Genomic DNA, 62,166 nt, shown 5'->3' on the forward strand with positions numbered 1-62,166 from the left:
GCCCATTTCGCGCATGTGTGCATCTCATGTCGCGCATGTGCGTGAGAGGTACTATCCTCGCACATAATTCGTTTCACGTCGACTCAAATCGTGTCCCGATTAATCTTTTTATAATCACACGAAATTATAAATCAATCATCGTTAATTAACAGTGATTAATTCTCGAGCATTACATTTCTCCCCCTTTAAGATATGATTTTGTCCTCGAAATCACATGCAATTAAAATCATGTCAAAAGAAGGTATAAGAGAAGAAGCTAACTCAAATAACTCATATCAGTAAACTAATTCTGGAAACTTCCGTCTCATATCTGACTCAGTTTCTCAGGTAGATTCTTCAATGCCATGACAATTCCACTGAATCTTCACAATTGGAATAGTCTTTATTTTGAGCTGTTTATTCTTTCGACCGAGAATCTAAATCGGCTTCTCGACATAACTCAATGTCTCATTCAGTTCAGCCCTGCTTGGCTGAATAACCTGTGAAGCATCAGGAAGATATTTCTTCAATATCAATACATGAAAAACATCATGTATCCCAAATAATGAAAGCGGTAAAGCAAGTCGATAGGCACAATCTCCTATCTTCTCAAGAATCACATGCTGCCCAATATATCGTGGAGACAGTTTCTCTTTCTTGCCAAATCTAACAACTCCTCTGAAAGGTGAAATCGTCAAAATACTCGGTCTCCAGCCTCAAATACCAACGGTTGTCGTCGAACATTGGCATATTTGGCTTGTCTGTCTTGGGTTGCTTTCATTCTTTTCTAAATCAGATTTACTTTTGCCGTCATATCTTTGATTATGTCAGGTCCAATCTCAAAGACCTTAAAGATATCGTCCCAATACAGAGGGGATCTGCATTCCTAACCGTGCAACGTTTCGAAAGGAGCCATCTCAATACTCGTTTGATAGCTGTTGTAGTACGATAATTCACAATTGACAATAAATCATGTCAACTAGTGCTAAAATCCAGCACTACAGTTCCTGGATACTCTCCAGTATCCGGATAGTTCGCTCCGACTATCCGTCAATCTATAGACGATAGGTGAAAGAGTTTATGGTATATTCTGCCAAAATACAAAATCAACCGGAAATCATGGTATGATATAATCAACTTTGGCATTCAGTGCAGTCTGATCACTTTTCTTACATAACTCTTGATCGTCTGATCTTATCTGTACCTCATCCTGTACAACATAATATATGCAGATTCGAGCATTCTGTCAATTACAATCATAATCACATCGCAGCACAGTCTTAGGAAGGCTTCGATAATTTTGTCACCAATCCATAGAAATGTACTTCCATTTCTATTTAAGAATTAATAATCTGTATAACCCATCTCCTGGTTTCTATCTACATCTTTTCTGCTATCAAAATGCATACTGAATAAATTATTGCACACTTCTGGCAATATTTATCATTTCAAATTCGGAACATCTGGCACAACAGATCAGTTATTCATATACAATGCAGTATTACTGACCTGATATTCTGATCGACACCTTGTTCGGACTATCGATACTAACTTCGGGACATTCTGATCCACTTTTAAACTGCTTATATTTAAAAATCAGCTCTGGTTTGGACTGTACAATATAAATTCCCCACTGTCTACCATCTGATTCAAACACGGATTTAGAACAACAGCAATATTCCATCAGATTCAAAACATCCCTCATCGGTACTGATCTGCTAAACTCATAAAACTACAAATATCTGACACGGATATCCACCTCGGCCAATTAATTACGGTTTAATTCTACTAAAATCAACCGATATATCATCTTCAGATATAACACACCTTGAATGTAATCTGTCTCAATCAGGATTCATCATTTCAACAGTTTCTAATATCACATCAATGCTAAAATCAATTTCTCTGACTGAAATCAGATCTGAAATCTTATCTGGGGAAAATTAATAACTTTCATATCATTGATAAATAAGCCAATGATAGACTCAACTTCAGTAAATAAACTGAGTACATAAGGAGTTCTTCTGCTCCTTTCTGTAATAATCGAGTCATAGATAGTATAGATATCAAAGGAATTCTCAATCTAGAATCCTTATTGTACAATATTCATCTCTTGGCCATCTCATGTCCGATTCTCACCATCTTCTGGAACTAATCTATGGTAGCTTTGTACTGGGTCAGCATATCAATATCAGTAATGAAGTCTGATAGAACTCGTTTTTACGTGTTTTTAGTGTTGGTTTTGAGTCGCGTTCATGCATCATATTAGTTTGTTTTAGTTGAAATTTGCATTTTTTAGCATTATTTAGCATTTGACTGTTCTCGTGTATTCTGTGGTTATTTCGTAGGAATTGAACCAAAAAGTGGGAGAAACTTTGGCATAATATCGAAGAGGTCCCGCTTTATGACCGCCCCATCGAGCATTGTGGTCTGGCCGAGGATTATTTTGCGCAAGTGTCTCGCTAGGGCGGTCAAAAGTGACCGCCCCAGCGAAACCAGGGACATGCTCGAGGAAGCTTATTCGAGGACCTCTCGCTAGGGCGGTCAAAATATACTGCCCTAGCGAGAAGCGAGATTGAGAAAGATTTGTTTCCAAATTTTTAAGGACTCTATCCTACACCAAAACCTAACACACGAGATCAGCAGCCGTTTTATCATCTTTTATCAGACTTTTCATCATTTTTCTTGGAGAGGAGGCTAGGAGAAAATGAGATTTCGAAGACCTCGAGATTTCCACGCGTCGTGGCCGTCATCCACCGTCATCTTTAATATTTTCATTATTCAGTATTTTATTTCTTACATTGATTGTGGTTTTAGCATGAATTTCAGTAGCTAAAACTCTAGATTTGTTGGGATTTGAGGGGATCCTACCCCGTACTCGGTGTTTAACATTATTTCTCGACGTTTTTATTAGTGATTTGTTTATGCTATTGTTCGTTCTTGTTTCAATCGAAGCCTAGCTAACTTCCTTTGATTATTTCATGTTGTTGATGATTTCGATAGAATAACTAACAGTAGAATCAAATAGTATAAACCACGGATTTACAATTTTAGTAGATATACGGAATTGGATACGTGTCGATAGTGATAGTTCACCCGAATGAAAGCTAGTGCTGTTAAATATTTGAGGACACTTGAGTACTGCATGTTTATGATTAGTATTAATATAGCTCGACAGAGTATATTAATTAGTCTAGGGAATTCCGTCGAATGCACGAGTAAAAGTCGAGTGTAATTATTTAAACACGAGTGGTAGGTGAACTGCTAATTCCCAACAAATTCATTTCTCAATTGATTTAATCCAAATTAATCATTGCTTTCTTGAATACGTTTTCTTTGCATTTTAATTATTTTAGTTGTTTAATTTACATTAGATTAATCATCAACCCATTTTATCGTTGCTAAAGAAATTTTACTTGAAAATAAAAATAGTGTAACGCAGTCCTTGTGGAACGATACTCGTATTCACTTACGTTTATTATAACTTGACTATCATGCACTTGCGATATTTAAATCGAGCTTTCATTTATAAAATAAATTTTGGGACTATTCACTGTGCAAGTTTTGCTCGATCACAGTCCCAAAATTAGACAACACTAGTACAATACAAGCTACCACACAATCTAACTTAATATCATGTTCACCTACTGTAGTATACGATATCTTATAGAATTCACTGATATAAAAACTCTCCACAATCGGTAAAAAGATAAAACATCACAGTAGGTATGAACTCAACAGATAAAGTATACATCAATGCAGTTCATTCAGAAATCATATATATAGGATGTACGAGAATCTCTCAATACATGCCTGGAATAATCATAAAAGAACAGTTACCTGCCATGACATCATCTGGTGTCTCTTGAGCCTGCTCCTCTGTCAAAGCGAATACTCTGGCCTGCAGTCTAGGAGGCTGGCCACCAGTCTGGCTTCCTCCTGGCCTTTGCTGTGACTGAGATGGTGCTGGCTGAAATGAATGAACAGCAGCTGATCGTCTATCCGACGGTGCCGCTGATCTAGATGATTCGGCTCCCTGGGATCGTTGGGAACCCGCTGCGGACATACTCTGGTGAAATGTCCCTGTTGTTTATAGAAATGACAACTACCAAGTACTCCTTGGCATTGCTCAGTGGAATTTCTCCCTCCACAAGTTCCGCAATAAACTCCGGTATAACTTTGTTGAGAACTACTAGAGCTAGAAGAGCTGCCACCAGACTTCTTAAATTGTTTGCCTCTGGCTTTCAAAAATTCTTTCTTTCCACCACTGCTATTGCCACTCTCAAATCGAGAGGTGGTTGTTGTGGTATCGGTGCTGGAGGAATATATGCAGCTCCTCTCTGCCTGATCAGGCCTGCTTCAGCTCCCTTTGCTCTATTCATGGCATCAACAAAGTTATTTGGTCGCCCGGTATTTACCAAAGTAAAAATCTCAGGATTCAAGCCATTAATATACTGATCAGCAACAGCTTCGTCATTGTCAGCCACATGTGGAGAAAACTTCAACAAAGTAGAGAACTTGGTCACATATTCTTCAATGTTCAGCTGACCCTGTCTCAAATTGGCAAACTCCGCCCCCTTGTCTTTCCTGTACGACACTGGAAAGAATCTCTGATAAAACTCAGTTTTAAATATATCCCAAGCAATAGTCGTACCTCTATGCTCCAAGGCTCTCTTCATCGTAATCCACCAGTTCTTTGCAACATCATGCAATTGGTGCCCTATCAACTTCACCCTCCTCTCATCAGTATATTCCAAGGATTTGAACAGCATCTCTATATCATTTAACCAACTTCCACAATCCACAGAATTCTCTGTTCCTTTCAAAGTTGGCGGTTTAAATGACTGAAACCTCTTCAATAACTTTTCCATTAGAGTTGCTGTTACATCCATGGGAGGATTCGAGGTGCTGCCTTGTTCTGGTACCCTTCTCGAAGGCATATCTAATAATCAAAGAGGTTAGCAATCCAAATACCACAAATCTGTTTCAATCCTCCTCCGATCATCTTACTGCTGATCCAGAATCGGTTCAGATTCGTTCTCAATAATACATATTACACAATCAAATCAGGTAAGTCAAGTAACATGTATTATATAAAGCAGTACAGCATGCTAGCAATCACAAGCAAGGAAAGAAAATTCAATCTACTCCGCTCACTAGCTTCTATCTCAGTCTCAAGAACCTACAGTTTAGTACCTACTGCTCTGATACCACCTGTTGTGGGGACCCGAACTTAATTCAATTCTTAATCACTTTTTGGGAATAATTAATCAATTAAAATAAACAGGGTCTAATTTTTTTAAAAAAAAATACAAGAGTACGCAGCATATGAAATAAGTCCTATCTCATTTACAAGATCACTATCCAGATCTAAATACAAGTTCTGTATAACCGTAAATCATAATAACTACTGTTTCTTCACTACATCTCAGGTGATGTAACAGTTATACTACTAAGTCCGGATCTCCACGCTAACTGTCTTCTCTCATCCTTTTCTTGACCCTGATCCAGCCCCACCTGTTGTCATGCACACATAAAAAACAAGACAACAGCGGATAACTCCGGTGAGAATAAATCCCAGTATAAACAATGTAAACATGCAATCATATAAAAACATATATAAAAGAATAAATAAGATATCATTAACATGTAGCAACTCACAGACATGAATGATATAACCACTGTAAATCAACATGTCGTATCAGACTTGACTCAACCGACGCGTCGTCTCAGACTCGACTCAATCCTAATCTAGGGATCCCGGTGTCTTAATAATGATAAATATACCGAATCTCAGTCGATAGGAATGAATCAATCCCTAAACGACATCGATATAATTCATATATCCAGTGTCTGGGCGAATCGGCCACAGAGTTGACGAATCAGCCAAGGACTTGACGAATCAGCCAATAACCAGAAGAATCAGTCGGTGACTAGGCGACTCAGCCACTAACTAGACGAATCAGCCCGTAACTAGGCGACTCAGCCGATGACTAACGAATCAGTAGTCAACACATACATTGTCTATGAATCAATAGACCACACACATCAATCTCATCAATTGCAAATATCAATGCAAATCAAGGCGATAAACTACAGTATGTGATTTAGGGAAACTCGAGTCAAACCTTACTCGAGTTGTGCAATCTCAACTCAACATTAATTTATACATGTCGTTCTGTTATTCTGACTCTGTCGAAGTCTCGAACTCAAAGCCTGTCAATACTCAATCTGAAAATAACAATATTGAAGGCACAGTATCAATACACTACTCTCATGATACTGGATATAGCCAGAACTCAATCAAATTCTGTTTCAACAGCATAACGTCATCGTCTCAATATACCCAGCAATACCATATCAGTCAGGTATCAATTCTACATCTCATAATCGATAATAATTCAATTCTGATATCAAATCAATTCCAAAATTCATAACAATTCCATATGGTATGTGTTTCTTAATCTAACTTCAATTCTATGATGTCTAACATGTCAAGAACATCATATATGACGTGTATTAAATTCCAACAACATCATAATTTCAAATCATATCAAAACGTAGCAAAACTTACGTCCAATTGTAGTCTGCGTCGATAGAAACTCGGTACCGTAGTCAGATTCAAAATCAGACGGACGGATTTCTCGTAAATCACAAATCTTGAAAGTATCTCTCGGAACTTCTCTCAACCTTCGTTTCTTTCTTTCTGAAGAATAGACATATGTATGTATGTATGTATATATATATATATATACATACATGCAATAAGCCAAGTGGCTCGGTATGCCTACTGCAAGTCTCGCGCATATGCGCGACGCTCCTCCGCGCATATGCGCGAGGCGATATGCCCTAGCGCGTGCCTACACGGCATCTCGCGCATATGCGCGCCCTTACTCGGCGCATATGCGCGAGACCAATGTTAATGCCAACTCTCTGGTTGTCTCGCGCATATGCGCGGATACACGTCGCGCATATGCGCGAGGCCCTCTGAATAGGTGCGCATCTCATGTCGCGCATGTGCGCGAGAGGTACTGTCCTCGCACATAATTCGTTTCACGCCGACTCAAATCGTATCCCGATTAATCTTTTTATAATCACACAAAATTATAAATCAATCATCGTTAATTAACAGTGATTAATTCTCGGGCATTACAGAAAGAGTCAAGACAAAACGAATCAGTCTATCAATAATGAAATAAATCATCGACTTCTTTGTTTCAACTAGTAGTCAGCATAATTTAAGAAGAGAATCAACATCTTTAAAACTCAGATCCACAAATACATCAAGCTTGTAATGATTCAATTGAGTCTTCAAATGTTTCATGTCATCTTAGGAAAAATCATTGGGATAAAATTTATCGATCAAAGAATAAATGGCACTTTCATATAATGATTTGAAGTCATCACTGGGATTCAACGCTTCACAGAAAGTGAGAAGCTCTATTGAGATGAGAATTCCAATTTCCAGGTGCTCCTGAAGCTGTGAGAGATGAGCTTTTTTCTATCGTTTTTTTACTGTCTCTCTATTTTTCTTTTCATTTTATTTTTGTAATGGATGAGCTTAAGAAAATAATTGGACTTACTTATATCTATATTAAAAAAAATATTGATAATCTTTGTTGGGCTTGAGCCCAGCCCAAGTTTTAGAATTGTTGTTTTCTTGGGAGATGCTTTGCGTAAATTTTAAATGTTTGAATTTCTTTCGATATAGAGAAAATACTTTGAAATTTTATTTAATGAGAAAAAGAGAAAATAAAATATTTGGGGATATGTTTTAGGATGTGGTGGAAGGAGAAATTAGCTATGCAGTTCAAAAAATATTGTCCACCAGATTTAAATCTTCTAGCTACGTCGCCTGGTTTATTTAACATGTATTTACTTTTTAAAAAAAACATTATTTTTATATAAAAATTCATTATTTTATGCCTTCCTCTATATTTTTTATAAAATTTTATATTTTATTGATGATAATAAATTAGTTAAATTTTGATTTTATTTTTGAACTTTTTGTTATTTTATTTTGATATTTAAATTTAAGACAGTAAATTAGCATAACATATATATATATATATATATATATATATATATATATATATATATATATATATATATATATAGTTTTGATATGCTGCACACTTACCGTGCACACATATGTGTGCACCGATGATGTGTCACTCACCCGTTGGATGCGCAATTTTTCTATATTTCATCACATCCAATGGGTGAATGATGTCTCATAGGTGCTCACATAGGTGTACACGATAGATGCAGCATACCAAAATATTTTATATATATATATATATATATATATATATATATATATATATATAATTATTTTGACCTGATTACCCTTAACATCGTATTAATGAGATTCCTTTATAACATCAATTTTGTTATGTCCGTAAAAAAAATTGGCTTTCAAATTTAACAAAAGGCAAAAATTTGTGTGAGACGATCTCACGGGTCATATTTTGTGATACAGATATCTTATTTAGGTAATCCATGAAAAAATGTTACTTTTTATGCTAAGAGTATTACTTTTTATTGTTAATATCGGTAAGATTGACTGTCTCACAGATAAGGGTTCGTGAGACCATCTCACAATTTATTTATTTACATCTTTAAATAGTTAATGGAGAAACTTTAGATTGTGGATCGTGAATTTTTTTTTTAATTTACATAAATCATCCTCATTAATCGCAACTAATGGTTAACCGTGATAGTACATATGACCCTTTTCATTCCACGCCAAATATATTCTTATACATACAGTGGAGGCGACCCCTTTGGAGGGTTTATTTCATTCTACATGTAGGGGTACTATCCTCATGATAGAATCAAGGGCTCAAATTTAACCACACATACATGGGATCCACTAATTTTTTTTAAATCACATATGTGTGTGAATCTTGTCCATCCAAATCCTGTGGAGGCACTGTCCCCACATTTATTTTTCATTGATTTGGTTTTCAGTCAACTGGATTCTATATATAATCTTGTAATACGCTTATTTGGCTCTCGACTGATTTTTACTTAATACGATCATAATTATTACTTGCATGTGTTAGTATTTAAATTATAATTTGTATTTATTTTAATATATTTGTTTTTTTTGACAAAAATCAATTATTTACATTTTTTATTTTGATGATTTTCATTATTTTTTTATTTGAGATTATGCTAATTAGATAGTTAATTCATTGAGTTTTTTTTTTTATAAGTCATTTTTTTTATAATTTACTAAACTCGCGTAGCGTATTATATATTAGTGATAATTATATGCATTTAATTATCAGCTCGTGTTTGATATTTTTATATATAAAAAAAAATTATATAGAATCTTGTGTCTAGGGCCTCCAAATTTTTGAAGAGGCCCCATGCTGTGTAGACAGATACACACAAACATGATGAATCGACAAAGATAAATTGTTGCATTTTTATTCAAACTTTTTACCACATCCACATGAGAACTGCTTAATTTCTCAGAAAATGAAGTAGTATACATTTTACTAATTATGGGAGCTGTCTTTATTTATACTCTGGTTATGAGTTTCGTGTTGGAAAATCGGCATTTACGCAATTTTGCTCGATGGATCCATCGTAATCTTTGTCCTAGCAGCCCGTGGCGAGACAAGGGAGTCCATAGATTCTGGGAGGGAACGTCGGGAGTATGGAAACGATAGGAGGGGATTTCTCTCCAGTACTACTCACTTTAGCTGCATATAAATAGTTACTTGTAAGCACCAAGAAAAATAATTATTGCATAAATAAACAAGGCAAAAACTTGTGTGAGACGGTCTTACGGGTCGTATTTGTGAGACGGATCTCTTATTTGGGTCATCCATGAAAAAGTATTATTTTTTATGCTAAGAGTATTACTTTTATTTTAAATATGGGCAGAGTTGACCCATCTCACATATTAAGATCCATGAGACAGTCTCACATGAGACTCGCTCAATAAACAATATGTTGGTTAAGTGCGCATGAATGATAGTGGTACTGTGATGAGTGACCCCTTGGAAAATTCTCTACGTCAAGCTGCTGACATTGCGCCGCATGATCCGGTTGGCTAGGTGGTCATAAAAGACTGATATCATATCTTAACGAATAATGTCTCTACTAGGGACATGACCGACGATAGAGAAAAGATAAGAATGATCTCTAAGAGATGTGAGACAATACCACCAGATAGACACTCACTTCTCCGAACTCATACACCTAATAGTCTGGCCCATTAGCACCCAAATAGGTGCACTCTGCGGTATCACGAGTATAAGAAAATAAAGTCATGTCTTAGCTAACAGCTATATCTTTTGACTTAAGAATAAGCGCTTGATCATAACACAATCAAATGCTTACGTAATGTTTGATCTCATGTTGAGAATGTTTTGGTGAAATAAAATGTATCTTCTTTTTTTTTTGAGAATATAGTTATTAGTTATATATGTTAAATAAAGTATTTCAAATTTCAAAATATAGTATATAAAAGGATGGATGTTATTGGGAATGTTAAAATTGGAACTTGGACCTAACTCAACCCAAAAGCTAGCTCAAGGGGGGAGAATTGTCCAATCCCATATATATCACTCAAAGGTTATTTATCCAACCGATATGGGACAATTAACACACCTCTCTCACGCCATTCATTTGGAGCGTGGAGTTTACAAATGGCCCAATTATGGGCAGAATGGGTGGCCTAATTATAGACAGTCCAACACATAACGGTGAAACCTAGGCTCTGATACCATGTTAAAATTGGAACTTTGACCTAACTCAACCCCAAAAACTAGCTCAAGGGGGGAGGATTGTCCAATTTCATATATACCACTCAAAGGTTATTTATCCAACTGATGTGGGACAATTAACAGGGAAAAGAGAGAAAAAAATAAATAAATGGTAGATTAAATTACTAGTTTAGATATTGTCTTGGAACTTAAAACAGAAATGACATGAATGTGTGTGACTTTGTCTATAAATTAAATACTAATTTTTTAATTGACTACCTTAGTAAATCGATCCACAGCATTTTTCATTGATAGAAACATGACAGGGAATTGGGTTTTTATTAAAAATAATTTAAATTTTAAATTTTTTTTCAAAAATACTTTAAAAAAAAAACATGTATCAAAACTACCTCAATCCGCTGATGAGAAGAGCGGACGCTGCCTACGTGTAGCAGCGTCCGCGCTTTGTAAGCGCGGACGCTACTCCACGTAGGAGCGTCCGCGCTTGTCAGCAACGGACGCTCCTACGTGGAGCAGCGTCCGCGCTTTGTAAGCGCGGACGCTGCTATTTTATATTTTTTTTTGTTTACAATTTTATCGATTTTTCTACGCCAATCGTTTCGTCTGATTATGTACGAACGAACATAATGTACGAACGATTCCTGAACAATTCACGTGAAAGTTGAGAAATCCAGACTCTGCAAATTTCACGTGAAAGTCAATACTCTGAAAATTTCACGTGAAGACCAATAATAAAGAAACGAGTCTTATATAATTGAAAAATTTTCGATTGAATCAGATAACAATTCTCATAAATTTTTCCTCACTTCTCTTTGAATTTTTCTCCAATCTCAGTGAAAAATGTCTAACATCGACGTACTCTTATATTTTGGTGGTCATATAGTTAGCGATAATGAATCGATTGAATATAGCATTCTATTTGTTAGACCGATACGAGTATCACGATCCATTAATTTGATGGATTTAGTTGAAGTTGTGCATAAAATGTTAGCAATCGATCAAGCGAATTTTGTTTTGAAGATGTCAACCAAGTATTCATTCATGGAGAGAGCATCTTGGCATGAAATTGAAGTCAATCTCGTTGATGACGATGCTTTACAGTTCATAATGCAATGTGACAACATGCATGTGTTGCATTTGTACGTGGAAGCAAATTCAATTGAGCATAATGTTGGATTTGATGATCCTGAATCTTACGTTCCACATGCATCCGATTCAGGTTTTTATAACCAACCCGGTACGTCTACATATGGTGGTTTCCAGGAGCAAGAATCTTATGTTCCACAGGTTACTGAAGGACTCGGTAATATGAGTTTCGATGATGTATGTGGGCCTTGGGATCAATTTATAAATGTCTCGTCGGAACAAAATAATGTTCCATATTGGCCGAATCCAACATTAGATACGAGTGCTCGTTGTCCGGATGAGGCCAATAATGATTATATTTGGAGAACTGATTCTGAACCCGATATATCATACAGCGAGTCTGAAGAAGACGATGCGAATGTTGATGATGAAGTGAATATTTTTACGAATCCTGATGAGGGGACATCATGTCGACAACCACCACGTGACACATTGCAGAGGCAGACCGTACCTTTTTTGTCAAACACTTCTGAAATACCATCATTTTTCAATAAATTTTTTGGGGAAGAGCGTCCTGATTCTATCGATGTTCCTTGTGGAGAGCAATCAAGCTATTACAATCCGGATAGAGGTGAATTACGCGTCAACATGTTATTTAAAGATAAGAATGATCTTATTGCATCTGTGAAGGATTATTCTGTCAGAGTTGTCAGGCGTGAGTACCGTGTCGAGGATAGCACACGCAGTTTGTTGAAGTTACGTTGTAAAAATAATTCTTCTACGGTCATTTGTCGATGGGGACTGCGGGCTTCATTCAAGGCCAAGACAGGTTATTGGAAAATAACAAAATATGGCGGGCCTCACACATGTATATCTACGTCTGTTGGTATAGACCATAAGAACTTGAGTAGTGAGATGGTGGCACATACGCTATTGGGAGTTGTTCGTTGTGATCCTTCGTACGAGATTAAGTACATCATTGAAAATGTGAAAGATAAATATGGTTATCAAATCTCGTACCTGAAGGCATGGCGAAGTTTGAAACGTGCTATGGAAATTGCTTACGGTACATGGGAGAGCTCGGTTCAATTACTACCGAAATATATGTGTGCTTTGTCAAAATACAATCCGGGAACAGTTGTGGAGTGGAAGCATCTCAGAGGCAACAACGAAATGAGTAAGACACTGAACTATGTTTTCTGGGCATTTAGGCCGTGTGTTGATGGGTTTCGGCATTGTCGGAAAATAATTAGTGTTGATGGTACACACTTGTATTCCAAATACAAGCACAAAATGTTGATCGGTGTCACTCTGGATGCGAACAATCAGGTTCTACCGCTAGCATTTGCTGTTGTGGATGAAGAAACAACAGATTCTTGGAAATGGTTCTTGGAGAATCTCGGAAGACATGTTGTTCGTGGTCAAAATGGCGTGTGTCTTATTTCTGATAGACATAAGGGAATCGTGCGTGCAACTGCAGATCTACCCTATTTTCAACCTCCACATGGTGTGCATCGGTTTTGTTTGAGACACGTGTGTTCAAACTTCAACGCTAAATTTAAAGACGTGCATCTGAAAGATTTATGCTGGGCGGCAGGCACACAGAATCAAATCTGTAAGTTTGAATCAATAATGGAGGCAATCAAACAAAAAAATATTTTGGCGCACCAATATTTGGCTGGAATTGAGAAAGAAAAATGGAGTTTGGCACATGATTGTGGTTGGCGTCGTGGGGTGATGACAACAAATATGTCGGAGTGTTTAAATAGTGTGTTGAAGGGTGCTCATAGACTTCCTATATCTGCCATAGTACACTTGACACTTCAGAGGTGCGTACAATATTTTATTGAACATGTGACTAGAGGTGCTCGAATGGTTCAGGAAAATCAAATGTGGTCAGATTATGCATTTCGGAAGTATGACAATTGGGCGAGAAAATCTAGTGAACATCGTGTTGCCAAATATGATGTACGTGATCAAACTGCTTCTGTTGCAACTGTAGGAAGACCAAGTCGTGGGCAACATATGCAGGTGGTGAAGTTAGCAACGAGTGATTGTTCGTGTGGTAAATGGACGATTTTTGGCATACCATGTTCTCATGCTATTTGTACCGCGAAGTGGCACTCGTTGGATCCCACTGACCAAACGGACGAAAGTCACCATACCCTGAATCACCGAAAAAATCATGCTGAGTATTAGAGGTTCCTGCAATATTCATTTCACCTGACGTAAAAATCGTAGAGCCTCCTGCAAACCCACTTGGTTGCCCAATCATGTCACTTCTCCCTTCAAATGAAGACTGATGCGAAAACGGAGAAGGCGTACTAAAATTTTGTTGAAAATTAAATTCTCCAACAAAAGTATTGTACGGTTGTGGTTGAAAACCAACGGCAGTAACTGCAGGTGAGATCGAGCGCACAGTTATTCGATTGTACCATTCAAAGTAATCTTCATCAGTTTGCGTCGTTCGCCCGTGTCGCACCCCTTTACAAACATATCTCAGCCTATTATTCCACAACTCAATTGAATTCCTATGATAATCTCTCCAGTTGGTGTTGCGATGTCCTATTCTCGTGATATTATGCATATCGTCATTGTCGACGGCAGACCCTGGAATTGATTGCCGCCTTCGAAATTGTCGCATTACCCGATTAGGACGATGCATCTCCACGATGTCAAAGCAAATAAGGGGACAAACACACCGCCATATTTTGTTGTCGTATGAATCAATAATGGTCTTCACATCTATGTCATTTTTCTGGTATACGCTCCAATTAAACTGCAAAAAAATTATTAAAATTGAATATTAATTTGATGAATAAAAACATAATAGTACTCGGCTATTCACTATTACGTATTAAAATTTTATAATACCTCATTATTATTCATACGATCTAGCGAATCCCTTATAATTCTGACAGAATGTGTTGGCGAATGTGTGTAACTAAACCCATACATCCACCTGCAGTTACAAAAAAAATTTATATATCAAGAAAATATACAAGATAAATATGATATTCACAAAAATAATTTTTAAATATTACCGTGCACCATATGGAGAAACTGAATTAAAGCATCCGGATCAACGGGAGGTACAACTAATGTTAACCCATCTCGATCGGGATTAACACATTTAATCCTGCTCCATGCCCATATCTGCGTGTAATAATAAAAAAAATTAAAAAATTTAAACAAAATATTGTGTTAAATAATCACATCACATTAATGATACCTGCAGGATATATAAAGGTCCAGCCATTGTAGACTTCTCTACACGTGTCGCGTTACACAACTCACGATATAGAAACGCTAAAACTGCACTACCCCAACTATAAGACTTCACGTTATCAAGATCTCGTAACAGTTGCAAAAAAATTAGTCTAGCTAACCCTCCTTGATAATCAGGGAACATTATTCCTCCAATAATCATTAACGCAACACAACGAGTAAATTTCACAACATCTACCTCTGAAGTTTCATCATTGACAAGGTTAGATATACAATGATCATGTAGTGCTGTCATAGACAGATGACCACCTTTCAAATATTTTGATTCTGGCACAAATCCTAACATATCCAAACATATGTGTTGCCATTCCTCCACTTTATGCGACACGTCCACTCCGGTTACTGCTTCACCATCAATTGTCAGACCCCAAATTATTGAAACATCTTGTAGTGTAACTGTTGCTTCACCACATGTAAAGTGAAACGTGTGTGTCTCACGTCTCCAACGTTCAACAAGCGCAGTAATCAAATGATTATCAATAACTTGCGAGCCACATTCTAAAACTCCATAAAAACCCATATGATTTAAATATGACAATACACGCCTGTGTAAGTAATTATTGGTATATAACTTCCAAATCAAATTGTCTGACCTTTTCACTTTGACAATATCATCAACGGTTAACGAAGATACTCTTGATGATATATGGGTCGTCTGTAAATATAGGACACTAAGATCTTCTGGATTTCTATTATCCGCCATTTTTGCAAAATGCTGTAGATCTTCTAAACTTCAAAAAATATTGCAGGTAGGAAATGATAAACGAGAGCACCAGCGAAGAAGATAAATGGATGAAGAAGATAAATGGATGAAAGATAAGAATCGAATTGGACGAATCAATAAGAATCGAATTGGACGAGAAGAAGATAAGAATCGAATTGGACGAATCAATAAGCGCCACGTATTGATTGGACGCTCCACGTAGGAGCGTCCGCTGATGACAAGCGCGGACGCTCCTACGTGGAGTAGCGTCCGCGCTTTGTAAGCGCGGACGCTGCTACACGTAGGCAACGTCCGCTCTTCTCATCAGCGGATTGAGGTAGTTTTGATACATGTTTTTTTTTTAAAGTATTTTTGAAAAAAAATTTAAAATTTAAATTATTTTTAATAAAAACCCCAGGGAATTAGGTATAATATAGTCAAACCGTCTCCAAATCCTCTCTCTCCATATATTTTTATTTTTAATTTTTTCTTATTTTTATCATTTTCTTTAATCCTCACAATTGTTTGTGTTTAGATTAGTGTAATCTGCAAGGGTACTTGTCCATCGTTCGTGAATTGTATAATTGTTGAGAATATAAAATGGTTTATCCAATACATAATATTCATATATTGTAAAGAATAATGCTTGACAGATATGAGTTTATATGATAACAGTAGTCTAAGATTATGAATTTGTGCTTTACAAAAGTTATGTGTTGTGACAAATGTTACAATATTTAAGACAACATGCAGTGTAATATTAAAGTTTGTGACACAAATTGACTTTAAATAACTAGATGAACACAATTAAATTTTGCATAAGTATTTATACTTGTGGTGTCTCAGGACAAAAATTAATCACTATAAAACCAAAAAGCTTGCACGAAAATAACACCAATAGTGATTATGACTAAAATCGATTTTCTCAACACGTTGACAAAATAAAATATCTTTCTAAAAACGACTAAGAATACTAAAACATAAATAAGAAAGCAAAAACGTGATGCCAAAAACTTGGAGCAACGAAACAATCTTCAGCCAACACTTGCACGCGTGTTCTCTGAAATGTCTCCAACAATCACGGCAACACATGCAACAGCACTCTTCAAAACAACTACGTCTTTGAGAATTATTTGTCTCTGAAAACCACGATGTGAAAAATGCATACCATATGCAGCCACGAAAACTTTCAAGTGAAGAGTGAAAAACAAAATGGTCTTGAGAGCAACATAATTTAAGCAACAAAAGGAACAACCTCACGACCACATGTGAAACATCACTACGAAAAACTCCTCCACTAAAAACTCCTCTACACGTCTCCTTTGTAAACACTCACGTAATTCCACTCACGAAAATCACCTCCACGAAATAACTCTATGTACGAAAAACTCTTCGTCTCTCTCTTGCATGATATGAATCTTCATATTTATATATTTAATCTCTCCTAGAGTTTATCTCTATAAAGAAATCTATTACATAAGGAAAGTATGAGTTTTATTATTAACAAACTCTTTTTTAACATTAACATCATATTATGATAATATTTCCATAATTATCTCATTATCTAGAAAGACAAAATCTCATGAAATCAATCAAATCAAAAAGAAAAAGATAATATTAAGGAAATCATTTAAATTAAGTAATTATATCAAGAGATTATATTTCCCTTCATTACTTGAAGAGTGGTTATCTTGTGAGATAGTATAAGGGATCTTTATTCTTGAGACCGATCGTCATGTTTATATTTAAATAAAAATTAATATTTTTGACATAAAAAATAATATTTTTTGTATGATTACTCAAATAAAAAAATATGTCTCATAAAATTAACCCAATAAACCGTGCATGTCACAAAGTTCCAAGAACATAGAATCGACTGAAGAACAAATGTTGAACTATTATGGTACAAATGCATGGTATACTGCTTCCACAAGTCATTGGAGTACAAGAGATGCATCTTACTTGGCAATTGTTCAAATCACAGCCTTTACTCCCTAACATGCACGTATAGGAAGGGAAATCATGTTGTTACTTTTTCTTGAACACTGACCAATATACTGCAACAAGTATGGTTAGTAGGGATATTAGCCACACTTTGAAAGCTCTTGCACGGTTCGCAGAATGAACGGCTCTATCATTGCTCTCCGAAGCTGCAGTCTGGAGGTCTTTTCCGGATAAAAATGGTAGAAGAACTCCCTTCAATCCTGAGAAGGAATAGAATATTTCAAGGTTACAGTTATGGATATTTGTAAATCTGTACTGAAATCCTGAAAACAAGCCGCGAATGCTCTCAAGGCGACTCGAAGCATGTCATCAGGTTAAATTTCTTTCATGTTTTCGGAATAATTAGTTTGTTATAAATTTGGAACTCTTAATCAAAAGATTATGTGAGAAATAGAAGGTATCTCGTAGTAACATGATGGTTTGAAATCCATGACCCCTTTTTCTGCCCAAATGATTGTAAATTTCAAACTCGTGGATTGAAAAGCTCCATTTCAACTCTGTTGCGAGATTCATTGACAGACACACATGAGGAAAAAATTTGAAAAAGTACTACAAAGGAACCAGGCAAAGAAATTTAGGAGCAATCAGTCTCAGCACTTTTGAACTGCTTAGGAAAACTCACTACCAATAAGCTTTTACATATTATGAAAAACAATGATAATTGAGTCTTTACAGCGGCAAAAGGTTCTATGTTGGACAACTAGAAAACGATAAAAAGAGACAGAGGCAAGTTCATGGAGATAAAATGAAATGCTAAATTACGCCTTACTCTCTACAGCCATTCGAACTCCCCCACGTCTTGTGGGTGTATCCTGCATTAAGACAAGGAAAAATTCCTTTTATCCATAACGGAAACTAACTAGAAACCAGTCAGGATTAAATTTCTCAACTTACCGTAGCCTCTACCTGCTCCAATGTCTTCATTTTTGCAAAGATGTTACTATAAAACCGGGCATCCTTCCTGTTGTATTCTCTTACCTTCTCCTTCCAAAGTTTGTACACTGATTTCACATCCCTTTAATATGCATTTTATTTTCATACAAGGTGAGATATAATGATAGTCAAGACAGAACCTGGAAAACTTGAGGCATCTAACCTGTTGTCTGGATTGAGTTCAAGGACTTTCTTGACGTCTAGTTCTGCTAACTCCAACTCAACCAGAAAAATATTTGCCTGTGCTCTTCTGTAAAGAGCTTTAACATTATCAACATCAGTTTCTAACACTTTATTGCACAGGTTCTTTGCCTCTTTGAATTCCTTAAGTTTCAGCTTGCAAGCTGCATTGTTGAGATTGCAGGTGACTTTGAGTGCTTTTGCCTGCTCTTTCTCTTCGTCGCTGAAAGAGGACTCATAATCAATGAACGCAACAGCCTGAGAATGGAAGAAAGTTGTACTTAGAAAAGTAACAAGAAGAGAGGTTTGGCTTTGTCGTGAAAACATCTCCCAAGAAATGGATTAATACAAGATCTCAAAAGTATAGTTGACCTTTCAAACATAAGTTCCAAATATTCAGTAACCTAATATCTGAAGTCCCAAGCCGTATAGGTCCAAAACCAAAATGAACAAATTCCTAAGGCAGTGGTTGCAGTTATTCAAATCTGTATGTGTGTGTTACAGTTGTGAACCTCAGAAGTAGGATGTAATTTCTTCTCATAACTGTGCTCCACATACACAGAGGGTGCTACATTGTTAAATCACAAGCATACTTTTTCATATCTCTTTGAGGCTCGCTTGTACTTTCCTGCTCTAAACCATCTGTTCCCTTCCTCTTTCTTCTTTCCTGCAGCAGGTATTTTCTCCTCCTTACTCAATTCCCAGGACTCCTTTTCCTAACATAATGTAAATGTTGAAGAGATTGAAGCTTCAAATTACCAATTCAAGACAATAAACTTTATATATAATTGACACAGTTATGTCACCAACATTCACAAAGGAAACCATCTCAACATCGTAATATACAACAGAATTGCCAGGTACAACAGCTAGCTCTTGTCGAGATTCAGATGGTCCAAATGCAAACTCTGGCTGAATTGTCAGAAGTGCAACCTCCTCTTTATTCATTGTCTTCACTGCTCTATCTATCCCTTCTATCACTTCATCTGTAGAAAAAGCAAAATGATAGAGCAACAATTAGAATACCATTAGAAAGAGACCTAAGAATGTCACATATTTTCTGCATTGAAGCAATGGAAATATTACCTTCGTCAACCTTGAACTCAAATGGCGACTCCTCATCATGACCTTGTCTTGCAAAAACAGTTCCATCAAGTAGCTTCCCAATCAATTTCACTGTCACGCAGAATGATTTTTCAGTATACATGTGCAAAACATGGTAATAGAGATTCTGGAGGCTGTGGCCCACAATATGTGTTGTGATGTTCAAATGCTTAAAATCATAAAGATATAATGAAATTGTATGCCAAATAGATTAATATCATGATCTGATAGTCTCCACTAATTACTGCTATACTTTGTTTACAAATTGATATGGTACATTAACATGCACATGTACACTACAAATAATTATATTTCAACTTGCCACGGAATTTACAAAGGCCATAATTATTCTAAGAACTAGATAATTTTTCACACAGTTTATGACGCTTTAAACATAAGAGTAACATTGGTTGATATATCCTTCCCTAGTTCCTTGTGTTAACCCAATATATTTAGTACAAATTTTGGGTCATTAGCATTCAACCATGCATTTTTCAGCATTTTCCAAAACCTGCCTTACCTTGTACAGTTGCACCGTCATTTGGATGCTCATAACCCTCTCCTTCCTTCAAGATCTTTTTCAGAATCTTGTTGTCATTGACAATATCGGAAACTCTTTTCCATGAGACCAATTCCACATTTATTTGAAGTGTAGCATTTGCTGGCACAACACATTCATCGCCAACGGCTTTACTACCATTCTCTCCAAATCCATCTGCCAAAGTTACTGATGATCAGGTACCAAATGGAGCAGCCTTAGAAAAATAACATATGAAATGAAGTAGACTTACATTCTGACTTAACAATGAGCAGTGCTCTTTCTCCCTTCTTCATCGTCTTCACAGCTTTGGACAGAGCAGGGCAGAGATGGCCTGATTGCGAAATACAATATGAAATACATATACAGTTTCACTAGAGAGCAAAGAACAATAATCAGAAGAAATATACCATCTTTAACAGTGAACTCTACCCCATCCTTGCTGGAAACAAGTGTTCCATCTTCAAGTTGAACTTCGTACTTGACTGCAATTCATAACAGGGTTGCAGAAGATATGAATGACTTACCCGATTCAATTAATGGAGTGACCAATAAAATATGCACAGATAACCCACCAAACACTTCATCCAGATCTCTAGGATTCTGCCAACCCTCTCCTTGTTTGAGTACTTTTTTCAGTATTCCTCCATCCTTGGTTATGTCTTTGACGCTTATCCAAGAGAGCAATTCAACTTCAAACTGAAGAGTAGAATTGGGAGGTATTGTCGGAGGAGATCCAGACTCTCCGTAGGCCAGCTCTGGTGGGATGACAAAGAGGGCCTTTTCCCCTTTCTTCATTGTCTTGATACCTTCATCCCATCCTTTTATAACGTGTCCTACAAAATTATAGAAAATATTGCATAACAATACCAATTCACCTGGATTGTTCTTAATTTTGCATTTAATCATTTTTTGAGGATTGTGATCGGCATTCTGATTCAAATTTTATTGAATCAAATGTTCCAATAATAAAGTGGAATTTCACTGCTGCATGCCTCAAAAAATACATGTTCTCAGTTAAAGAGAGACCACGAGCGACTGAGACTAAAATTCATATTCCTCATTAGTTAAGCAAGAAACAATTGACTGAATAGAAACATACCTTGTCCTAACTTAAAATTGAATGGCATGCCATGGTCAATGCTCGAATCAAACTGTTCACCATTCAGCAAAGTACCCACATAATGAACTGCATAAAATCAAAAATCAATTATGCTTATTTGTAAATGTTAAAAAAATCACCCAAGTACTAATTTTTTTTCAAAAAAAAAAAATAACCAACCAACTGACCACATAACATCCAACCTAATTACATAGTATCCCCACTATAAAAATGTAACATATTGATGCATAGAATGTGAACTCCAGTAATACTTATGGCATAAGTCAATTTGTTAAACAATAATGTAAGCAATGCCAGTGAATTTTCCCAAAGATCACAGTCGGTAAATGCGAGCAACATTCATACTTAGGTATCATATTTTCCAACAGACCAACAGTTCGAGCAGTTGCATCAAGATTGACAAACAAGATTTCCAAATAACGCCACAAGATTTGGCTAATCCGCCAATCTATATTTCACATCTCAAAAGGGTTTCACGCAATTGCATTGCAATCTAATCAATCAAGAAAATTTACTAACAAGAAAATATAAAGAAGATAAACAACAAATCAACGACATTTATACCTTCAACTTCATCTCCAGAATTGGGAGTTTCCCACCCTTCACCTTCCTTCAGAACCTTCTTCTTCAACCCATTTTCTCCAATCTCTTTCTCTTCTCCAACTTTGGGAACCGGGTCTTCAACTGGAAGATCAGAATCGTCGTCCATTCCTATATCGTAGTTCCCAGCAGCTGGAAACTCAAGATCATCGTCCATAACGGAAAACCTTCGAGATTAAACCTAAATAGTATCTGCTCGAGATTTTATAATGCAGCAGAACCGAATCAAGAATTTCTTCTGCGGGCTTATGGAAGCAGTTTGGCTCTAGAAAGTTCACAGTTGTTGGAGAGCTCGAGTGACTGAGAGTCAAACGGTCCCGACTGGAGTTTGGTTTTGTATTTATTTAAACTTTTAATAGTTTCAAAAAAATTCAAATTTTTAAAAAAAAAATCAAATTTAAGCCAAATTAGACCGAGTTAAAAAATAAAAAATATTTTCAATTTTCATTATAATTAAATTATTTTACATAATTTGATAGAATTATCATTTTTTAAAATTTTAAAGAACATAAAAGTATCATTAATTGTATACTACAAATCTACAAAATAATATAATAAAAATTAACTAATTACCAGTTAGTATTTCATATTTATTTTCATTATTTTTTATCTAATATAAATATATATTTATAAAAATATTCATTCAAAAAATTTAATAATCTTGTGTTGGAATCGTTTAATCGAGTTTTTTTTTAGAATCCTGCTTTTAATTTAAAAAATATTTTTCAAAATTATTTTTTGATAAACAAAACTAAATGAAATTTGTTTATTTTATCATTATGTGGTTTTTCAAATTGGAAATTCAAAATTAGATGTTTTACATTTTTTTATAAGTGAACAGTTAAATTTTTGCGTGCCCCAGATATATGACATGATCTTGGCTTTGAGATATGTGTAATACATCCTCGATGGATATAAAAAGTAAGTTTTTGTAACATAATTTTACGGATCTATTTCCGTGATGTAGATCAACTCGATTCATAATTGAAATGAAAATTAATATTTTTATCATAAAAAAATAATTTTTTTTCCATGAATGCGGTTGGTTGGAGATCCATCTCAAAAAATTAAAATGTGATACCGTTTAATAAAAGTTTTTATATATATAAGAAAATGCAAAAAAAAAAAAAAAAAAAAAAAGATAGAGATGATTTTGTGATATAGAGATAAAAATCATCAATTTTTTAATAATAGATCATCTATTTTAATCGTTATTTTAGGTTGTGTTTTAATTGATGGATTTGAAATATATTTTTGTATATATATTTTTTTGTTTTGGAGAAATAAGACAATAAACTTAAAATTCATCTATTTAATGTTTATATATTTTTCATGTTAATTATAATGAATTTCAAGTTTATTCAATAATGAAAACATTTGAAATACATTATACTTTGTGTAACTAATGTGTAAATAAATAAAGTACGATTTAAGATTTCATTTATTATTTCATTATTAACAATAAAATAATAATCGAAGTCCATTGATTTCAAATCAATCCATTCCAATACAACCTCAATAAAAATTGATTGAAGCTCCATCAAACAAATAAAATTTGAAAAAAAAAACGAATTTTTGGATAATATCATAGACCATGATAATATATAGTTAAACAAACTTATGATATTGATAAAATTATTAATCGATTGAAAGACGTAAAATTTATTGCATGAAGACAACAAAACAAACAACAAATGTGATAGTAAACCTAAACAAAACTAACACTGAAATAAAACTCGAACTAATAACTCAAACAAAATCGTAAATAATCTACAATCTAGCTAAATCGATGGCATGTCATCATGCAATGTCATAAAAGACATTGAAAAAAAAATTAGACACAAGACAAGGTTGAATTTGCTTTAAATCCAAAAATCCAACTTGATTTTGCGTCCAGTCCTTGTTATAAAAAATATGTGTTTGCGCTTTCTGATCCACGAAAAAGTATTTTTACACTCCTCAGGCCTATGTTTTTCACGTATGAAAATCGGTACAGAATATTTAAAATATTATATTAATATATAATATTTGAGTATCAACTGTTTTAAATCTGATACAAAAGATAAGATTTTGAATATATAATATTAACAATTTTATTAATATCAATATTCTTTATAAATGTTTGAGTACTTAAAAATCATACATTAGTATCATATCCAGGGGCGTAGCCAGAATTTCAAAATATGAAGGGCTAGAAAATAAAAATAATAATAATCTAGAAATCAATACAATATTTTCCAAATGACATAAAAATTAAGTGCAATCCACGATTGTCACATTATAATCATCAAATCTGTATAAATATTTTCCAAAAGTTCAAACATTAATCATATGAAAGAGTACGCATAATAAAAAAAATACTTACATGAAAGAGGGTAACTTGAATAAACACTGCTTGAGACGCAACCTTTGATTTTTCAGAAGATAAAATATATCAATTATATAATCTATATCAACGTCATGAGCAATCTCTCTCAGTATACAAAACCATTGCATTGTTTAAATATTTCTGGTCCATTTTGTTTGGAAGTGGTGTCTTGAGAAGTTTCATCCTTAAAAATGCTCGCTCAGTTGTAGCAGTAGAAATTGGAAGAGTCGAGACCAAACGAATCAGTCTATCAATAATGAAATAAATTCTCGACTTCTTTGTTTCAACTAGTAGTCAGAATAATTTAGGAAGAGAATCAACATCTTTAAACTTCGGATCCTCTACATCAAACTTGTAGTGATCCAATTGAGTATTCAAATGTTTCATGTCATCTTTGGAAAAATTATTGAGAAAAAATTTATCAATCAAAGAATAAATAACACTTTCAGATAATGATTTGAAGTCATCACTGAGATTCAAGGCTTCACAGAGAGTGAGAAGCTCTATTGAGATGGGAATTCCAATTTTCAGGCGCTCCTGAAGCTGTTAGAGATGAGCTTTTTTCTCATTTCGTTTTTTACTCTCTTTTTTCTTTTCATTTTATTTTGTGATGAATGTGCTTAAGGAAATAATTGGACTACACTATGTTTATATAAAAAAAAATTGATAATCTTTGCTGGGCTTGAGCCCAGCCCAGCCCATACTATAGCTATGCCTCTGATCATATATATCTGAAATATCAGGTACTCAAATATCATATATTAATATGAAGCCCAGCCCATACTATAGCTATGCCTCTGATCATATCTGAAATATCAGGTACTCAAATATCATATATTAGTATCATATTTTCAATGTTTTGTATTGATTTGCATCCGAAAAGACAAATGTGTCATTAATATTAATATTTTTGTTATACATGTTCGAGTACTCACTAATCATATATTATTACTAGATCTGAAACAATCGATAATCAAATAACATATATTAGTATTACATTTTAATGATTTATACTGATTTTCATCCTAAACATTTTTTTGTAGATCAAGAGTGTAAACACATAATTTTTCTCATATGGACAAATGCAAATTTAAGTTTGGGTGTAGGGATTTAAAGCAAATTTACTCTACTGACTATCAAACTCGATCAAAATACAAAATTAAGAAGGAAAATGATCCAGAAATTGAGTTTCAAGAAATTTATAAATTCATGCAGAATTGAGAATGGTATTATTGCAAGTAGGCAACGTGATCCTCCCAATTTCTTAGGTGGAACAATGGTTCAATGAAATCATTGTGAAGGCTATTGTTCTGATTCTATTGATATTTCATAGAACGCTCACGATAAGTGTAGTGACTTTTTTATTTTTATTTTTTTGATATAAAAATAAAAAATTTGAAAATATTTGGAAAGATATTTAATAATTAGAAAATCAAATTTATGCGATAGCCGCGAAATTAACGATATTTCGTTAATGACTTTTTCTATGGTTCGTTTTTAATATGTCAACCCTTTCAGAAGTTGGAACTCAAATATTTTATCAATGAGGTTTCGCTTTTGTGATTCCGAGCTTTGATGAATCCAAACCAGATGGATACGATTGATTTTTTCTTGAATTAAAAGTATTTTTCAATATCGCTTTCGAAACCGGAACTGAGTATTTGCGATTCAGTTCCGATAACTAAAAATAAGAAACCAAAATTATATGAAACCGTAACCAAAATCGTTTTATAGACAATTTAATTTATGTAAATTAAATTTAATCATTTTTTTAAAATAAAAAATAAATATTCATACTATTTTGTAATATAACAGTTAAAAAAATCACCTTGATTAGTTTGATTACCTTACAATTGTACCACTAACTTTTTTTCCTTTAAAATTTAGAGGTTTAAATTTTATTTAAATCAGTTCAAACCATAATCAAAATGGAAATGTTATTGTCAAGAACTGGTACCATAATCAAGTTAGAGACGAAGTTCATTAAAGGATTAAAACTCATAGTAAGTTGAAAAAGGGGAAATTCTTATTTTTCATTCCTATACTTCAAAGGTCTTTTCGGATCGGTCAACCTTAATTATCATGTGCCAAGGTGGTCTATAAAGTTATGATTTTTTACTAGTTTAGGGAACCCGCAGTGGTGTATAGTAATCTACATTAATTCATCTTCAACTTCCTCGAAAAACGTGAGATCCACGTGTCACATATTCATTATATTAACATCTTATTAATATTAATACATACTCACATTCATTTAATATCAATGGCTCTTTGCTTTCATTATTTGAAATTATAAATTATAACTATTTAAAATAACATGATATTATTGTTTTATAATTAAATAATGTTTTAAAAAAATGTTAATTATTTTACGAATTTTATTTATTTAAAATTAAAATTTTATTATAAATTTGAATGAAAGAGTACAAAAAAAAAAACAGTTGCATAACATTAAAAACACCATATAAATCTAATGTTTTGAAATTTGTAATAAACTAACTTCATGGAATGTTGTTGTACTGTGCTCAATGAAGTCGATACGAAGTTAGTGATGTACTTGATTGTCACGTAGTTAAGAATTTCTCCGGAGATAATCATGAAGTCCTCAGTTTGAGCCATGAATGGGTTGTGCTCCCCTCATCTTCAACAATCATGTTATGCAAAATAATGCATGTTAACATAATATATTTTAATTATTTTTGTACCAATAACGAGTTTGACATCTAACAAATGTCCATCGAGATTGGAGCAATTCAAATGCTCGTTCAACATCTTCTTCTTTTTTCTTTTGCAAAATCTCGTCTTTCCTTAAACAACCTCATTTTAGGATCTCCGAGCAAAGAAAAATCTTCACAAAAGTAGCTCATTCTGGGTATATTCCATTGTTAGATAATAACCTTTCGTATAATGAGTGTCATTAACCGTGAAATTGATCTAGGGGCGTTTCTTTGCAAGACATTTTTGAATATCCGTACCACATATTAATATCATTACATGAACCTGTGATCCCAAAGAATGTGTGTCATATCCACAAGTCTTGAGATGTGACCGCTTCAAGTACGATTTTTGGTGACCTCTGACCTCTTGTAAATCGGCATTTCCAAGAAATTGGGCAATTTTTCCATTGCATGTGCATACGATCAAGGCTAACCAACATTTCAGAGAATATGTGCCTCTCTTTCATGCATTTGAAGAAGATGTTGAACATCATCAGTATTTGACATTCTCAAACATCGATCAACAAATAATTTAATCATCTTTAAATACGTGAATGAGCCTCAAGTGCATTTCACAATGCGAAGGAATAACTCTCTTCATAACTAAAATCGTCTTCGAAATATATGATCTTGATACACTGGGTTCGTGGAAAATAATCATAGACGAGCCTTGAGTGACCGGCTTCACGATTTCTTTGGATGAACCTTATTCTTACTTTGATATGCTTCGTGTATTTGTCTTCTTAGTTGAAGCATGCATAAGAACAACATTGGTGTTCAAAACCATTTGTGTTTGAACCAATGTGGGTGGGTGTTAATCACCAACCACTTGGCCACACCAGCAAAAGTGTTCAATTGTTTGAGAGTGGATCTCATGTGAGACCGTCTCACGGATCATATTCGGTGAGACAGGTCAACTTTACTCATATTCAAAATAAAAAAGTAATACTCTTAGCATAAAAAGTAATAATTTTTCATGGGTAACCCAAATAAGAGATCCTTCTCACAAATACGACCCGTGAGACCGTCTCACACAAGTTTTTGCCATTGTTTGAATGCACATGAGACATTTTGCGCATGGGTCTAAACTTTTATTTTTAAAAAATGTTGTTTTATTTTTTTTAAAAAAAAATTAATTCAAATATTTTAATATAATTTTTGTAAAAAAAAATTATGGAAAATTTTTAGTGGTTGAATTTTTTTTAAAAAAATTTAAAATTTTTGAATGGCTAATTAACGGTTATTTTATTTTAAATTTTTTGAATGGCTAATTAATGGCTAAAAATAAAATATTCATATATAAATATTCATAACATTCCACAAATTATTTCAAACATTCAAATACATTTTTCTATATCATAAATCACTCCAAAAATCTTCTATTTACTATTTTCATCATCTCGATTTGTATTTTTAATTTTTTTTTTCTAAAATCCTATTTTGTTCCGAAATGAATGAAAATAACCTAGGTTTTTTTTAGAAATTTCTTGAATTATCCAAAAATACTGGAAGAAAAAGTTTCTTCCCAAAATTCATAAATTCCTACAAAATTATCCATATTTTCTTTACCCACCAAATTATTCACATAACTCATATCCACCAAATTATCCATATAACTCATATCCACCAAGTTATTCATCTAATCCACATGCAACCGATATGCCTTTAACATCTCCGACGGAAAATGAACTGGCCACTCCGACATTCATCCTGGAGACTCAATTATCCGACCATAAATCCCAAATTAAACTCACAAATTTGGAGAAGGTGGATTCTAGTTCTGAGGATAGGAAAAAACAGTCAACCTAGAGAAAGGTTGAAGACAAGGTCTTAGCGAGATTGTTTGTCACTATCAGTGATAACCCAATCATCGACAATGATCAAAAGGCGAATGCTTTCTTGCACTTTTTGTTGGGTGTACCTATGGGACGAGCATGATGATTGTCATTGTAGTAGCTTGCAATACATCCCAAATTAAACTCGCAAATTTGGAGAAGGTGGATACTGGTTCTGAAGTAGGAAAAAACAGTCAACCTAGAGAAAGGTTGAAGACGAGATATTAGCGAAATCGTTTTCACTATCAACGATGACCCAATCATTGGCAATGATCAAAAGGCGAATGCTTTCTTGAGACGTGTTGCAGGCTACTATAATGACAATCGGCATGTCCGTCCTGCATGTACACCCAAAAGAAGCGCAAGTGTCATACGATCCCACTGGTACAATATCATCCAAAAAAAGTATATCACGTCAGCGCAAGTTACAATATCATTTGTATTGTGTATCGTGGCGTCCACTTTCATGAGGATATATTGCGGCTTGCGTATGAAAAATATCGCGATGAAAATAACGGTATCGGATTTAATCTCGAGCATGTGTGGAGAATTGTAAAAGACTGTCCAATGTTTACTCCACAGTCCGTTGATCACTTTGTTGGCACGAAGAAGACAAAGATCTCGGAGTCGAGAGCAAGCAACACCTCATCCAACCAAGATGTGAGTCTATGTGTAGATCTAAATGAAGAATAAACTTGGTCAATAGGTCAGAAAACAGTCAATAGAAAGGCAAAAAGCAAAACGAAATTGGACATGGAGTGTATTACAGTAAACTTGGACAATATGTTGGCAAAATTTACTGAGTATACAAGCACGAATCATCCATATTCAGTAATGTCTTGCTAGAAAACGCCCTAGAGATTGATTTCACGGCCAACGAAACTCAATATATAAAGAGATATTATCTAACAATGAATATATCCGAAATGAGATACTTTCCTGAAGACTTTTTCCTTGATCGGATGATCCCAATAGGATGTTGTTTAAGGAAAGACAAGAAGCTACAATAAAAGATATTGAATGAGCATTTGGGGTGCTCTAAGTTTGATAGACAATTGTCAGAGGTCCAGCTCGTTATTAGTACATAAAAAAATTAAAACATATTATGTTAACATGCATTTTTTGCACAACATGATTGTTGAAGATGAGGGCGCTCATATGAAAAATTGGTACAACGATGAAAGTGACGAACCCACATAACTCGTCCATGGCTCAAACCGAGAATTTCATGATTATTTCCGGACAAATTCCAAAATACGTGACAGTCATGTGCATCACCAACTTCTTACCGACTTAGTTGAACATATTTGGTCAAAATACAACAACAATCTTTGAATTGATATTTTACAGCTTTTTTTCATGTTTAATCATATGTTGTTTTTTAAAATTTTATGCAGATGTGATTTATTTTTATATGATATACTCCTTCATTTCAAGTTTTAATAAAAATTTAATTTTAAATAAATGACACTAATAAAATAAAATAATTTTTCATAATAAATATATTTAAAAATAATATTATTATTTATATTAATTAATAATCATTTAAATTGTGTAAAATATAATAAGAATAAATATGAATGAATGGACAATGAAACCCACAAATAATGAGTGTTGATATTAAAATTAATGTGAGAGAATAGATGTCTTAATATGACGTGTACGTGGCACGTGAACCCCACAAATTTTGATGAGACAATAGGTATTATAACGGGTTGATTCCATCCAACATGTAGGGGCATTACCCCATGATAGAATCAAGAGTCTAAATTTAGTCACACATACATGGGTCTACTAATTTTTTTAAAATCATATATGTGTGAATCTTGTCCATCTAAACCATGTGGGGGCAGTGCCCCACATATAGCATCGAACAAACCATTATAACGTGAATCAATGTGGATGCTCAAACATCATTTATTCTCTTGGATCATTAATTGGTATTATTAATCACCAAATAATGCACCAATGTGAGTGTTCTTGATTCTCATCGTTAAACCATAAATAACTTACGGATTCAATCAATTCAAATTTATGTACAAGCACTTGTTTGCTATGCTTACTTAGAGTAGGTCTCTTGTGAGACGGTCTCACGAATCTTTATCTATGAGATGAGTCAAAACTACCGATATTTACAATAAAAAGTAATATTCTTAGCATAAAAAGTAATACTTTTTCATGAATGACTTAAACAAGAGATCTGTCTCACAAAATATGACATGTGAGACTGTCTCACACAAGTTTTTGTCTCTTACTTAGGCGCGGAAAGCGGTTAAGCTTTCAATGGGGCAACATTGAAGAACAATCGAGTAGAATCATGTGATTTTTCTTTTTTTCTTTTCTTTTTTATGTGGATATAATATTCATAATTTTATACAATGTTTAACATTGAGAAAAAAATCCCGATTTAGCCCTATAATATGTTTTTCCGGTTCAATCCCAAACATTTATTTTGGATCAAAATTGACTTGAACGTTACGAATTTCATTATCAAATCAATCATTCAGTCTCTTTTAGTGTCAAAATAAAGATCGGATCTGCAGTCTTATTTACCATATTTTGTACGGAAAATTGGTCTTCAGTCTCCAGTCGTCGATTTTTTTGTGTTCTGTCTCTGGGTATTTTTTTAGTACCACATTTCTACATGAAGTGTACCACATTTCCACATGAAGTGTACCACATTTTGTATGACATGGTACCATAATTTTGTGGTTAGGAAGTGAACCCAAAGAAATGTTTTGATTGGGGATTTTTCACCAGCTTCCCCTATTTTGTAAACAAATAATATGTTAATTTTTTAATAATAAGGAAAATGATTACCTTGTCATTTACCCTATATATTAGTTTTCGATGTAAACAAATAATTGATAAAATCAGAAATCTTTCATGCACAAGTAATCGGTTTCAGGTTTAAAAAATTTAAGCAAGCCAAAATCGATTATTTTAAAAAAAATAATATAACCGTTGAATGATAATGATACAAGTATTTAATGTGGCTGCAGTATAGGACAAATGACATAAACCTTTGATAGCCAATGGTACATAGTCCATAGAAGATTAAACATTACTGTTGGGAGGAGTTGTTATAAAAGATACAAATCCAAAGAAGAAAAGAGAGTTATAGAGAACACAAAAGATTTATCAGCATTATCAGAATGCATCATCGTTCTCGGATCACTATCGATGCACCATCTCTCAAGCGTAAAAACATTCACATATACGCTCACGCCTCACAAGCCTATCTGCTCAACCAAGTAGCAGCTTCGAGTATCGAATCACGACTCCAATGTCTATATCTGATCGTTCGATATGTTCGTCATGTAACAATGTTTTTGCGCCTAGACTCAACCTCCACATCTGTTCGAATAAGAAGAATAACAATTGTTGAAGTTAGAGCATATCACCAAACTTATCGTCTGATTGATTAGCAGTGGGTCAGTTAGGACTTGTCGTCTCTACCGACTGAGTATGCTAATGAAATTCTGACGGGAGAGAGTATGACTTCAAATGGATTGAGGTTATACAACATACTTGTATAAATCAAAGTCTTCTAACCGAATATTTAGGAATAAGAGGAATGGAAGACATTGTGAGATTTGGTTCCCGAACTTCTAATTTTTTTTTTTGTTTATATGCTTTTTGATATAAGTTCGAACAAAATATTCAATATATCAGTTTGAGTTATTCTCGCACTTTTACATAAAGTAACTCGACCGCTAAGTTCAGATCAAAAATAAATTCATTGGTTATTAATCCGATCTTAAAACACTTTAAAGGAAGTCTCAAACCGATGCTAACACATTCATAGACCTCTCTCATATCTTTTAAACGATAAGAAACTGGGGAGGGAAAGGAACAAAATATATATCCTCATGATTCAACCACAAACAACCATATATTTTTCGACATGTTAGTCAACCATTAAGAACAACAGAAGAAACCCGCTGAAACGATGAAGAAAGGACAAAGTATATATATACATATGAACCAACATAAATGTCGTCTAAATGAACCTACCTCTGTCTCAACTTTGAATCTGGTAAAATGGCTCAAATCGTTCGGCCAGTAGATCAATATGAAGAAGATAAAATGCAAAAAAATAAAAAATTGAAATAATGGGTTATGATTTGGATGTTTTGGAAATTAAAAGGTGTGCGTATCACATCATGTCTTTCCTTTTATTAAAGCATCAAAAGTAACAAAATGACTAATTTGATTAAAAAAAAGAGTAGGTCTTTTGTGAGACGGTCTCATGGATCTTTATCTGTGAAACAGGTCAACCCTAACGATGTTCACAATAAAAGTAATACTCTTAGCATTAAAAGTAATACTTTTTCATTGATGATCCAAATAGGAGATCCGTCTCACGAAATTGATCCGTGAGACCGTCTCACGAGAGTTTTTGTGAAGAAAAAAAATATATATATGACATTTAGTACTATTCCCCAAACGAATCATTTGAGACGGGAACAAACAAGAGTGTGTCTCAAGTAAGACCGTCTCACGGATCTTAATATGTGAGACGAGTCAACCCTACCTATATTCACAATAAAAAGTAATACTCTTAGCATAAAAAATAATATTTTTCATTGATAACCCAAATAAGAGATTCGTCTCACAAATATGACCCGTGAGACCGTCTCACATAAATTTTTGCCAACAAACAATAACTTTTCCTTTTATCATTGAAACAATATATTCTAGTATAGTAGATTCAATGAGATAAATTAGAGGTGTAAACAAACTGAGTCGGTTCACAAGTTTTTTGAGTCGACTAGAAAAATATTTGATTTGTATTCGAGCTTATCGAATTTGAATATGTTCGAACTTTTTTCGAGTCAAACTCGAACTCAAATTATTTTGTTCGATAGTTTGCGAGCCGCTCACGAGTTTTAGTGCTTTATTAATATAATATAATTATATATTAAATAAATAATTTCGAGTTTTTCGATTATTTGTTTTTGAGTAATAATTCAAATAGTTTACTAACATGTTCGAATCTTTCGAGTCGAATTCGAACAAGTTTTTTTAAATTTTCGAATTTTGAATCGAACTCAAACTCGAATAGAATTAATCCGTGCATAATTTGAACCTTCAAATTTTAGTTACATTCGATTCGATTCGATTAGACCCTAAGAACTATCTCAATCCTTTCCTAATTAAACTCGTGAACAAAGAAGCAATTAATCTAATAAAATCTTCGCAAAAACTTGTGTGAGACGGTCTCACGGATCGTATTTGTGAGACGGATCTCTTATTTGGGTCTCCCATGAAAAAATATTATTTTTTATTCTAAAAGTATTATTTTTTATTATGAATATGGATAAGATTGACTCGTCTCACAGATTAGACTCACTCTAAAATCTATTAGTAAATCAAATTGAGTTGAATCAATATAATATACAATAAATATAAATATATGCCAAATATATGTGTCACAGACTCACAATAAATCTTCTTGGTTGCCCTCCCTGCCTTCGATCTTGTGATCCCCTTTCCCACTGTCGGGGATCGCCCAATTGCAAAAAAATTCCCCAAAAAATCGTCAAAATACCGCCCGATTTCGAATCCCAATTCCCTAGCTCTTCTCACTGATGGCGGCGCCGGAATATGCTCAAAGCGATCCCGAAGGCATTGAAGGAGTCCGTATGACATGGCTCAACTGGCCGCGATCCAAAGTCGAAGCTTCAAAATGCGTGGTTCCGATCGCTGCAACGATCCAGCCAATCCGTCCTCATGTCGATCTACAGGCGGTCCCTTATCCTCCTCTCCGATGCAAAACTTGCACCGCCGTGTTGAACCCGTTTTGCCGCGTTGATTTCAGCGCCATGATTTGGATCTGCCCCTTTTGCTTCCAAAGAAACCATTTCCCGCCGCACTATTCGTCGATATCGCAGACGAACATGCCTGCCGAATTGTACCCTAATTTCCCATCCATCGAGTACTTAATCCCTAACTACCAGAATTTACCGAATTTCAACCCTTCCCCTATTTATTTGTTTGTTTTGGATACGTGCATGCTGGAGGAGGAGCTGGAGTTTGCGAAATCTGCCTTGAAACGAGCGATCGGGATTCTTCCGGATAACGCGTTGGTTGGGTTTGTGTCGTATGGTACGCAGGTGCAGGTGCATGAATTGGGGTTTTCGGAGATGTCCAAGGTTTATGTATTTAGAGGATCCAAGGAGTTGACAAAAGATCAGATCTTGGAGCAGTTGGGACTTGGGGCTCCTGGTGGAAGACCTATCAGACCAATGGGTGGTGGTGGTCCGAGTCCTACGGCGGGAGCGACTCCCAATGCTGGCGTTAATAGATTTTTATTGCCTGCTTCTGAGTGTGAATATTCATTTGATTCGGTGATTAACTACTTCATAATTGTCGAAAAATGTGGTTCTATTTATATGTTGACTCTATTGGATTTGAAACTGTGAGAAATAAAAGAATTAACTTTGCAATAAGAAGTTTGATCATTTTGAGGGCAGTTGAATTTTGGGCTATCGATTGTGATCCCTATATTATTTGATTGTTTTGTGGTGTAGTTGCTGGATGAGCTGGGAGCAGACCAGTGGCCTGTGGCACCAGGAAACAGGGCGTTGAGGTGTACAGGAGCTGCATTGAGTGTTGCCGCTGGATTACTGGGGGCATGCACTACAGGTACCGGTGCACGGATAATTGCATTAGTAGGAGGTCCATGTACTGAAGGCCCAGGAGCGGTAAAGCCTTAGACTTTCTCGTTACCCTATGTTGTTAGATTGGAGGTTGTAGTTTGTTTTGTTATAATATTATTTACCTTTTCAATTATGTATTGCTATTTTTGTTTCTTGTATATGAATAAGTTTGTGATATTAGTCGACCGTGACTGTGATATGAATTTAGACTGAGATTCCATGGAGTAATTTTGGCTGAATGCTGGATACATTGCATATGATATTTTTTGTTTTGCTATTTTATTGGATGAATATTTTGAGTTTTTTGAGACTCAGCTTTTCATGAGATGACGAAGTAGGATTGTCACTTTTAATAAACTATGTTCTCAGTGTTCCAGGAATTCTTACTAACAAATGATTCTAAACCCCAACTTATTTTAGATCAGTTCTGTAATTTCCTTCTCTGTAGTTTACCCTGAAAAAGATGTTCAATTGTTGCCGAAGAACTCGTAACATGTACATTCCTTGAAATCTGTGCCATTACTGTCATCAATCGCAATTCCTAAGTGCTTGATATTGATTGATCTTGCCCTCGCTACTTATTTTGCATGTACTAGTTGCACCTTGTATCTCCTAAGTGGTGGGATTTAAAAAAATTTGGCTTTTCGACTTAATTTTTCATTTGAAACTGTGGAACGTCTTGATTCAAAAGTTTGAGTGGTTGAAGCATAAGATGTATGGTATTATAACCATAAGTCAACACAGTTATCGGGGGAACAATTGAGCTGTGTGAGCTTGGAAGCATTCTAAAAATTACTCTTTTCGCCATAATTCTTTGGCTTGCTTTTTAAGGTCATGTAGGATATTTTAGTGTTATGTATTATGTGGTTTCGAAACTTTCCACATCAAAACATTTGATGAAAATCTCTTGAATTTAAGTTTTATAAAGAGTTGGATTCACTGATTCAATTCTTCTATACCAACACTTATATGGCTGTTTGTGGATTGAAGAGTGGTTATCTGTCCTAATTTAACAAAACAGTAGTTTTCTGTTGTTGAGAATTTACTATATAAAAAATGTTTGTAGTAAAGTCTTTTTCATGCTCCTGGAACACTCTATTTGGAGATTTTTTTTTTCCTTTTTTTAATTATAAATTTTGTGTTTTGTTTTGCCAGTGAAATGTCGATTTTTATCCTGAGCAAAAGATGGGACGTATTTTAGCTTCTTTTTTTTTCCTAGATTCTTTTTTTTTGTTAGGCCTGGTTGTTATTTCGGTACAGTCTCATGACCTAGAACTTCTTTATTTCCTAATTTCTGTTTTAACTATCTGTCCATAGTCATATCTGTTTTTAACTGTTGTAAAAAATGTTCTATCAAAGTCGACATGCTAATTTACTTGATTTTTGAGTCATTGAGCTAGTGAAAATGGCTGGTATTTTTCCTTGCAGATCGGATCAAAAGATTTGTCTGATCCAGTTCGTTCTCACAAGGATCTTGACAAGGACTCAGCACCTTTTTTTAAAAAATCGGTTCAATTCTACGAGCAACTTGGAAAACAGCTGGTCAGTCAGGGACATGTTTTGGATGTATTTGCCTCTGCCCTTGATCAGGTGTGTTATTGTCAGCTCAAATAGTTTGGTTGACTGTTGATTTTATCAATGTTTATGATCAATTAGAGTATAGGAGAAGGACAGCGGAGAACCTGTATACTGTTTCTGGACCCATTTAGGAGTTTTGGGTCATGTGACAAGTGATTTAAGATATGCTTAACTTTCAATCACAGCCCTTTATACTGATCGATTTACAAGATAAGTTTTTCAGGTTGGAATTGCTGAGATGAAGGTTGCCATTGAAAATACTGGTGGACTCGTTGTGCTAGCTGAAAGTTTTGGCCACTCTGTTTTCAAGGATTCATTCAAACACATTTTTGAAGATGGGGAACAGAGTCTTGGGCTCTCATTCAAGTGAGTTTAAAATATTAGAGATGAAATACTCTTTTTCCTTGCATGTTTTTTTTCCTGTTTTTGTCCTTTTTGGGTAAGCCTATTCTTGGTGTATGGACAACCTGAATAAGATCAGGAGCTGGTGTAGAAAATTTTAGGTTTTAAAATTTTTCATTTTATCTGATAAGCCCCTGTTCTTGGTGTATGGACAACCTGAATAAGAACAGGTGCTGGTGTAAAAAATTTTAGGTTTTAAATCCTTCTGCCTATTTGCAACATAATGTTGTTTAAGAAACACTGTAGCTAGTTAGTAGTATGATCTGGAAGAAAAAGTAGAAATCTCAAAAGAAATAAAAAATAGTGGGTAGCGTTAATTATAAAAAATTTACAAAAATTTGTGATACTGGTCTGTGCCAATCTAAGACCACTTAGTCCCAAAATTTAAAGGCAGACATCTTCGTTACACCTATACTTGTCAATGAAGGCAGTTTGTTGGTCAACGTCAATTGAATAGGAGGAAGTGCATGTATTAACGCGAGAGCCTTTCATCATTATCTTGTAACTAAATCTTTTTTTTATAAGAAACAATATTTTATTAATGATATGATAAGAGTTAGTTACAACAGTAGATTAGTTGTCCACTAGCAACAGGAGTTACATAATATCAAAGCAGTATTAATGATACACATAAGCCCAATCTCTCAAAATATCTAAGATCGTCACGTTCTTGAATGTATCATGAATGCCGATCCACAAAGCAACTTTTGTCTTGATTTTATCCCAGCACTGATCTCTATTGTCCTTATCTTCAAAAATTCTACGATTTCTTTCTAGCCATACTGTCCAGCATATGCCTTGCATCACCACTTGCCAAAAATTCTTCCCCTCGTACTTGTTAGTTGTCCTAGATCCATAGCAAATACATCAGTCGTTAACTTAGGCACCACCCAAACCAATTCCAGTTATTTCAAAGCTCTAGTCCACAAGCCGTTCGTGACTGCACAATGAATTAGCATATGATCCTGCGTTTCCGCTTCATTCCTACACAACATGCACCGATTGGGACTCATAGCAATTAAGGGCCACTTTTTTTGCATCATCTCCGAGGTCGGGTAGCTTACCCAAAATCGCTATCCACGAAAATATCTGAATCTTTGTTGGAACCAGAATCTTCCATATAACATGGAAGAAAGGAAAAACTGGGAAGTGGGTATGTGGAAAAAACGACTCAAAGAAATATTTTACCGAGAAAAGACCAGAAGGATCCTCACTCCACACTCGATAGTCATCTACCCCTCCAACCAACCTAGTCCTATCTAAGAAACCTAGTAACTCTGCCAACTGTAACAGCTCTTCATCTCTCACGACCCTTCTAAAATGCAAATCCCATGATTGGGTAGACGACGAATTGTCAAAATGAACAAAGTGTGATATAGGCAAATTGTGAACCGCAGAAAGCCAAAATAAGGCCGGAAAAAGTTCTTTGAAGGAGTAATCCCCCACCACTATCTTCCCAAAATCTAGACTTGTTACCTCCTCTAACCTTAATCGAAACTAGTTGCTGAAAAGTTGGGTATATCCGGGAAAGAAACTTCCAATGGCATCTAAATGTCACGCTTCTTACTTAACCCGCATCCCACCCATTTTCATTTAATCCATATTTACTCACTATTACCTTCTTCCACAATGTCCCCTCTTCCACGTAAAATCTCCACCACCATTTACCCAACATAGCCTTGTTCCTCAACATAATTTTCCCAATACCCGATACCCCTTTTTCTTTGGGTTTGCACACTTGTTCCCACGCAACCAAGTGGTTATGAACTTCACCATCCGCTCCACCCCATAAAAAGTTCCTTGAAATTTTCTCCATCTCTTCCGCTATACCTTTAGGTACCCTGAAAAGAGACATAGTATATCGGAAGTGCATTTAAAATAGATGTTATCAAAGTTAATCTTCCTCCTCTAACAAAAAAGTTTTTTCCAACTTGCCAATTTTTTCGACATCTTAGATAGGATAGGTTCCCAGAACGATGCTTGTAATGGATTTCCACCTAAAGGCACGCCCAAACACTTAATCGGCCACTTTTCCATACGACTTCCAATTTGTTGTGCTAACAGTTCAACTTCTTCTTCAAAGTGAATACCCAACAAAGCACTCTTTTCCCAATTGATTTTTAATCCAGACATGTGGCAAAATGATCTCATAACATGCACCAAAAACCTAATATGATCCTCATCCCTCACAAAGAAAATTGTATCATCTGCAAACTGAATATGGGATATCTCTATCTGGTCTCTTCCAACCTCGATCCCTTTATTAAATTCTCGTCCTTGGCTTTATCAATCAATCTCCCCAACACACCCACTACCAAGTTGAACAAAAAAAGAGACATCGGATCACCTTGTCTAAGCCTTTTGTTAGCATTAAATTTACCCCTTGGCTTCAGTTAATCATAACAGAAAATGATACATTTGACACACATCTTTTTATCCATCTTCTCAATCTCTCACCAAACCTTTTTTTCCTCAAAACAAAATCCAAGAAATCCCAGTCCACATTGTCATACGCCTTTTCGAAATCCACCTTCAATACCCATCCTTTCTTCTTCTTCTTCTTCCTCCTACCATCTTCCAGTAGTTCATTCGCAATAAAGCCACAAGCAAGTATTTGTCTTCCTTCAAGAAACGCATTCTGAGATTCTGATATTGTTTCTGCTATGACATTCTTAATTCTTGTTGTTAAAACTTTTGCTATTATCTTATAAAAACTTGTTGTAAGGCTAGTTGGTCTGAAATCCTTCACTTTGATCGATTCATTTTTCTTCCGGATCAAACAAATATATGTTTCATTGGTTACACCATTTATGATTCCACTTTCAAAAAGCTCATCGAGAACCTTGATTAAATCTCCTTTGACTATTTCCCAACACTCTTGAAAAAATGCCAAGTATGACCGTCTGCCCCTGGGCTCTTACATCCATCACACTCAAAACTGCATTCATAACTCCTCTTCCGAGAACCGTTTTTCTAAATCACCACTCAAATCTCCAGCAATAGGACACCACTCTACTCTTTCATACCCCAACCTCTCGAATATGACTTACTATACAACTCCTTAAAGAACTTCACAATAATGGAAACAATTTCATCCTCATCACTAGTAACCAATCCATCGTCTCTTTCCAGTCTTTTAATGGTGGCCTTACTTCTCCGATGATTTAACGAGTGAAAATTTTGTTTTGTGATGCCCTTCTTTAATCCATTTGACATTGCTTTTTTGGCTATTAATTTGATTCTTTCGACACACCAACTCTTCTAACAACCATTTTGCTTCTCTTTTTTCGTTATATAATACTTCAGATCCTCGACCCTCACTCTCTAAATCATCCAGCCTGCTTATCTTCCCTCTCAACTCTGCCAATATCATATCCACCATCTCGAAAACCTCTTCATTCCATCTTCGAATGTCACCCTTCAATGCCTTGAGTTTCTTCATAAACTTATATCCCTCCCATCCTTGAAGCTGCGCATTGTTCCACCACAATAGCACAGTTTTGGTGCCTCAACCACACATTCTCGAATTGAAAGGCGTTAGTCCCCACTTGCATTTTTTCCAAATCCAAAACCACTGAAAAATGATCAGAGGTGATTCTTGGTATGATTACTTGTCGGTAAAGTGGATAATTTCAGTCCATCCCGTCGTGAACAGAATCTGTCTAATATGCATCATATGAGTGAGCTCCTCAAATTCGACCAAGTAAATTTTCCATTCAATAAAGGTGGATCGTACAACTCCAATTCTTGTATCAATGTATCACAAGTCACAACAAAGCATGCTCGAAGTATGGGATCGGCTATTGATTTTTTTGCTTAATGGTCTCACAACATTAAAATCTCCCCCCAAACACCACCTATCGCCACATAAAATCCTCAATCCTGCCAATTCGTCCCAGAAATTGTTTCAACTTCGGTTTACATGGACCATAGACCGGCGTGAACCACCAATCAATGTTATTATCTCTTTGAATCTGAACTGAAACCGAATATTCTCCAATCAAGTTATCCTTAACCGAAATCACTCTTGGATCCCACATAACCAAGATTCCACCTGATCGACCAACCGCAGGTAAACTAACCCACTCCACAAACCTTGATTTCCAAACACTTGCAATAAAACTCCTATCCACGATCTCTCTTTTTATTTCCTGCAACACAACTAAGTCTGGACTTTCTTTGGCTATGACTGCACGTATCCTATTCGAAAAAACTTTCATCAAGTCACTGAAACACCCCTCTGAATTATTCTATGTTGAGTCTTATTAGGGGTTGTTTGATGTTAATTTTGAAAAGTCTGATTCACAGCAGGAGTAGTAGATAAAGCAAGGCTCATAAGTTTGCTTAAGATTTAACAGAGACCTATTTTTTTGTGATCGTGTGTTGCAATATCTTGTGTGTGAATCTATAGGTCTCTAGAAATTATTCATAGGTTTCTTGGTTCTTTTTCAGTAGCAGTGTCATATTAATGCAAGGTTCTAAAATTCGCAAAGTGCTAGTCAGACTCCAGACCAGGTTAGGCGGATTATACAATATCAACATAATAAGATGAAATTTGGTGTGTTAGGTCAAGCCAACAAATCTCATTTCTTGTTAGACTTTGTTTTAGGGCCTATAAAAAATTTACTTTTCATTTTTTTAATTGCAATTAAAAGCCCAAAAAACTTTTTTTTTAAAAAGGTAATTTTTCTGGCACCTAGGTGTCCTTACCGCATCGGTTGACCTACTAGCACTATTTTGGTGGGGTCAGCAGACGCCTAGGCGGTAGTATAGGCCTAAATTTAGAACATAGTTGTCAATCGCGCATAGCGCCCCGTAGCGCAAAGGTTTCCCATGGCTATAGCGCATAGCGAATAGCGTAGCGAGGGTTATTTGAAAGTAATGCGCCACAAGTATATAAATATATAATATAAAACATATAGTAACATCAATTCAAAAACCTTAATTTCCAGCATAATATTCCATCAATTTTAATTGTAAAATACTAAAACCTGAAATTATTCAAGTTTTTTCATTGAAGTATCATAGAAGATACAAAAATAAAGCAAGAAATGCAGAAAAATATAATTTCCAGCAAAATCCTAACTAAGTACACACCAAAAAAACCAAAATTAGAAAAGAAACAAAGACAGAAAATAAGCATGTAGCTTCGCTTTGCAATAGCGCCGCTATTTCAGCTATCGCGATTGTCGCTATAGTGCTTATAGCGAGGATAGCGATCGCTATTGCAAAGTTCGTGGTGCGTAGCGGTCCGCAGCGATGTGGTGTCGCTTCGCTACGCTATTCGCTATAGCGAGGGCTACGGGGGCTATTGACAACTATGATTTAGAACATTAATAAAATTTTAGAACATTGTATTATTGAAGGTTGAGAAATCTTAGAGAATTAAGCTTTTCAGTATTTAGGATCTATTATCCAAAAGATTGGGTATAGACCATAGGATTAAAGCTGGGTGGATGAAATAGAGGATAACGTCAGGAGTCTTATGTGATAGAAGAATGTCTGCGAGATTGAAAGGAAAATGTCATAAGATTATTGTTCAACTAGCTCTGCTTTGTGGCTCGGAGTGTTGGACCACTACAATACTATATATGCATAACACGGCGGTAATAGATATGCGTATGTTAAGATGGATATGTGGCAAAACACGTAAGGATAGTAGCCTTCATAGAGGATAAGATTAGGGAGAGACGTCTAACATGGTTTGTTCATGTGAAGAGGAAACCAAACACGGTCTCAATCCAACGTATCTTAGATTGATAGGTTAATGGAAGGAGTAGGAGGGGTAAACCATTAAAAACTTGGATAAATGTGGTCAAGGAGGATTGTGCCTCTGGGGAAACTCCCCACTTGTGATTCCATTCAAAGAAGGTGGCCCCTATGTATGTTGTGTCCTCAGTGGTGCGTGTTATGTCAGAAACAAGAAGAAAATCAAGACCACTTGCTGGTGCATTGCTCTTTCGCAAGAGATATTTGGACAAAAGTCTTGATAGAGTTGGGTTTTCAGTGGATACTTCCGAGGAACGCGGCAGATATGATAATCATGGAGCTGGGAGGAGTTACAAACAGAAAATTTACGAGCTTCCTGCCAATTGTCATACACTGTACGCTTTGGTCTATATGGTTGGAGAGAAACAAAAGAATTTTTCAAGACAATTCCGACATGACAGACGAAGTCTGGGAGAAGATAAAGTTCAGGATCGCGAGCTGGACAATCATTATTAAAGAATTTCAACATTTGTCGACACTAACTTTTTTTTTTCCCAATTTTACCCTTATTTGACACTAATATTACACTTTTGTTTTTTGTTTTTGTTTTTGTTTTAAATTTTAACACACACTTTTATTTTTATTTATTTTTTATTGCATCCATTCAAATATCAATTTAGTCCTTTTATAATTTGTCAAATTTCACTTTAGTCCATCGATAATGATAAAAAAGATTGTATACACATGCATCGCGTGTGCAGAGTAACTAGTGTCAACTAATGCATAGACAACTTTTGAAATTGTAGTTGCCATACACACTGTTATCTCAGGCTATGATTCAAATTTTCAAAGCTCTGTTATTTTTATTTCTTACCATAAAAATCTGAAATTTTTGCTGCTATGTCAAATTAGTTTTTTTGATGCTTTGAATTTTGTTGACATTTTTTTTAAAGGAGTTCTCTTTCTTTGATTTTTGCGTTTTCTTGATGTGTATAATTTGGATTTTATACGATAGTGTTTCCACTTTGGTGATTTCTTTTGCATGTAACAAAAGGAAACATCAAATTATGTGATGAGGATGAATGTCTTTTTTTTTTGTTTGCCATTCATCTAATTAATTTGCGTATCTTGACAAAGAGATCATGTCATGAAAATAAAGCTTATTAATATTTGTTTGGTTTTTTTAGTGGTACGCTTGAGATCAACTGTTCAAAGGATATAAAACTCCAAGGGATCATTGGGCCATGCTCATCATTAGAGAAGGTTTGTTCTTTCCGAGTTCATTAATTTTTTTTGAACATGCTGTCATTTATCACTAGAAAGTCACTCTATTCGGAGCCTATTGAGGATTTGAGAAATGGCAATTATCTGGCATAGTTCTGATTCTGATGAGGAACTGTTGCAGAAAGGACCTTCAGTTGCCAACACAGTTATCGGCGAGGGGAACACTACAGCTTGGAAATTGTGTGGACTCGACAGAAATACTTGCTTAACTGTTTTCTTTGATGTTTCTTCTAGCGAAAAGTCTGATCCCACAGGAACAAATCCTCAATTATTCATTCAGTTCCTTACGAGGTATGTGAAGAATATTAAGTATTACTTCTGAAACAATAGGTACCCTCTGCACTACCATATGTCAACTCTCTCTTCTGGTTGCAGTTATCAGAGTCCTGATGGCCAGATGAGGCTAAGAGTCACTACTGTTACTAGACGATGGGTAGATAGTACAGTGGGCAACGAGGTAAGATAACTATTTGTTTCTATCTGATGTGCTGTTAATTTTTTTCTTGCACAACTTTCAGAAAGATTTTCTCCAATAAATATAGCGTGCTTCTTGAGTATAGGATGTTTCATGACAGTGCCTTGTTTTTTCCCCCTCTTTTTTATCATTTTTAAACAATTGATGGAAATTATTAGGAATTATCTTCTTCAAGTCATGGCGATTTTCCCCACCAAAAAACACCAACAAACACGTACAAAAAAAGTGTGAACTATATTCCATTGGATGCTGTTTCTGGGTTTTATTATTCTGTATTTTTCATTGGAAATGCAAGTTAGAAAGAAAGTGAAAGGAACCTGTGTTTTTTCCTGTGAGATATAAACAATTTACTGATTTATGGTCATTGGCTGGTGTGCGTAACTTCATTGTTAGTCCTATAATAGCAGAAGCATGAGCACAAAATTTCAGCCAGACTTCGTGTCATGCACTGAAGGCCGTCTCTCTTAGCTTGAATCATAGACTTCATAGGAAAAATGGAAAAAGTAGAGTTGATAATTGCTCAAACATGTATGGCTGTCTAAATCCAGGCCTTTAAATTGCTATAATGTCTTTATTTTGGGTCTTCTGTGTTCAACTCAAATGAAACCTGTAGCCCCATTTAATTGCGTCGTTATGTTTAAAATATAATGAGAAACCCCAATTTGCCATAGATCCATCTTCCTGTACAAAACAGGCTTGTGATATCATATCACATTATTTTTCCTACCCTGCTTTTATTATTTTTTCTTGTATAATAAATAATCTTGGTTTGCTTTCTCGTGCAAAATTTATGAAGTTGCATTTCTGAAAGTTGATTCTGAATTTTTTGTGCCTGCAGGACTTAGTGCAAGGGTTTGATCAAGAAGTTGCTGCTGTTGTTACTGCTAGATTAGCTTCTTATAAAATGGAAACAGAGGTACTGACATTATTGTATTCTGTAGATAAATCAGATCAATGTGACAAATTCAAATCCCTAGCCTCTGGTGTGTCACTACAGTTTTGTAGAATACTGCATCACTTAACTGTGATCTATGTAATAATGCAGCTTTATATAAATTTATCTAAATGATACTGAGATCAAATTAATATTGGGGGGAGCTCATGCCACAAAATTTGTACTTTAATAATGTGCCATTTTACTTTTCTTAGCGTATCTTGTCCATGATTTTCAGGAAGGATTTGATGCCACAAGGTGGATAGATCGGAATCTAATTCGCTTGTGTTCCAAATTTGGTGATTATCGCAAAGATGATCCATCCTCGTTCACCTTGAACCCTGGGTTTTCTCTGTTTCCTCAGTTTATGTTTAATCTGCGAAGATCACAATTTGTACAAGTAAATTGCTTTTGTGGTGGCTATTTTCCTATGCTCTTCTTGTCATTATTTACGTTAAAAGTGTTCTTTTCATATTTGTTTAAAAATTTATTTCTTGCTTTTCAATTAGGTGTTCAATAATAGTCCGGATGAGACTGCTTATTTCCGCCTTTTGTTAAATCGAGAAACTGTGAGCAATGCTGCAGTGATGATTCAACCATCATTGATATCTTATTCCTTTAATTCGCTTCCCGCACCAGTTTTGCTAGATGTAGTATCAATTGGAGCTGATCGTATTCTCTTGCTGGATGCATATTTTAGTATAGTTATTTTTCATGGAATGACTATAGCTCAATGGAGAAACATGGGATACCAGGATCAGCCAGAGCACCAGGTGTGTGTTTTTTCTTTTGTTGGTCTTGTTGACGGTGTCGATTTTGTCTTCATCGGAGTGCTGGTTTTTTCACTCGTGGGTGTTAGCTTTACTATTTCGATTTATTGTGAAACTGAGAATTATCTTTTTGGGTCTCCTTCTGCAGTGACGACATACTTTCTTCTACTGAATCTTTTTGGTTTCTTTTACACACTCGAAATTTTTCTTGAAAATTTTCATGAGATATGCCTTCTTTCCCTTGTCATAGGCTTTTGCTCACTTATTACAAGCTCCACATGATGATGCTCAATTGATAATTCGTGATCGATTTCCTGCACCAAGGCTTGTAATTTGTGATCAGCATGGTTCACAGGTAGCCTTTCTCCTTCAATTTTGCTTAAAATGTGTAGTTTGATCATGTCTGTGTATCAATACTTTACCTGTTATAGTTAAATTATTCCTCCTGACCCACAAATTGGTTGTCCTCGAATACGCGTTTGTGAATCCTAGCTTCTAGCAAACTCAACCATTTTAGGATTTTAGCTGGGAACGTGTTGCTAGCCCTTACTCTACTCTTAGGAGAGAGATTTTGTTACCGTTCTTTCATATTCAGGTTTTTTACTAGAAACCCCTCCCAAATATGCTAACAAGTAAAAATCTTCTATCTATCTTGAAGTGATTGAGAAAATAGAATCAACCAGTATGAATTAAATGATAAAAATTGGTTATGCCTTTCTATGCATGTCTCTAGTTATTGTTTCTTATAGGTATCATGCCTTCTGATGTTTTATGTGAAAAAATTTGATGTTGCCAGAACAAGTGTTCATAAAAAATCAGCTATCTTGAATGTGATACTTTCATGTGTTTCTAATAATTGGAGTGCCACTTTGGCAGGCAAGATTCCTGTTGGCTAAGTTGAATCCATCTGCCACCTATAGTAATTCAAATGAGATGATGGCGCCCGGCTCTGACATAATCTTCACGGATGATGTTAGCCTTGACGTGTTCCTTGATCATCTTCAGAAGCTGGCTGTCCAACCTTCTTAAAAGGTGAAATGCCTGGGAATTGATTGCCCCGTGTTAAATGGAAATTCAAAAGTGAGTTAGATTTCTCTCCCGCGCTCGTGCTCCTTGGGTAAAAGCATTGTCAATTTTTGCAGTCAAAGTCAGTGGTAATTAGACTCTGTTTTTGTGGGGTTTGAGAGGTCTTGGAAGATCAAGGGGCTTGATGAAGTTATAGTATGGGAATGAAAGAGTCTGAGTTTTAAGTTAAGAGAAGGTTTTTTTTCTTCCTTTTTTTAATATGACAGAAGGGTTAGGGATATATATATGGATGGATTGATTTTTCTTTACATGTTCTGTTGTAATTCTTTCCTGAACACTAGTCACTTTTTTGTATTGAATTTGAATTTTTATGGATGTGGTTGAAAGTTGAAACTAGAGGCCATTCTACATTACAAGAATTTGGACTTTATATTTGTTCATTCTCTGTAAACATCCTATCGACTATTTTATTCAAATTAATTTACTGGTTTTTGGCTTAAGAGGTTTTTGCTGTAAAGGGAAAATGAGTGGTGGTTGCTTTTGCTCATCCTCTACTGTGTTAGGATTTCCTTGGCACTTCCATTCGAGAAAATGTGGGTATTATCATTGATATGATTTCAAATTGAATGAGATAGTACATAATATTTTTTTTATGATATTACCTTGTCGCATATTTCTATATAAAATGGACAAATAAGAAGAAAACGACTCACCCATTCGATGACTTTCATTGTCCTTGAAGACTACTGCTCAAGCCATTATCAAATCGGATCGATGGCATACGGACTTGGATGCTCCCTCGAAGATCTATCCTTGGTGTGGTATCATCTTTAGTTAGATAGGAGGATTTGAAGGTCTTGCTCTATCCCATTCAAGCACTAAGAAAGCAAGCACTTTGTAATTATTGGTTATCGAGTGTTGTGTACTATCTCTATGTCTCATGCCTTGCTCTAAAGTAATAATGAAAGAATTAATTACTAGTCATAGTAAACTAATAATTATCTAAACATGATATTTTTATACATTTTTTTAAAGAGTGATATATTTATATAAAATTTATAATTATAAATAAAAATATGATCGAATTATCGGATTAAAGGATTTAAAAGAAAAGTTCCATCAATAAATTGTATAATGAAAAGGCAAAGTTGCGTGAGATGATATCACGGATTGTATTTTGTGAATTATTTGGATCATCCATGAAAAATTATTACATTTTATGTTAAAAATATTACTTTTTATGCTAAAAATATTATTTTTTTATTGTGAATATCGGTAGGGTTGATCCGTCTTACAGATAAAGATTCGTGAGATCGTCTCACAAGAGACCTACTTTAATGGAAATATAATTTTAGTTGTAATAATGTGAATTAGAAGTTAGCTTTAGTAAATAAAATATGTTTTGTAAAAAAAGATGTCATAAAATATCATAAATGATTTATCTATTTTAAAAATAAACGGATTATATTATTATTATTATTATTATTATTATATTACAAAAGGAACACTTTATATTACAAAGGGAAGACTTTAGCTTCTATAATTCTTCCATACTGTCTTCGGTCGTTTAGTTTTCGAGCATCATCCTTGAACCCCACAAAATCTCTCCACCGTACCCCGAAACCATGAATTCCTTCGAACACAAGCAATCTCCACCGCAGCAATTCCTCCACCAGGCCTTCACTTCGCTACAAACCCACGTCTCCGATTTCTGTAACAATCTGCGAACCAACCTCCATTCTAAATCCTCTTTATTTGCCAAAATTTCGACAGAAAACCAGAGTATCAGCACTAGCATTAAGAATAAGTCTATGCCTGCTGAGGCTATTGATGAGAGGCTAGCTGGAGTACCCGTGTATGCGTTGAGCAATGGTTCCCAAGAATTTGTTTTGGTTTCGGGAAGTTCCGGGAAAAATCTTGGGTTGTTCTGTTTTAGTGAAGGTGATGCTGAAGCCCTTTTAAATCAGATGAAGAAAATGGATTCTTCTATGAGTTCTGACTCGCAGGTTGTGGCTGTTGCTCTTAGCAAGGTATTTGCTGCCTCTTTAATGTTTTTGAATTACTTTTTTCGTTGACGCATTTGCTCGAATATGTGGCCTAATTTTTTCATTTTGGTTTTTGTGTGTGTGGCCTTTGGACTCGTTGACGCGTTTGCTCGAATATGTGGCCTGCACCTGGTTTGATGTAATTTTTTCATATTGGTTTTTGTGTGAGTGGCCTTGGGACAAATGCTACTAGATTATGTTCATGGGTTTGTTTAATGTGATGATGGACGAATAATTTGTAGAAAGTTTAGAGTAGTTTTTCGTGCTATGTAGTTTCTTAAAGCATAGCTGCCTAGAGTTCAAACCTCATAGACCTTAGTTTTGGTTTGGTCCATCATAATTTTGAATCTTTTTATTCTCTTTACTACAATCACATACTTCTGCTGTGGAAAAATTCGAACTTTATTTTTCATGTAGGTCGAAGCTGTGTTACAGTTCTTACTGAGTCTTAGTACTGTGTCCATAGGATGGATTTTGATTTATGATTTTACAAGAATATTTTTAGTGTGATAATTTATAATAGTTTGTTTTCTTTGGATGGTTTTTACTAATGATAACGGGTAACCGGTTGACTCAGATTTTTCAGCTTAAAGTTGAAGGTGTGGCATTGCGATTGATACCCGAAGCTTCTCAGATAAAGAATGCCTTGAAGGTGAGAGTTATTGTGGCATATGGAGAAAGTACAGTACAATGGCCTGAATGGTGCAAAAGAAAATTAAAATCATTTTGTCCTGCTTCTCTGCAAGTACTCAGATTTGTTAACTCTGACTAATCAATCCTGGGTTTGTTCCACTGCATCTGTTGATATTTATCAATAAACAGCTCTTTTGTGTATTCTTTTGAAAGACATTCAGTTCTCTCTATACAGGATGAACTGTAATGGAGGTTGTGTTATAGATAGAATAGTTCTCCTTCTTATCTTGTATGTGTTTGGGGTTGTTCGGGTTTACTAGTGATATTTTTCTTCAGGAGAGAAAAAGGGCTGGTCTTCAGGATGAGAGCTTTCCCGGGATTCCGGTCTTTCAGGTTCCTCACTCTCTCAGTTCACAGATTATGCATATCTTCTGAATCCATGTGAAATGTTCAGTTCTATTGAATTCTGATGTTCAAATTTGCATGTCCGAAATATTCACAATCAAAACTGTACCATGCCTCAAAATTGGATGTGGTGTGAACTTAGATTTACTTTAATACAACATTACAAGTGCTTTGAGAAGATCCCATGACCCATCAACTTATCCCCTCGGAATTATTGTCTTGCAGTCCAAAAGCTTGATTTTGAGGAGCCAAAATAAGAGATATCGCCCTGTTTTCTTCAGAAAGGTTGGCTTAAACTCCTAGTTGTTTCAAATTATTTACATGGACCTTTTTCATGTTGATCATTACTCAAAACAGGAGGATCTTGAGAAATCTCTTTTACGAGCTTCACGTGATCAAAAACAGTTGAACCCTGCCCTTAGGGCAGGCGATATTCAGGTTAAGTTTATGGTTCCTGTTTCTGCAAAACATTGTTTTCATATCTATTTTTCAATACATTCTCATAGCACTTGACACGTGGATGTTCTGTTAGGTTGCTGTTCTTGAAGAGATAGTACAAGGGATGAAGGTGAGGGAATCATTATAACTTTAAATCTATGTCGATGGATTCTTATCAATTTCGTATGTGCACTATCAACTTTGATATCTTGTTGTCTCTTTTGTTTGGGTAAGTTGAATAATACCTCGCCCATTCGAGATGCCAACAAATTGAGCTTGTTCACTAGCATTTTGAGCTTGCTTGAGTTTTTGTTGATTAGTATTTAAATTTTTTGAATTTTAACCATTTACTAATTTTGAATATATTAGCTAAGTTTGAATGTTCAAATATATATTATTTGTTATAACATTTTAAGCATTTAACAAAGCTTGATAATTACGATTGAACCATACGCATCGAGCTCTTATTTGAGCTGAGTTCTCAAGTTCCAGCCTAAAATGGTTAATTTTTTCATTGTTTGAGTTATTTAAAAGAGTTTGAGCTCGAATACGAAAATGTAATCAATATATGACACAATTTGGTTCTTTCCTTTCTCACCAAAGTATGTTGTGAATCAATTCATTTTCGCAAGAAGGATAGATCTAGAACTCAATCTCTATTTGTTTTTCCTTTCTATACGACACACTATTTTAGATTGAATAGCGATATGTAGCCTACTACCAAAACTTATTCAGTCGTCCCTTTGCATTGCAGGATAGCTCGTCGGCATTATGGGACGATGTCGTTTTTATTCCTCCTGGTTTTGACGTTTCAACAGATCCATCACAACAACAAAAATCAAGCTGAATAAAGGTGGTGGTGTGCTCAGGTTTTCTGCCCATATTAATGTTATAGCTTATATTCTTGCCAACATGTTATAACTGGAATTTAGAAGGGTGGGTTTGTTATTGCTACCCAAGTGTGGTGAAGAATATGTTTTATATATTTCATCGGATTCATGTGCAGTGCCTCTTTATAATATGTTTTAGTCTAATGCATATATACTTCGTATAATGTCGAAATTAAAATAAATTATCTAACCGAAATTTATCGGTACTACTGGTCAGGAGCTCGATTCCCCCTACGCTAGTCATCATGTTCAAGATGTGTGAACGGAAAAGATGATATGGACATGTACAAAGGTAACCAATAGAGGCTCCAATTAGAAAATGTGCGATCATGACTAGTATCCATATTAATAAGAGTAGGTCTCATGTGAGACCGTCTCACGGATCTTAATATGTGAGACGGGTCAACCCTACCCATATTAAAAATAAAAAGTAATACTCTTAGCATAAAAAGTAATATTTTTTCATGGATGACCCAAATAGGAGATCCGTCTCACAAATATGACCCGTGAGACCGTCTCACACAAGTTTTTGCATATTAATAAACGAAAAGGGGTATCAAAAAAGATTTGAATAATAACAATCAAACAACCACACATTATCTAAATATAGATGAAGATATAATAGGCGATAAAAATATAGATGAAGATATAATAGGCGATAAAAACACAATCCCGTAAGATAATACATCGTGCGTTATAATAATATCATAAATTTCAAATCAATTTATTACATGTTTATATAGTATTTCATAACAATAAAAATTCATCCAATAATGATGTAATTTGAAATTCATTTTACTATTTATCACTAATGTAAATTGTTGATTTAATATTTGATCTATTGTTTCATTGTAAACAATAAAACTAATTGTAATACATGGTTTTCAAATTCATTTCCTCAACACTAGGTTGTGTATTGATTAATAAATTTCAGAGTAGGTCTCATGTGAGACCGTCTCACGGATCACAATCTGTGAGACGGGTCAACCCTACCCATATCCACAATAAAAAGTAATACTCTTAGCATAAAAAGTAATACTTTTGCATGGATTATAACTTCAAATTCACTATTCCATATTTATGTAGTGTTTCATTTTAATTATGATAATATATTATATTGTGTGTACCTAATGTGTAAATAAGTAAGTTATGGATTAAAGATTTCATGAATTGTTTTACTATTATCAATAAAAATATAATCGAAATATATATATTTCAAATATATCCATCCAAATACAAAATAATGAAATCCGATTTAGACATCATAAAACATTTATGATAATCAAAAGAATTGGAGAAAAAATGTGAGTTATGTGGATGCACTGATTTTAAATTTGTACTTAATACTTTTTATGCTAAGATTATTACTTTTTATTGTGAATATCGATAGGGTTATCCGTCTCACAGATAAAGATTCGTGAGACCGTCTCACAAGAGACGTACTCTTATTCCAAACCACCTCCTTTTTTCATTTATTATTTGTTATTGGAACGATGGAGTTGAGGGTAATTCTGAAATCACATATTTAATGCACCATATAAGTTGTCTAGCCTTCTAGATAATATGTAGTAATATTCAATCATTAGTATCAATAAGAACATATTAATATATATAAGAATATTACTAAAAATATTATTAAAATTTTAAATGATGATTTAGTAGTTAAAAAGGTAGAACAGCACATGCCATTCTTTTTCATACAACATGGTGTGGCTCACGATGGATAGATACGAAATAGATTGAGAAATGACCCACGCAACCCATCATTCATGGATAACGAGTTACAGTACAACCAAATAAATATTTTTAATTTCAGAAATCTTAGAGGTGGCGAAAAGATGCTCCAGAAATTGTAAAATATGGTGAGCTAATTATATATATATATATATATATATATATACGATAAAATATATATATATGAAAATATTGAAAGAAAAAATATATGTTTTCTCTAAGTTGTATAGTTTTTATTTGTGCAATATACTTCATTCAACAATAAATAAGTGTTGAAAATCAAAGAGATAATTCAAGAATCTACCACTCATCATGTTAGAGATAAAACTTCTGATTAGAATAGTTTGTGTAGGTTAGTTTCATGCTATCTTTGTGGTAATATCATGATGGTTGATTCGACGGACACAGAAAAAGAGTCGCATCGTTTTTTTCAACGTGATGTAATGTATTGAAAGACGCGAAAAAACACACGTATTTCTTTATCATCGTTGGATGAATCTTGATGTATTACCTCAAATCTAGCCTAGAATATATCATTTGAGTGATGTTGTAAAATGATGAATAAAGGTTATTTGGAACCCAAAAAAAAAAATGATGAAGTGATTGATATTCATTGCTTGAATAATGTTGTCTATTTACCATTTGGTCTTATTAAAAATGTACATATTTTCTATGATATTGCTGGTTCATGGATGAGACGATCAGTGACACTAATCATTCGTACAGTTTAAACCAAACATTGAACGAAATAAAAATAATTAATCAATCAATGTTTTATCTTTCACGTTTAACGACGCTTTTAAATACTCAAAAACAGATGGATACAATCGTTTGTGGTGTTCTATGAGTTGACACAGTGCAACATGCGTTCGATGCTTTTGCAACACATGTCTCTAGTTGACTATCGTCTCAAAGAACAATTTTAATTTTTTGTTGTTTATAATAGTGTAACGTTTCACCCGATGCGATAAATAATAATTCTTTTTTACTTTTAGATTACACCGTTTGTACCATACTAATATAAAAATAGGGGAAAAAAATTAATGTGTTTTTTTATTTAAATTTCAAAAAATATTTGTCTTTTATGTTGAATAATAATAATAATGGCAAAAGTTTGTGTGAAACGGTTTTATGGATCGTATTTTGTGAGACCGATCTCTTATTTGGGTCATCCATGAAAAATATTACTTTTTATGCTAAGAGTATTACTTTCTTTTTATTGTGAATATCGATAGATTTGACTAATCTCACAGATAAAGATTCATGAGACCGTTTCACATGAGATCTACTCAATAATAATCTAGTGAGATGTCATATTTTAATTTTTTTTTCTGTATATACCTAGAAATATATTTCATTTTTAAATTTTTTATAATAATAATGCTATTATGAGGAATAGGTATTTTAAGAAAAAAAATTCTGTGATTTTCAATACCAAAAATGATTAATATAGAAATCTCAAACTTTATAATTTAGTATAATAATGAAAAATTGTTTTATAAAAAAAATTATGGAGAATTAGAAGTAAAAATTAATGTTTTTATAGCGTGTTTTTTAGAAAAAAAAAATATATTTGTTATTTGGATATCAAAATGATTAGTATAGGAATCTCAAACTTTACAATTTACATATTAATGAAATTTTTTTTTGTAAAAAATTAATGGAGAATTTGAAGTACAAAGTAATATTTTTATAGTTTTTTTATCACTTGCATCTTGTAATTTTTATACAGAGAACTAAATGTGAAGATATTGGATACATGCAAAAATCATATTTATTACTATGTTATACAGATGCAATGTTTTTGTATTATATTAAAAAAATGGAAACAAAAACTTGTGTGAGACGGTCTTACGACTTGTATTTTGTGATACGGATATCTTATTTGGATTATCCAAAAAAAATATTACTTTTTATATCGGTTAGGTTGATCCGTCTCATAAATAAAGATTCGTGGGACCGTCTCACAAGAGACATACTCATAAAAAGTAAAGGTGGTAAATTAATTACCTTATTTCCATGTTGGGTCATATCTGAAATTACCTTATTTATACGAATTTGTTGAAGGATCAGATATTCGATCGTAATCGAGGAATGTAAAATAGAGATTTTTGGATTCAATTAATTAATTAGGTAATCAGGTTCGGAGATAGTTGTGTTGGTCTAGCAAGATATTACTCATAGTCAATCAAAATATATATATTAATAAAATTATTAATATAAAAGTTTATGCTATTTTTGTATGATAATTGTGTAGAAATAAATTATTTATAATTTCTCCTGAGATGTTTAGTTTATTATTTTAATATTAATCTTTTTTGTTATTGTTTATTTAACAAATTGGTAAATATTCACGACTCCATCAAAATAAATCAAGTTTGGAAAAAAAAAAAAAAACACAATTGTATGGTAGTAGGATATTTTACTAGAATATGAATATCCGATCCTCCGACGAATATGAAGATGATGATGAAATTCGAAGACCAAACGAGGATGAAGATGTGGACGAAGCTTGATATCTTTAATTCTATTTTAAAATTGACTAAGTCTCTTGTGAGACGTTCTCACGAATCTTTACATGTGAGACCGATCAACCCTACAAATATTCACAATAAAAAGTAATAATCTTAACGTAAAAATTAATACTTTTTCATGGATAACCCAAATAAGAGATTTGTCTTACAAAATACGACTCATGAAACCGTCTCATACAAGTTTTTTCTTTAAAATTTCAATTGTGTATTTATCTGTTTTTTGAAATCAAATCGTGTATTTATCTATATTTTTTTTAAAATTTTAAATGACTATATCACTAGTAAAATAAAATAAAAATAATTAATTTAAAAGGAAATAAAATTATCATATTTATATAATTATTTAAAATTAAAACACACACAAAACAGTAGTATATATTGAATTTGTACGCATAAAAAGTTGAAACCGCCCACATGATGTTGTGAACTAGGTTGGTTCTCTTCTGTCCAATCCCCACACGTTATTTTTCACTTCTCTCCTCACCACCACCACCGATGGCCACCCCGTCCCCCCTACGCCGCCGCATACTCCTCCTCCACCTCTTCTTCGTCCTTCTCCCTATCCTCACCTCCTCCGACGACTCAGCTGCCATGTCTATGCTCCTCTCCTCCCTCTCTCCCACCCCCACCGGTTGGTCTTCCGACACCCACTTTTGCAAGTGGACAAATATCAACTGCGATTCCACCGGTTCTTTCGTCACCGGAATCAACCTCAACTCCGCCTCCGTATCCGGCACGCTCCCCCCGGAGATCAACACCCTCTCCCAACTTGAATCCATCGCCCTCCAAAAAAACTCTCTCACCGGAACTCTGCCTTCGTTTGAGAACATGACTTCTTTACAACAAATATTTCTTGACAACAATGGCTTCACCTCCGTTCCCAAGAACTTCCTTTTAGGCCTCACAAATCTTCAGACTTTGAGTATGAGCTTAAATTACAAACTTGGTCCTTGGGAGATCCCGACTTATTTGACTGGAAGTTCAAATCTTGTTACTCTCTATGCCAGCAATGCTAGTATCTATGGGATCATTCCGGATATTTTTGGGTCATTCCCGAATTTGCAAAACTTGAGGTTGTCTTACAACTACTTGAATGGTACCCTGCCGAAGTCCTTTTCCGGATCGGAGATTCAAAATCTTTGGCTCAATAATCAGCAACAAGGGGGGTTATCTGGTACCATAGATGTGCTAGCTAACATGGCCCAGCTGACTCAGGTGTGGTTACAGGAAAACGCTTTCTCTGGTGGGATTCCTGATTTGTCCAAGTGTGTGAATTTGTTTGATTTGCAGTTGAGGGATAATAAGTTTACTGGTGTGTTGCCACCTTCTTTGATGACTTTGCCAAATTTAGTTAATATAACTTTGCAGAATAATAAGCTGCAAGGGCCTTATCCAAAGTTTTCTGATAATGTTCATACCACTATTGGTACCACTAATAGCTTTTGCTTACAACAGCCAGGCCCTTGTGATCCGCAGGTGAGTATACTTATAGATGTTGCTGGTGCTTTAGGTTATCCTATGTCTTTGGCCCAATCTTGGACAGGAAATAATGCTTGTCCTGGTAGTTGGAGCTTTATCAATTGTGATACCAAGGGTAATGTGGTGGTCGTGAACATGGGGAAGCAAGGTTTTTCTGGTACTATTTCGCCCGCATTTGCGAATCTTACGTCTTTGAGGACTTTGATGTTGAATGATAATAAGCTGACCGGGACAATCCCGGTTGTCTTGACTACTTTGTCCCAGCTTCAAACTTTTGATGTGTCTAATAATAATTTATCTGGCCCAATCCCTGTTTTCCCTGCAAGAGTGAAGTTTAATAATGCTGGGAATGTGTTTCTTGGACAGAATGTGAGTGATGGTGGTGGAACTAGTGGGGCGCCGGGGGGTGGATCGAATTCTGGGTTGGATGGATCCGGATCATCCAAAGGGTCTACCTCGGCCGGTATGATTGCGGGGGTGGTAATAGCTGTTGTGTTATTCATTGGAGTTTTGTTGTTTGTTTCTTTTAAGTGCTATATGAAGAGACGCCATAAGAGGTTTGGGAGGGTTGAGGGGTCTGAACTAGGGAAAGAAATGGTGAAAACTAATGTAACTGATAGTGTACAAGGATATGCTGGAGTTCCGAGTGAGATACATAGCAATTGCAGTGGTGATCACAGTGACATTCCTATTTTTGAAGGTGGAAACGTTGCTATCTCGATACAAATTCTTAGGCAAGTTACGGACAATTTCAGTGACAAGAACGTGTTGGGCAGAGGAGGATTTGGAATCGTTTACAAAGGCGAATTGCACGACGGCACGAAGATAGCTGTGAAGAGAATGGAATCCGGAGTAATGGGTACGAAAGGGATGAATGAGTTCCAAGCGGAAATCGCGGTTCTTACTAAAGTTAGGCACAGGCATTTGGTTGCTCTTCTTGGCTACTGTATTAATGGGAGCGAGAGGCTTTTGGTTTACGAGTACATGCCTCAGGGAACTTTAAGCCAGCATTTGTTTGAATGGGAAGAACTTGGCTATCAGCCTCTTACTTGGAAACAGCGGGTGACAATAGCATTAGACGTCGGTAGAGGTGTCGAGTATCTTCACAGCTTGGCTCAACAAAGTTTCATTCATAGAGATTTGAAGCCCTCAAATATACTTCTTAGTGATGATATGAGAGCAAAGGTCGCAGATTTTGGATTAGTCAAACATGCTCCTGATGGCAAATATTCGCTTGAGACTCGGTTGGCTGGAACATTCGGCTATCTTGCACCTGAATATGCTGGTAAGAGTTTCCTATGCAACTTCTACACAAAATCTTGGCTGTTATTTTTGTTAGGCCATTACATATTGAATTATTACGATCTAATCATGAACATTTGTTTCAAGAAAATATGGTTGAGAAGTTGCTTCATTTCTTTGATTTTTTCAACTTGTGTACAACTAGAGCTATTTCTTTCTTATCGATCTTTGTAAATTGTTGGTTGTGTAAGATATTAAAGACTTCCATTTACAGCTACTGGCAGAGTGACAACAAAAGTGGATGTTTATGCATTTGGGGTCGTTTTAATGGAGATCATCACCGGTCGAAAAGCGCTAGACGAAAGAATGCCAGACGATAGGTCTCATTTAGTCACTTGGTTTCGCAGAGTCCTCATCAACAAAGACAACCTTCGGAAGTCTATCGACCCTATTCTTGAGCCTGACGACGAAACGTACGATAGCATTTGCAAAGCTGCAGAACTTGCCGGTCACTGCACAGCCCGCGAGCCATATCAAAGACCTGACATGGGGCATGCGGTCAATATCCTGGGCCCGCTCGTCGAACAATGGAGACCTTCTAAACCCGAAGAAGAAGAAAGTTTCGGCATTGATCTACATATGAGCCTTCCTCAAGCCCTTCAAAGATGGCAAGATAATGAAGGTACTTCAAGAATGTTCGACGATCTTTCGTACAGCCAAACGCAGTCAAGCATTCCAGCTAAACCTTCCGGATTCGTAGACAGCTTTAGCTCGACGGATTGTAGGTAGCACAAGAAAGAACAAATGATATCGAAACAAGTCGTGTAAGACGGGTGCAAGATGAGTCGAGTCCCACACCGCGGAGGTACTACTAAACAAGCTTGCAAGGTGTATTTAATTTATTCTTTTTTCTTGATTTGTAGACATTTTTCTTGTAGTAATGTAGCATCACCTGAGTTGATGAGAATGTTTTCTTGCATTTGATTGGATTGTCTTGGAAGTTGAAGAGTGGATAGATAGTGAAGTTGAAATATCAAATGTGACCTTGTGATTGTGAAAGGTCAAGAAAGTGAAAGAAAGACAAAGTATTAGAGGTGTTCAACAATTTCTTGCTTTGTCGTGGTTAATAAGATTTAGAAAAAAATCTAAACAAAACTTTTCTTTTAAATCGAACAGCTCTTCTAAATTGAAAATAATTTCGTGTTAATTGTTTAGTATTATTTGATCAAATTAAAAATAATAATAACACATGCAATACGTGTGCATCTTTTACGTATTTACGAATTTCTACGTCTTTCATTAGAATTGAGCAAGAAAATTTGATGTTTCATTTGAAACTGAAATATTGATAAATTAAACTTTATATGTATAATTTTATAAATATTTAATTTTAAATTCTCTAAATTGAATGTACGTATGTATGTCTTACTAATTTACAGATGTACAAAGTTTTCAGCCGTGTGTAGAAGAAAAGTGAGTATATATATATATATATATATATATATATATATATATATATATATATATATATATATATATATATATATACCTTTGTTCTTGACAGCAGGATGGGAAAATTATTCAGTCTGACATATAATTTTTTAAATAAAAATTTATATAATTTTTTAAATAAAAATTTATGAAATTTGCTGTAACAAAGCTGTCTGGTACAGCTTTCTTTCTCTCTATCGACTTTATTTAATGTTATTATCATGGTCGATAGAGTGCTGTGAGCAGATATTATAATTATTATATTTGGCTTTAATTATTTTTTAAAAATTAGTATTTTATATTTTAGTTTTTTTAAAAAAAATTATGAGATCAACAATTTAATATTTTCCTGTTATGAAGATATGCTAATTGGTAACGTTAAATTTAACTATTAACGCGTTGCGTGCGTAGAATAATGTTTAGGATATGATTTTATATGTGATATATTGAAATTTGGAAACTAAAAAAATTACAAATTACCTTTAATGAAAAAATGTATTTACTAAAAACAGAATAAATAACCAATTTTTTTATAAAAAAAATCAAAATAAATTATAGGGGAAATTGCTCCTAAATCCCTAAACCCAAACTTAACTTGTTCCTAACTCCCTAGCCATCAAAAACTCTCTTTTAACTCCCTAAACCTATAAAATTGACAAAACTACCCTTATTCTCTATTTTCTTTTAATTGATCCTCCGCGCTTCACAAATGGTATCAGAGCATGGTTAATTTATTTCAAACACAAAAATTTTATTATTACTAGTAATTAAATGTATGAGAAGGAGAATTTCGAAAAAATTATAAATCCGAACTTTAGTTCGAGAAGAATAATTTACAAGAACTATTCCAATATTTTGGAATATACACAAGTTTATCTAACTATTGTTAGATATCAGAAACAGGAGAATAAAGGAAATTTATCTCCTGATGAAAGACAGCAGTGTTTGCAAAACCTTGCATATACAAAAGGTTTACAGGCCGAAAAGACCAGATCTTCAATGATCTGTTAAATATGCCAGGGACTACCATCCAGTTCGAAATTGAACTTATTTCCCTAGAAATAATTCAATTAGAACAAGAATTACAGCGAAGTACATGCTTCACTGAACTCAGAACGAAAGGTATGCGTTTACAAGGTTTAAAGAACCGTAAAAACATACTTCAAAATCTACTCAGAAGAAATTCTTCAGAGAACAATGGATCTGTATAGACAGAAGATCTACGAAGG

At 34.7% G+C, this 62,166-nt stretch overlaps 4 protein-coding genes across 4 annotated transcripts; 3 read left to right on the forward strand and 1 right to left on the reverse strand.

Moving 5' to 3' along the window:
- Positions 1-17,596: 17,596 nt before the first annotated feature.
- LOC140827766 (70 kDa peptidyl-prolyl isomerase-like) lies at positions 17,597-22,596 on the reverse strand. The gene is made up of 13 exons (XM_073190588.1): positions 22,248-22,596; positions 21,663-21,749; positions 21,136-21,396; positions 20,971-21,045; positions 20,814-20,894; positions 20,543-20,737; positions 20,005-20,094; positions 19,729-19,904; positions 19,512-19,634; positions 18,902-19,176; positions 18,700-18,820; positions 18,575-18,617; positions 17,597-18,005 (listed from the first exon to the last, which is right to left on the reverse strand). The coding sequence occupies exons 1-13, from the start codon at positions 22,438-22,440 to the stop codon at positions 17,830-17,832; spliced, it is 1,896 nt and encodes a 631-aa protein (XP_073046689.1). The 5' UTR covers positions 22,441-22,596; the 3' UTR covers positions 17,597-17,829.
- A 12,056-nt stretch (positions 22,597-34,652) lies between these two features.
- LOC140827767 (protein transport protein SEC23 E-like) lies at positions 34,653-48,442 on the forward strand. Its single transcript, XM_073190589.1, has 12 exons — positions 34,653-35,556; positions 35,740-35,913; positions 37,297-37,458; positions 37,670-37,812; positions 44,745-44,820; positions 44,963-45,132; positions 45,217-45,298; positions 46,155-46,232; positions 46,489-46,650; positions 46,760-47,023; positions 47,271-47,375; positions 47,897-48,442. The coding sequence occupies exons 1-12, from the start codon at positions 34,798-34,800 to the stop codon at positions 48,047-48,049; spliced, it is 2,328 nt and encodes a 775-aa protein (XP_073046690.1). The 5' UTR covers positions 34,653-34,797; the 3' UTR covers positions 48,050-48,442.
- Positions 48,443-49,575: 1,133 nt separating this feature from the next.
- Positions 49,576-52,614, forward strand: LOC140827768 (protein TIC 22-like, chloroplastic). Its single transcript, XM_073190591.1, has 7 exons — positions 49,576-50,076; positions 50,669-50,743; positions 51,061-51,117; positions 51,355-51,414; positions 51,487-51,567; positions 51,662-51,697; positions 52,322-52,614. Exons 1-7 carry the CDS (start codon positions 49,672-49,674, stop codon positions 52,412-52,414), a joined length of 807 nt encoding a protein of 268 aa, XP_073046692.1. The 5' UTR covers positions 49,576-49,671; the 3' UTR covers positions 52,415-52,614.
- A 4,511-nt stretch (positions 52,615-57,125) lies between these two features.
- On the forward strand, positions 57,126-60,551 carry LOC140827769 (receptor-like kinase TMK4). The gene is made up of 2 exons (XM_073190592.1): positions 57,126-59,489; positions 59,721-60,551. The coding sequence occupies exons 1-2, from the start codon at positions 57,221-57,223 to the stop codon at positions 60,233-60,235; spliced, it is 2,784 nt and encodes a 927-aa protein (XP_073046693.1). The 5' UTR covers positions 57,126-57,220; the 3' UTR covers positions 60,236-60,551.
- Positions 60,552-62,166: the final 1,615 nt, after the last annotated feature.

The sequence above is a fragment of the Primulina eburnea genome, chromosome 3 (genome assembly GCF_022965805.1).
Source record: "Primulina eburnea isolate SZY01 chromosome 3, ASM2296580v1, whole genome shotgun sequence".
Classification (NCBI taxonomy): domain Eukaryota; kingdom Viridiplantae; phylum Streptophyta; class Magnoliopsida; order Lamiales; family Gesneriaceae; genus Primulina; species Primulina eburnea.

Excerpts from the sequence above, each read along its gene's own strand:
- LOC140827767 (XM_073190589.1), top strand. The coding sequence starts at position 34,798 with ATGGCGGCGCCGGAATATGCTCAAAGCGATCCCGAAGGCATTGAAGGA. Across the intron at positions 35,914-37,296 it reads GTACTGAAGGCCCAGGAGCG|ATCGGATCAAAAGATTTGTC; the intron begins GTAAAGCCTTAG and ends TTTTCCTTGCAG. Across the intron at positions 44,821-44,962 it reads CATGCTCATCATTAGAGAAG|AAAGGACCTTCAGTTGCCAA; the intron begins GTTTGTTCTTTC and ends GAACTGTTGCAG.
- LOC140827768 (XM_073190591.1), top strand. The coding sequence starts at position 49,672 with ATGAATTCCTTCGAACACAAGCAATCTCCACCGCAGCAATTCCTCCAC. Across the intron at positions 50,744-51,060 it reads AGATAAAGAATGCCTTGAAG|GAGAGAAAAAGGGCTGGTCT; the intron begins GTGAGAGTTATT and ends ATTTTTCTTCAG. Across the intron at positions 51,118-51,354 it reads CCGGGATTCCGGTCTTTCAG|TCCAAAAGCTTGATTTTGAG; the intron begins GTTCCTCACTCT and ends ATTGTCTTGCAG.
- LOC140827769 (XM_073190592.1), top strand. The coding sequence starts at position 57,221 with ATGGCCACCCCGTCCCCCCTACGCCGCCGCATACTCCTCCTCCACCTC. Across the intron at positions 59,490-59,720 it reads TCTTGCACCTGAATATGCTG|CTACTGGCAGAGTGACAACA; the intron begins GTAAGAGTTTCC and ends TTCCATTTACAG.
- LOC140827766 (XM_073190588.1), bottom strand. The coding sequence starts at position 22,440 with ATGGACGATGATCTTGAGTTTCCAGCTGCTGGGAACTACGATATAGGA. Across the intron at positions 20,095-20,542 it reads TGACGGTGCAACTGTACAAG|TGAAATTGATTGGGAAGCTA; the intron begins GTAAGGCAGGTT and ends TCTGCGTGACAG. Across the intron at positions 18,821-18,901 it reads GAACTCAATCCAGACAACAG|GGATGTGAAATCAGTGTACA; the intron begins GTTAGATGCCTC and ends TGCATATTAAAG.